Source organism: Helianthus annuus, chromosome 10 (genome assembly GCF_002127325.2).
Source record: "Helianthus annuus cultivar XRQ/B chromosome 10, HanXRQr2.0-SUNRISE, whole genome shotgun sequence".
Lineage (NCBI taxonomy): Eukaryota > Viridiplantae > Streptophyta > Magnoliopsida > Asterales > Asteraceae > Helianthus > Helianthus annuus.
Window position 1 is genome coordinate 13,156,047 of NC_035442.2, and position 72,089 is coordinate 13,228,135.

The window sequence follows — 72,089 nt, forward strand, 5'->3', positions numbered from 1 at the left end:
ACATGTGATTTTATACTTGAACATTCATTCTTTTCCAAACGTCGTTTCGCACGTTACCGCAATCATAAACAATAATAATTCTCGTGAACAAACTAAATTTACAATGCTTTCGTTTATTCATGTTATGCTATGTGGAATTCATGACTATGCTATATAAGACGTTTAAACTTTTATGCTATGCAAATCAACTTGAATCTTTATGCTATGTGACCCTTTATGCTATGTGATCAACTTCATCTTCTTAAGCAAACATCATGACCAAGTCTCATCTACTCCCTCTTTTCGAATTCGAATTATTTTTTTGAAATTTCATTTTCTACGCATATATCGTATAAATACTTTATCATACATTTATACATTATTCACATACATGATTTCACATAATTTTATTTATGCCCCTTGTAACAATAAATGGAGACATATCATCAAGATGGGAGTGATTTCCTTACCTTGACGACTAACTCCGTTTCTTTTTCTCATCTTACAACGGCCTCGCCAACGTATTAGGGGTGATTCCCTTACCTAGGTGATCATTACCAATATTTTCCTTAATAGACTATATTACGTAAACAAGATCACGTTTATATATAAATCGTTTATCATTAGTCAAATCTCTATTTATTTCGGCATGCATTGTTTATATGAACAAATTCCTTATTCTACAATCTATTTTTTTTTATGTGGCTCACACACACAAAATTCTTAACCTTTACCATAAACGCTTATTCCTCGATTTTCAAAATTTACGAAATGCTACTTATCAACCTAGTTGGTTTAATAAATCCATTGCCCACGAAATTTTGTATTCAACATAACTATTGAAAAAGGCTCATCTTATATCCTTAAACTAGAGATCTTCTATTTTCAATTAGGAATCAAACCAACTTTTTCCCGTACACCTATAGTTATATTTACACATTCATGTTAATTTTCATAATCATATACATATTCATACACTTTATATTATACTCATGTTCACAAATTATACATTTACGCCATACTTATGTCCATAATAATACAAATATACTTACACTCACAATTACGTTTACGCTAATATTCATATTCGTGTTTATACTCATATATCCTACTTGTACTTGCACCTATACAACTATGCTTAAACTTATATTCACATCCATATATTTTCCTCATACCAATACAATTATGTTTATACTTAAATTCATAGTTATACTCGCATTTATACGATTTGTGTTAGACTCGTACTTATATATATACTCTCATTTATACGATTTACGTTTATGCTCACATTCGTTCGTTTATGCTCAAACTTGTACTCACATTTATACTCATTTTTCATACACGCTATGCTTATACTTTTACTCATATTCCTGGCATGCGTTTTGTGTTTATGCTCTCGTGCGTGTTCGTATTTAAACTTATACTATGCTCATGCTTTTTACACAAAATTTATACTTTCGCACTATACGCCGGCAAAACCCAAGGAATTCGCTTACGTTGTTATACTATTTGGAACACAAGCGTGCTTATATGCTATGCCTCTATGCACGCAATCTTATTTTTTTTTTGAATTTATTTATACCCTAATTCATACGCAACTAGTACAAGTTATGCGGATCATGTGACGATCAACGTAATCGCGGGTGCACACGGGATTATAGTGATAGTCGTATGAGAACCATAGAGTGTACTATTGTGTATGGTAAGACACGGAACGTAACATGACACCGGATACGAAACGGACGTCACATGGTCAAAACATGGTGGACACGCCGCTGGTACTTCCTATATATAAGTGTTTTCACCATGTTGCCAAACTCTCGTAAAACGTGCCATGAGAAATTCAGTGTTTTGAAGACCTTTTGGACCTTATACAAACTTTAAGCAACTCACAAACGCATTATATCCGATTACCCATGACGAGACTTCATCTTTAACACGCTACTTTCGTCTATCTACTACTTATATCATTCATATACATGCATTCGTTTATTAAGAATCAATCGTCCACTTCTATACTTCTAGTATTCTTCATTATTTTTGTCTTTTATATGAACCTCGTTGACATTTAAGTCTGTTAAACCGCCGTCCTATTCTTATTTCTTATATAGACGTACTTAGTAGACAGTTATCACTTTATTCAAGGTACTAGACTTTGTCGTTCTCCAAAACTTCATACTTTTCAAAACGATTCAAATTTTCAAGGTCTCATTTCTTAATAATCACCTTATTGCCAAAACTTTTTCAAACCTTCCGTCTTCCTAAATTTCGGCGAAATTTCCTAAAGGAGGGGAGACTGTAACGCCCTGCGTTTTCATAATTTCCCTATTTAGAAACCATTGCTTGAAATTCTATTTTTGGAAACCTTGTATTCTTGTGGTCGTTCCTTTCTTTGTAATCGTTATCAAACCGAGACTTGGATCATTAATGAAGCTTGTATTTTATTACATTTATGTTATACACACTCTATGTATGCTCGTATGTTCGATTTGGTGAATCAATCGATGTTTAATCGTTATTCTTGGAAACTATGTGCGAAACTTGTAATTAATCTAAACTTATGCATTGAACGTCTTTTGAATGAGAACGATACTTGGTTATGACATTTATACGCTTAAACATACTTTGGTTATGATCATCATGCTTAACTACACCCTATACTATGCTTTTATATCAAAACAAGTCCCTAAACTCTCAAGATTGTACCTAAAAGGATCAAATACAAACTTCAGGGACTAAAGTGTAACAAAACGAAAGTTGGGAGACCCCTACCCGCCGCGTGACGCGAGGGTCCTAGACGTCACGCGACGCCCTTGTTTCGGCAGAAGGTGTGTTTCTTGAGCTGTTGTGCACGAAATCCAACTCTCCAACCTCACCCAATCACCTTTAATCCACCTCTAATCACCTCCAATCATCTTCTAACTCCTCCAATATAAATACCCACCTTCTCCAACCCATTTGACACTTTCACAACTCTCTAATCTTCACAAATTCACTCTCAATCTGCAGTAAATCTGAGTTTTGGACAGATTCTTGTAACTTCACTAAAGTGAGTGTAACTTGCTTATTTCTTAGCCAAATCACTTGGTTCTTCTTCCTATTGCTTTGTTATGTCCTTGGGTTTGAATCCTTGGTTTTTCCTTGGAAGAATCATGCTTGGATTTGCCCTAAAATGGACTAAAACTTTCTGTTTTGTTTACTATTAATCAACAACATGTTATTTCTTATCCAACTTGTGTCTAACACATCTCACACCAATGTCCTAATGCTTACAACCTCTCTTATGGTTGGTTAAGCTTAAAAACATGGTTGAGACACTTAAATCAGAGGTTAAAACCTCACAAACTTTCTGTTTTAATTAGGGTTTTACCCACAAGTAGTGTTCAAGTGTGAAACTTGATGTATGTGTGATGGTTGGTTTAGCCTAGGCTATCCTTCATAAGAATCCACTCATTACTTGATGTTTTTCTATAGATTAGTTGTTGTTATTACCTTAATACTTGTATGTTCATGACCCTCCTTGTTGTTTATAACAACAAGTGTAGTGGTGAACAATAGAGGTGCCTAAATGGAAGCTTGTTCTTCCTACCTCATGTATGTATTCTATGACACAAAGAGGTACCTAAATGGAGACATTAATCTCCTACCTCATGCTTGAATCATAAGACTTGTAAACTATATAATATCTAAGTTATTCTATATGCATACATCTAAGTAACTAAGACTTGATGATGACTTAATAGTTATTTGTTAAGTGGACGTTACATCATCTATGACCATGCCCTTGTTACGACTCTAATGGATCTTAGAATCCATGAAATCATACCAACTCTTTTGAGTTTCAATAGTGTCAAGAACAAGAGTTATGTGTACAAGATGATTATTTTCACCTATGTTACTTTCTATATATTTTAAAAACTCCGAATCTATAATCTTCCGTTATACGCCAAACTCACACACCTACGTTTCCTTGTGTAGAAGGACAAGGTGCTCCGAACTAATTCATCTACAAACTTGCTCTCGGAACTTCAAGTCACCACTTGTAAACCGTGAGTATACTCGCATTTTTTCGCCTTTTTACTTTTACCACTTTTGGGGTGTAACATGTTTACCTATTGAAACTTACACATGAACTTTTGTCTAAACACATGAACATTCCTATAACATGCTTGTATATGTGATGGCTTGATGCTTTAAATTTGGGTGATTCTTATGTGTTGAACTTATCATTAACTTCGTACGAGCCAAACCTTGACATATGTAGCGCTATAGGATTAACGACCCGCCTCTACTGAAACTTTGGTTATGTCATGAGCAAGTTGCGTTTTCTTGGTTTGATATGCTAGACACATGCCATATTTAATGTTTATCTTGAATCGCATGCTTGCTATGAGGGATTGTTCACACTTTTATCTTATGCTATGTATGTACCAAACTTGTATACTCGCCTTTGCTTTTGCATTGAATTGTATTTTAAACATGTTACAGGTTGATGATGATGAAATGAAAGAGGTAGCACGATGCCTAGATACACACTTTAGACGTTAGGTTTAATATGTTGTATCGAATTTTGGTTATGTTAGTTTGTTATTTTGATTAAACTTGTTGTTATTTGGGATCTTGTATTGATGACTACTTGAAGTTTGTGAAATGAAATTTGGATTATTAAATTATTGTCACAAATAGTGTTATGATGTCTCGAGCAATCTTCACACTTCGTCTCATCCCGATGTTTCCGCCATTGGTTGGGGTGTGACAGCTAGCAACTATGACAATCGAGCCTCGCGTGAAAGATTTACACCTCACTACGGACGCCTTAATCATATCTGCTGCGGTTGAGGATCCTGGTAGATACCAGGAGTTCAGAGGATATTATCTATGAGCATTGCTTCAATAGAATGCAACCAGAAGATAGAAGACTGCTTGAGTCAGTACACGCCCCCATTAAAGGGTTCACATGGGAAAAAGGTTAACCCCATTGGCCAAATTACTTTCCCAGTCACATTCGGACAAGCCCCCCAAGAAAGAACCATACTCCTTGTGGTACGCGCTGAGTCTTACAACAATGTAATCATCAGAAGGTTCACCCTGGGAAAATTGGACGCCATCTTATCTACGGCGCGAGGATTAATGAAGTTTCCCACCCCACGGGGTATTGCTACAGTATTTCGAGATAACGTGGGGGAGGTATTGGACACCAAAAGATGCCGACAGGGGCCTACCGGCGCCATCGGCCCGGAAAGGTGGGTATTAAGCACACGCCATCTGGATCAGACAGTGACAATAGGGGACAACCTCTCCCCGGAGGTCAAAAACAACCTGAAACAGCTGCTGAGAAGAAACACTGACATCTTCGCTTTTGAGCATTCTGACATGACTGGGATACCCCGGGAAAGGGCAGAGCACAGGCTAGCGACACTCCCGGGCATTAAACCCGTTGCACAGGGCAAACGTAGTATGGCTCCAGATCGAAGCAGCGGTAGTCAAAGAAGTACGAAAGTTGGTTGAAGCTGGAATACTTAGAGAAATAAAATACCACACATGGGTATCAAACCCCGTGATGGTCAATAAGCCAGATGGCACGTGGCGGATGTCCATAGACTTTAAAGATCTGAATAAAGCATGCCCCAAAGATGCTTACCTGCTACCGGAGATGGATTTCAAAGTTGACTCCCTGGTCCCTTATAGGTAAAGTGTTTCTTAGACGCCTATAAGGGTTACCACCAAATCAAAATGTCCAAAGACGATGAAGAGAAAACGGCGTTTCATACCGATGTGGGTATCTTTTGTTTTACCAAAATGCCTTTTGGCCTGCGAAATGCCGGAGCTACTTATCAGCGGCTCATGGACAAAGCTTTCGAAAAACAAATTAGCAGAAACTTAGAAGTGTATGTTGACGATTTAGTAATCAAGAGCAGGGAAGAAAAACAAATGCTTATAGACATTGAAGAAACCTTCCAAACGCTCAGAGAGTATAATATCAAGCTCAACCCCATGAAGTGTTCATTTGGGGTGGAAGAAGGCAAGTTCTTGGGGGTAGTAGTCACCCGGGACGGCTTTAAAGCTAAAACTGAAAAGGTAGCCGCCATAACGCGGATGCCCTCCCCCAGGACTTTGAAAGAAGCGCAAGCATTAAACGGGCGTTTAGTGGCCATAAATAGATTCCTGGCAAGGCACGCTGAGAGGTCTTTGCCATTTATAAAAACACTAAAGGATTGCCTTAATAAGAAAAACTTCAAATGAACCAGCGAAGCAGAAGAAGCCCTGCAAGACATGAAGCGTTTCATTGAGAAACTACCCATGTTAACTGCGCCATACCCGAAAGAACTACTCAAAATGTACTTGGCAGCGGCTCATAACGGGTAAGCGCGGTACTAATGGTAGAGAGAGATGGGAAACAAACACCCATTTACTACATCAGCCGAGTTTTGGCGGGACCCGAAACGCGGTATCCAACTCTCTAAAAGTTGGTACTTGCCCTGGTTCACGCTACCCGGCGGCTACGAAGATATTTTCAAGGGCACCGCGTACATGTTTTAACAAACTACCCGTTACAGCAAATTTTGCACAAGCCAGAGATTTCCAGAAGATTGGCTAAATGGGCAATTGAGTTGGGAGCTTTGGGTATCGAGTACCGAAAACGAACAGCAGCTAAGGGGCAGGTGATCGCCGACTTCTTGGCCGAAATTCTTGATGGAGAAACTATACAGGATCCTGCTATCCAGGATATCTCGGACCAGTACAGCTAGGCAAACCTGGAAACTTTACACCGAAGGATCATCCAGCGGGAAAGGTTCGGGAGCATGTCTAATGTTTATAAGCCCAGATGAAATAAGACTGATGTACGCCTTACGTTTTGATTTTGAATGCTCCAACAATGAAGCAGAATATGAGGCGCTACTGGCGGGTTTAAGGATGGTCCAATCCATGGGAGCTACACGAGTGGATGCATATGTTGATTCTTTGTTGGTTAATAACCAGGTGAACGAAACGTACGAGGCCAAGGACGAGTCAATGGCGAAGTATCTGGCTAAAACGAAAGAGCTCATAGCTTCTTTTGACAACGTCACACTCAATCACGTTCACAGGGGAAAAAACCAAATAGCAGACGCTTTGAGCAAACTCGCCACTTCGGGCATGGAAAGAGAAGTAAAGGTAGAAACATTGCAAATGCCTTCCATTGAACCTCGGGATGTCTCCGTCGTTACGGGTGAAGAACCCTGTTGGTACACTCCCATACTAAAATTCCTCACAAAGGGGGAATTACCTTCCTCAAGGGGCGAAGCTCAAAAGATACAAACCAAAGCATTGCAGTATGAAGTAAACAGCGGTGTCCTATACCGAAAGTCATATTTGGGACCACTGTTGCGGTGTATATCCCCAGCGGAAGCTAAGTACCTAATTCAAGAAATACACGCGGGTATATGTGGCATTCACGCTGGACCCCGAGTGGTGGTCACCAAAATTCATAACGTCGGGTACTATTGGCCCGGTATGCACGAGGACGCGGTAGAAGAACTCAGAAAGTGTCATAGCTGCCAAAAGTTTGCTCCCCAAACAATCCGTCCCAAGAACAACTTAATCCCCGTCATGGCGGCCTGGCCTTTTCAAAAATGGGCGGTGGACATTGTGGGGCCATTTTCGCTGGCCCCCGGGAAACTAAAATACCTTATTGTAGCAGTCGATTATTTCACCAAGTGGGTTGAAGCCAAACCCCTGGCCAAAATAACAGCAGAAAACGTCAAGAAGTTCCTATGGGAACACATAGTGTGCCGATTTGGGCTGCCGCTATATTTGGTAAGCGATAATGGGATGCAATTCACCGACAGGGTCTTGCAAGATTGGTGCGCTGACCTTCAGATTCAGCAAATCTTTACATCAGTAGCACATCCCTAAGGAAACGGCCAGGTAGAACGGACAAATAGGAGCTTGCTGGATGGAATAAAAAGAAGGCTAGGTTATGAAGGAAGCTCTTGGGTGGAAGACCTGCCAAATGTCTTCTGCGCACATCAGACGATGCCTAAGACAAGTAACAATGAAACCCCCTTCAGCCTAACCTATGGCGCGGAAGCAATGATATCCGCAGAAGTTGGTTTGCCCTCTCTATGGCGTCTTACTACTAACGACGACAATGACAGGCTTCTAAGGGAAAGCCTGGATATGCTCGAAGAAAGGCGTGAGGCAGCCACCATAAGCGAAGCAAAGTACAATAAGACCCTAGAAAAATACTATAACCAACGCGTGGCTCAACATACTTTCAAGGAAGGTGAGTACGTCATGCGTGACAATGAAGCCAGTAGAGCAGAACCCTCGGGCAAATTAGGACCCAACTGGGAAGGCCCCTACGTCATCCAAGAAGACCTAGGCAAAGCGGCCTATCGCCTATCCAGGCTAGATGGTACCGCGATTCCGCGTAGCTGGAACGCGGCTCAGTTAAAAAAGTGTTATATGTAATGCCTTGCTCCTAACGGCGAGTGTGATTACTTTTCCTTTTTGCAAACAAGTGTAATTCATCTATAGCGATGTCTCGTTCTTTTTCTAAGTTTTGAGTTAATAAAAGTTATTCCTTTTTGTTTTTCCTCATTACTAAAATATACAATATAATCTACCATCGCATTTTATACTACACTATACGGTACAAAAAATTACCATCGCACCTACACTGCACATAAGGGTAAAAAAGTATTCTTGACACAAAATATTTTTCATATATATAAGTCAAAGGGTCACAATATACAGCGCTAAAAGCGGGTATCTTGGTAATAGATACATTAACCGCTACAAAAAGATAGGTATTTTGGTAATAAATACATGCAACTATCTTACAAAAAACCAAGTACTTGTCCCTGTTGTTAAATACCAACATACGGGAACCAAAAACGAACATGTTCTAATACCTACTTCTTGGAAAGGGTTGCCATCACCTCTGCAAGGGTATGCAACACTTTACCATAATACTCCAACGGATGAGGATCAATGATCAAATCATCAACATTTCTCTCATCCACCGGAGCAGCCATCACCTCCTGTTCTTCAACCGGGTTCTTGCCGGAATGGCCATCACGACGTCTTTCATACACTAATCCATAACGTTGAATATGATCGGATGGAACGACTTTCATCAAAGTATCAGCAGACAGAGCAGCGGCACTTGCCTCAGTATGGGAAGGCTCCCCATATATGATGCTCTTACAGGACCGGCTAACCCGGGGTAAGACATCATCAGGAGGCACTCCCTCTCCTCCGATCATCTCTTCCGTCACCAGAATTTGGAGACGAACTAAAGCATCGGCGGCATCTAAGTGCCGGAAAATATTAGAAAGTCTCTGTTTATAACTCCTCCGACTCATCTTTTCGAATTACCAAATTTGGAAAAAGAAGCTCAATTTATAAAGCGATAAGCAGTTTTGACAGGGATGACGACAGCACAATTAATGAAAAACAATGTCACATGTCAAATCGCCACATTTCAGAGGAACAGCGGCATTATCAATCATGACATTAGCATTGAATGTCTGACAAACCTATCAGATATCTACACAAAAACCGAGTAAAACAGTGTTTATACAAAATGTCTTGAGGAAATAGCATACATAATAAACAAAATGAAAGTACTTATTCCTCTTCTGACTCCTCCACGGGGTCCAGCATCAGGCGTAAGGAATCTATGCCATCCTCGTTCACCTTGTCCATCAAATCTACATACGCGGGCAGCGGTTCGTTGTATGCTGCTTCGAGTGCATCCGCCATGTCACCCTGGAACTTGCCCCTCGCCGTATGGAAATCGGGAGTAATCTTCCCCGATTGCTGGCACTCAAAGTAGCCCTTATAGACACCATCATGGTGACCAGACTGATACGCGGCGGCAGAAAGGTGATCTATCAACGTTGTAAAAGGTCTCAACTGACGAAGATACTCAAACACCCCAACTAGGCCGTTAGTTATCAGCCAATTCCTATCGCTCCGCAAGGCAGCCAGTTGGCTAGTTAAGCTGTCCACCTCAGCGTTTGATTGCTCCAGGGCACTTTCCACCTCTTTCAGGCGCGTGGCAGAAGATTGGGCAAGCGTAATCCTTTCAGAGACAAGGGAATCGCAATGTTGCTGGAGTTTTCTAAGATGCTCTTCCCGCTCCTCCAACTCCGCTTGTTTAGCCCGGGCTTTAGCATTAGATGCTTCTACCTCAAGAGTTAAATCCTGGTATCGCTCCTGCACCTGAGACCCAAAGTCAGTGTCAATTCGGAATTTTTCCACCTGAGCCGACATTTCAGATCTCACCTTTTGGGCTTCAGTAATAGCTTTACGCTCCAACTCCTCCTGCACACTCTTAGCATGAGCAAGGACCCGGTCTTTCTCCTCTATGTCGCGAGCCCATATAATCGCTCCTCAGCAAGGTGGGTGGTCACTCTTTTCAAGTCATCCTCAGCCTTGTTTTTCTCTGACAAAAACCTACTCTCCCTCAACCCAGCGGCTTGGAGCTGACTCTCTAAGCGGTACTTTTCATCCTTCAGCTCTTGGATAGCAGCCCGCGCTTGGTGGAGCTCATTGTTGTCATGCATCCACCTACGCCGGATCTCTGCAAGCCTCCGGGGCTGACTAACGGAGTCCACCATAGTGGAATTCATCAAATTCTCATTGTTCAACCCTTCAACATATGTCGACTCAGCCGGGGGGTAAGCCCGCTCAACCCAGTGCTGAATCACGGGGGGGGGGGGAATCAGTCTAGAGGATTCAGCAATTTTCCACTGGGTCTGGTAGCGTTTATCTTGCATATGGGGATCCCAGTTGATGGTAGGCAAATAAAGATCGTCGCCCAAACGGGCCCCATCATCAGCAATTCCACTATTGGACCCCCCCAGCATCGCTAACAGCGGCAACACCAACGCTAGTCGCCTCATGAGCGGCAGACACTGTAGGCATCTCCTTCTCAGTGGCAGAAAATACGCTCAAGGGGGAATCAAACAAGGAGGATGGCGCGACACTTGAAAGCAGTGGCGTAGATATGGGACTGGTTGTCATGGTCACGGCAGCGGTAGGCATGGACGATGGCATAACAGAACTAACAGCGGCGGTAGAACTTGCCTTAAGTATAAGCTCTGACAAATCAGTTTCGCTAACAGTGGAAGGCATCACTCCCACAGATGTCAAGGGGGTGGGCGTCACACCCTCAACCTGAACTCCACCGGTAGTACCTGTATCAAACAAAAACATTCAGTAATATGAATCACATAGCCCACAATAACATCCGCAGACGAAATTACATACCAAGAGGCAGGGCGTAAGCGGCTTGCATAGCCTCGAACGCAGTCAGGGTAGGTACAGCAAACGTCTTGTGTTTTTTCGACACGTGGGTTGGACTAGTCAACTCAGCGGCAGCAGGGGTAGCGCCCCTGGCAGGTGCAGCCATACCAGCAGAGGAGGTTGCGGCACCGGCCGCCATATATTTCCTCCCGGTAACTTTTATCCGGGTTGGTTTCTTCTCTGGAATAGCAACACTACTCCCTCCACTGGGGGGAGGCTGGTATATATACACAGCTGGGTCCGCCAGCACAGCGGGCAACAAAAGCTGCTCCAGGTGAACTTTCAAAACATTCGGCTCCTGTTCACCAAGCACGCGGTCCGCGGCTCTCAACGCAGCATGTCGCGGGGGGTCGACAAAGTCAAACAAACTCCATTCCCCTGCAATATACACATGTTATTTCATACATAGTTAACAAAATATACGAAAGGCAAAAAGTATGTGTACCTTCATCATTCCTCCGGAACGAAGGATACAACTTGATGTCATGCCATAGCAGGCTCATCCCTGCCATTACCAAGGCCCTTCTGGGATTACCGTGCACTTGAAGGGGCGCCCACACAACTTTGTATACAGGGCGTTTGCCACGAAAGCATCCTTTGGGGGACCTTCATCTTTAAGTTTCTCTTTCGGCCCCATCTCCTTCCAGTACATTTCTCCGGGAATAACACCGGAATCAATATAGAAGAATTTCTTCTTCCAATCTTTGTCCTTAGAACTGGTAGGGATGTCTCTTAGGCAAGACACTTCGGGGTCCCTTCTGTCGAGAGTAAAGAAAGGGGATTTCCATACAAGAACGAAAAAAGCCCTAAAAGCAACGAGTTCGGGAAGATGCCCTAAGGCGGTACAGGCAAACTCGAATTGACGGAGTTTGATCAACCCCAACGGGTGCAATTGAGAAATGTGGATAGGATAATGATCCAAAACCAACTTGCAGAAGTTGGTGATTGGCAATCGAAAGTTACAAAACTTTAAAAAATCACTAAACAGAGTGATTTTACCTTTCTTCAATGGAAACGCCGTATCTGTTTTCGACGGCAGTACCGGATTCCATTCTGCCCTAATACCATAATCATGGATGAGATTATTGTACGACGTAAGTCCCCACTTGCAATAAAGGGCACCGGCACTGTTTTGGGCAGAAGAAGATGATTCGTCAGCTTTGGAAGCCATTTTCGCCAGGAACAGAGGGAACATTTTATACTTCAGGAACAAGCAGCCTAAACAAATTGATTTCAGGAATTGAAGGGCGCAGTTGTAAACAAAGAGAGAAATGAAATGTCAAAACCCTCAACGGGAACTCTACTTATACGGAAAATGGCAACTTTTCGAATTTGAAAAGACAAACGGATGGGAACACGCGTCAGAATAGGGAAGGTATAGATGTCACTCTAACTGTCACATCTCTTCCCATCGCCGCCATTTTTCAAATAGCATAACGGTACTCCACTTGAGAAACTTACACTTAAAGGGGGAAATTTTGACTTTTCCTTTTTAGTCCGATTTCATGAATTTCATTTCATAACTTCGGACTAGGGGGACATGACGAGGTATGACCCGGATTGGCTAAACCGACCCGGTCATTACCTATTATTTTATTATAAATAATTAATTATAAACATTTATTCCAGAATGTTCTATTCTGCATGGATAAATCACGTAACTAAATCCCCATTCTTTTGGGGAAGATCATGCAAATCCCTAACTTATCGGAACCCATCCTAAGTTAGAAAAAACGCTAATGGTAAACTATAAATAGAGGTAAATATCTAAGGTATGATTCATCTTGCTCTCATTTATTCTCTCTCTTGCTATCCACTTATACTTTCTCCAAAACCGAGACTTATTCTCACGCCGGAAGGTGGTTACAGGAATAACCCCATTCCTGTAACGAGTCGTAATGGTGTTCTGTTTTGCAGCAAATAGTTCGGATCGTCAAAAGTTGAAGTCCTTAGTTGGATACTACCGTAGAGGTAAGTGTTTCTTCAATTAGAATACACTTTCTTTGTTTATTTTTTCAATTGTTTGAATCTGATTATTTACAAAAAATGTTATCGTTTTATTTGTAACCACTGATAAGATCAATGGATGAAGATCTCTCATATGCTTCGTACAAGAGATTTCTCTTGTATAGGAGTCAAACTCGTATTTTTTAATTACTTAACCTTTTCTATTACTAAGTATAAATATTATATGTATTCAGCCTATGTAGTAAGATAGATGATTCTAACCTATTGTGTCTATATATTACCTATCGAAAATCAATTGGGTGATATTTTTATAACCAAGCTCAAACGAATATGAATATAGATTCAATTACCATATTGTGTGCAAGAAAAAAGGCAAATGTTTTCTTTACGTTCTAGGTTGACTTTTAGTATTCAAACTTGGCAAACTTTACCCATGTGTAGAATGCTTCGGTGTTTTTGAATTTTTAATAGGTTGACTGTATGATACTTTTATTTTTCAAAAATAAACAATGATAATCATTATTAGCCTTGTATTTCAACATAAATAGAAGTCAAAACAATTAGAATATTTCAACATATTTTGTGTTTCTTGTCATTATTCCCAATGCGTGTAGTAGGTGATTTCGATGTAGTGTAACTGTGTAAGATCCCGCCGGTATACTCGTTCAATGTTAGAGACATAGCGGGCTATTGGACCAGTTAACCTGTGCTATCGTTAGAGACCTAAATTTTCAAAGAGCCCAAAAGGATTTATATAAGCTTATATATATAGGGGAGAGTTTATTTGAGAACACTAAAAAAGTGAAGAACCAGGGAACACTGCATTTAACATATTAAACATATCTTAAAAATTCAATTTAACATGTTAAAAATCAATTTTTTTTAAAAAATTTCACTTACCCTTATAAATATATACAGAAGCATTTTTAATAAAAAAATTCAAAAACTAAAAGAATAAAAAAAATGTTTAAAAGACAGTTAAAAAAAGCCTACTTTTTACAAAAAAAAAAAAAAAGTTATTGAAATAGTTTCTACCTATTTTTATAAGAATAGGCGCCGAAAAAAAATTTAAGAAAAATAATTTTGAACATTTTAAGTAGATTTTATAAGATATATAGGGGAAGATTAACGTACAATATTCCTTAATGTACGATATGAAATTACGCACGTTATAAAACTCAAAACCCTAATCACGCATGGTTATGATTTTTCAACATCCGTGATTATGGTTTTGAGTTTTGTATTTTACACTTTCACTATATATATATATATATATATATATATATATAACATAGGATAAGGATCCGTTAGGAACCACCATTTATTGCGAGAACCAGTGTAACACAGCCAAAAATACCTAAAAAATTAAAAGCACACAAAATATTTTTTTTTATTAAAATTCGGTAACTTTCGTCACTAAATAAACAAAATTAGGATTTAGTTGTGCATTTTAGCTTTATGGTTTAGTTTTACCATTTAGCTTGGGTGAGTGGTTTTGGTTTTTGAGGGTGTGGGTTAGGTTTTTTTAGGTTTTTGGAGGTGGGGGATGGGGGCTTAGGTTTTTTTTAGGTTTTTGGGGGGTGGGGGTTAGACTTTTTTGGAGAGGTATAGTTTTTTTTTTTTTTTTTTTTGGGGGGGGGGGGGGGAGAGAAGGGGGTGGGGGTGGGGTTAGTGTGGGGTAGATTTATTTTGTTGTGTTCACATTGGTTCTCGCAATAAGGGTGGTTCTCAAATGAACCTTACCATATATATATATATATATATATATATATATATATATATGGTGAGAGTTGGCTATAAAGTTCATTTTTCCTACATAGTGTAAAAAGTTATAAAACACCATAATGTCAACCATAAAACACACTCAAAACCCACAAATAACATAGTAAAGGTTACTAAAACATCATATCAGTGGGTTTTATGTCGTGTTTTGGATTATAAGGCCTTGATTATCGAATGACTAACATTAGTGTGTTTTATATTGATTATCATGTTGTGTTTTATATTCATAGTTGTGCGATGGTGTGTTTGAAGTTTTTAAGGACTGTTAGGGTTTAGATATTGTGTTTTAGTGATCTTCACTATGTTATTTGTGGGTTTTAAGTGTGTTTTATGCTGAAATTGTGGTGTTTTAATACTTTGTACACTTTGTAGGAAAAATGGACTTTGTAGCCGAACCCCACCCTTTCATTGGTATCTTTATATAAATAGGTGGTTTATAGATTTTCACTGTGTTTTTAGGTGGGAGAGTGTAAGTTAAATGGTAATAGGTAGTATGCTAATTGAGAGACCAGACTTCATGGGTTTCTAGCAAAATACAGGTAACGTGGCAAAGATTTGCAAGTAGTGGCGGATGGCTACAATCTGTAGCAGCGTGCTTTACACAAGTTTTTAATCATTTAAATGTTATAATTATTTTTTTCATTTGTAGGATTCCTTTTCCTGTACCGGTGATGAAGATACTCCAAATTCATCTTTTAACAAAAAGTTTCTCATTTTAAAGAAGGCAATTTCTGGTAGCTGTATGTTTTGCCATGACTATCAACAAAAGCCAAGGCCAATCACTTTCTAAGGTTGGTTTGTACCTGAAACAACCGGTTTTCACTCATGGTCATTTCTATGTCGCGTTATCTAGAGTTAAAATAAAAGATGGTGTTAAACTGCTAATATTAGACAAAGATGGGAAGCCTACAGATAAAACATCAAATGTGGTGTATAAAGAAGTCTTTAATGACTTGTGATTTTTGCGTTACTTCTTTTTTCAATTCATTGTAGTTTACTAATTTCATTAGTACTTGAACGTTTATTTCTTTCCAAGGATTATTTTAACAATTTTAGGTTATATATTTGTGTATTAGTCCACCCGCGAAATGTGCGGGTTCTTAAACTTTGATTGAATAATTGTTGAGTTTTGAAAAAATACGACAACTTTTATTTTCCGGTTATTCCAAAAACAGAGGAAACTCTGTACGTTTTTTGTTAAAAACCCTTAACACGAAACGTAATTACATTCTAAAAACGACACTTATCAAAAATTTGAGTTTTTCTTAAAGATAAAATATAGAGATATATTTATATTTGGCGATGCTTTACGACGTACCAAAACAAATTCATGACGCCCGACAAAGTGGGTTTCTAGTTAACGAAACCGAAAACTTTCATAAAATGAGTCTAATTGTCTATATTTATTTCAACGCCCAAAACTCGGAAATATTTTATAAAAAAAATATAATTGTTTATATTTATTTCAAACGATGTTTAACTCGTGTAATTTTATAATATAAGTATAATTATTTATATTTATTTCGAAACATCGATGATTCGAATAACTTCGAATACCTTTATAAAAAGGAATATAACGTTTATAACTATTTCGAACGTCGAGATTTCCGAGTATCTTTATGAGAAAAATATAATGTTCATATTTATTTCAAACGACGGGATTCGGAATTTATATTTCCAACGTTTAGTATTCGAAAGTTATACAAAATAAATATAATTATTTATATTTATTTAGATCGTCTAGAATCCGAATATTCTTATAAAAGGAATATGGTTAGACATACATTGATCCATCGCCGTATTTCTATTTACGACGACTAACACGACTTTGTATATATATATATATATATATTTGGTTATATATATAAATATATATATTCTAAATCACTCGGAAAACTAAGTCGTTTACGAGACTTAGTTTTATCCCGATTATAAACGTGATCAAATAACCATAGAATGATTATTCTAAGCCAAGACGATAACACCTTCCTTAGAGTCGTTTGGTTAACGATTCGATAGAACTCGGACACATAGTTTAGCTACGTTGCTTTATTTAGAAACTTATAAGTATTCCTTGGTAGGAATGTTATAGATGCATGCTAGCGAGTTCACGTTCTTGGAACGACATCACGGGATCACATTTAGCTAGCTTTGCACAAGGGCATCAATGTGAGTTCATAACCCCCACTTTTACGCTTTACGTTTTGTAAATGTTTTCGGGGGTGGAAAGACATGCAAGTTTTTGCAAAAGCAAACAATATTTCGATGAACGAACACACATATTTATAAACCATGTTGCAAATGAACTCAACGAACTCGAATGGTTTATGAAAGATTTATACCAAACATACCGGTTTTACAAAACAAATGCGTATTCTCGCAAACGTGCATGATTTCATGACTAGTGACGGGAATATCCTAGTTACAACAACGGGACTGGGTGGGTCTGCATACGGGCAACGAGACAATCCAATGGGTTTATGTTCCCCTTTTCTTTTGAAACACATGTTAACTAGGGCATGGTTAAGCTATGGAATGAATTCTCGGATCACATGCGAATAGGCGCTAACTTAGGCACCATCAATCCTTTTAAGGACCAAGGAACAAAAGGGGTAGATCTATCAGGTACGGGCGAGCCCCACTCACCGGTCCTTGTGAGGCCACTTAGAGTGCTTTTGTGTCCCAGTCGAGGTTAATCGTCAGTTAAAGTCGTCTACCGGGTTGAGTGCTTCCTATGTCGGCACACATATTAATGTCCTAGCTACACATTAATGATCATTAGTTTCATAAACGCTTACGTACCAGCTTTCGATACTCAAACTTTCAAATGTTTTTAAGATTCATTTGATGCAAACTCACAACACATAAATTTCCAAAATTTGGTGACGTTTTTCATTTAAACAAGTAAGGGGACAGGTTGGTCTTGCTTACAAACTCTTTTGGGCGAGGCTCACTTATACTCGTAAGAGGCACGAAGACTCAGGGACTGGATTGTCCAACATACCAAGTTTTATAAACACAAAGGTTTCATATGATATGCTGAGAAAAAGGGTTTTATTATGTTTTCTCAACAACTTTTAAACTGGTTATCAAAAAGATTTATTTTAAATCTTTTTCAAAACAAACTATGAACTCGCTCAACTTTATGTTGATTTTTCGCATGTTCTTTCTCAGGTTGCATTTTTCAAAACTACGGAACGGTTGGAATAGGAGAACCCATGGGAATTCGAGTACTTAGTGGGCGTTCACGTTCTAGAAGTCTTAGCTTTGATACTTCTGCTGTGCAATGATGATACCATTCGGATCACACCCAGCTCTGATGTAATCGATCTTTATCGGGGTGTGACAGGATATGTGATCCATAAATCCTTGAACCCTGGATCAGGATCCTTGATTGTTGGGGTAGGATCCTTGAGCCGGAAACGTCTCTATATATCCTTCAGAACGAAAGAAGGATCTTTGATGCGGATTGGTTGTCACTGTTCCATGTTGATGGATTGAGGATCCTTGAGGAAGGGTCATGGCCAATGATCCATGTTGATGGATCGATGATCCTTGAGGAAGAGTCATTGCCAGTGATCCCTGCTACGGAATGGAGGATCCTTGAGGTTGTGTGCTGGACATCCTGGACTGTCGTGCTGCATTTGCTGGGATGACGAAGTCCAACATCCTGGGCACCAGTGGAGAGTGATCCTCTGCTGCCTTCTTATGTTTCTTAATGTCATCAATCTCACGAAGGATCCCCTGCTTAGTCTTGTCTTGTTGTTCCATGTAGCTCTTTATCTGCGAAAACAAAACAGAAATATCACTGTTAGTGTTAGTAGAAGAAGAACTAGTAGAAACTTTTGATCCTTGGAAGACTGATGATGTCTTCTTTTGAGTATTATCCGAATTCTTCTGGTATGGTGGTGGAATAGGAGGTAATGATGCACTGATTTGGGATGAGGTAACCGCCGACATGGCACTTGAAGTGGATTTTCCCTGAGAAGCCATGGAAATGATGATGTTGAACAGAAATAAACAAAAACAAATTTTTCTTAAAATGGAAGCACCACTTACCCCCACGGTGGGCTTTAAACTATTTTGGTCAAAAATCAAACAAAAGATAATGTAACCAAATCTGATTTTGTGAGGTAGTGTGCTTGAATGTTAAACAAGTGTATAATCAAATGTGAAGTGTTAAGAACAATGAACACAATGATTTATACGAGGAAAAATCCATTGATCCTTATGAGATCTCCGGTATAAAAAACTTCGGATGGTGAAAACTATCACTATCAACTATATTGAACAAAAATGTTTACAACTTCGGATGTTGATCAAGTGTGGTACAATGTTTGCTATTGTTAGAGAGTGTATTCGAGAGCTTGTATTCGAGAGAGAGTGTGTTAGCTAATAACAATGTTCTGCCTATAAACACTTGATCAACCCCTTTAAATGGAAATAACAACTAAGTCCGAAAATGTAGGATGACCACGTCCAAGCTAGTATACGTTGAGCTAATTGAACATGTGCGGCATCTTCAACGAATATGGACCGAGGGATTCTTGCCATGACTTGGTCCACGCCATCCATGATCTGTATAATATCATGAGAAAGTACAGAGAACAATTGTTAGCAAAGTTATGAAATAATAAGGATCCGTGATATTCAGACTTCCTGCACCATTTATTAAGGATCAGTGATCCATGCCGGTCTAAGGATAAGTGATCCATAGTTATAAAAATTAACCCCTAACAGTAAGTATTATCAAATGTTATGAATTTAAAGTGCATGTCGTTTTCATAACAGTTTTAAGCTAGTCTTTATTAGTTTTTCCGTAACAGAACCTGATATATCTACTATCATGTGCAGGGGCGAAGCATTGAAGGGGGGGGGGGAGGGACTCCCCGAACTTTTTTCTCAATAGTGTTATGTATGTACGTTTCGTATAGAATCTTTTAGGTATATACGTTTTCGACCCCCCGGTTTTATATAAAATTTTTTAGGTGTATACTTTTAGGTTTGGTGACTTCCGACTCCCCGGTGGAAATTTTCAAGCTTCGTCACTGATCAAGTGGGTTCTATATCGTTAAATAAAGCATAGTTTACTGGTACCAATTGGGCACCCATTGTCCCTCCAAAAATATCCGAGCAATAGAGTTCGGTTGTATGTAATTGTTGACATATATATACTAAGGATTAGGTTCAAGAGTGAACAACTTCTTGAGAGTGAACTACGTGAACTAGTCTTGACCCTTGATCATTTTTTAGATTAAAAAGGGTAAGATTGATATTAGCCAAGTATGTTTAATTAAAATCTCTTAATTTTCTCCTCTCTTAACCCTCTCTCTCTCTCATTTTTAATTATTTCTCTATCATTTTTTATCCATAGATTTTGTTTTAGTTTTAACTTTAATATTTTTTTTATTATCCATATATATAGATATCATGGTATATTGTTTTCAACTTTTTATAGTTTTCAATAAATATTGAAAATTTTCTCTGAGATTGAAATTGTAATTATTTTTTGGCATTAACTCTTTTTTTTTGAATATGTGATGAAGTTATTTAATTTTGCATACATGTGATATGTTTCGTTTTCATTAATTTCATAATTTCTATATGAATCTACTCGTGCGCATGCATAATATACACATATGTAACCATTTTTGAATATAATACACAGATGTATAAAAGACTGTAACACATGTGTATAAACTAACAGCTGTGTATCTTATATAACCTAATAGTTAGTGAGACTGTACACATGTGTATAAACTAACAGTTGTGTATCTTGTATAAATTGATAGTTAGCGAGACTGTACATATGTGCATAAATTAAAATCTGTGTATCTTGTATAAACTAATACTAGCGAGACTGTACACATGTGTATACACTAACAGCTGTGTATCTTGTATATACGGAAACTAGCGAGATTTTAGGGATTTTGATTATATTGTTTAATAAATGCAATTTACAAAAGACGCAAACACCCTTCTGTCAATTAATTTAAAGGGAGGTTACAACATTATAATTACAATCTTGCCATTGTTTAAAAATCTTTAGATGATGTAATCCAATGGCCCAGATTAGTTCAAACAGTTCACTTTCAACCTAGTGTTCACTCTAGAATCCTACCCTATATACTAAAATGTTTTATTTGTGTTCCTGAAGTGTTTGTGTTCTTTCAACAAATATATATACTCCTTGTTGCATGTGTCTCATAATTTCTTCGTGCTACGAAAATGTTAAAAACAAACAGAAAAGAAACCAACATTTATTTCACTTAATTTTCAACTAAGAATCAACACGAGGCTAGAAAGTTCAATTTTATTCCTGGAGAATACATTAGCATCACACTCCACCTATACATATATAAATAAATATGAATATAGACAATACTAATAGCATACGTTCACATTAGTAGTTACTACTATTATTTAGTTTGTGATCTCAAACTCCGTGAGACCACATCATCAACTTCCGGTTTGTTGCGGCTCCAACGTACACCCTAAACGACAATGGTGGTGGAAGAGAAGGTGTTGTAGAGGTGGCCCCATGTCGGCTTGCGAAGGCCTTTTCGTTAAAGGACAGTTTGCAATGGCCTCCACCATTACTAGTTTGACCACAAGGATTTCCAGGAGTGGGACTACCGGTGTGGCCAAGAGACTGTAAGAGCGTGAGTCTAAGGTTAGGCTGGTTCATGTTCATGGTCCCATGGCATGACTCCACCATGGTCAATAATACAACTAATGTTGCAGCCTCAACAACACTAATCCCTTGCTTTTTCATGGTTACTTTAATTCTTGTGTTTTATTTCTGTATTTTTTGGATTAATGAGGATGAGAATGAATTAAAGAAGGGTTATATTTATAGGTTACATAGTCGGATGTTGGATGTTACTTGAAATTCAAGTCATGGCTGTGAAGTTTGAATGTAGACTTGTACTAAATTAATGTGGTTTTAGTCGTAAGAGATGTAAACTTTCTATAATTATGATTACAAATAGTATATTTTTATTTAACTTGTTTTTTTAAAAGAACAATTATGATTACAAATAGTATATTTTTACTTAACTTGTTTTTTTTTTAAAGAAAAATCATCATGCAAATAAAAAACGTTTTTTTAATAGAGCATATTTAAAAAAAAAAAAAAAGAAGAATAACTTAAGCTATCTAAAATTGTCAAACCCATCATGTAATTTATTTATATATAACTACTACTAATTAAAATGTAACACCAAATAAACATGCATGGAAAATAAGGTGCAAGAATTGAAGGGTAATATTGACTGCTTCACTTTCAAACGTTGGTAAGACATACGTGTTTTACAGCGCTGGACTATTTTTTCCTATAATATTTTATCTTTTTAGTCTTCGTTTGTATTTTTAAAGGAGAAGGGGCACAGAAGAGTAGTATCTTGCTCCAATCAATTAAATTCTATTCTGTCATATCAAAAATTATAAAAACTACCCTTAAGTCACAAAACACTAACGGTGTCTTACCTTTATCATAAACTATTTTTTTCGAGTTTAATTAAACATTAAACAATTAAACACAAAACTTAAACATTACATAATCTATATATCTATATATCTATATAACTATATAATACATTTCCAATGGACACAAAAAGTAATTTAACACCTATTTTTTAAGATGGCAGACTAAAAGTCTTAAATAAAACCTATATTGTTACATTTTTCTTCCCATTTTATCCTTATCATCCCCCGAATCGTTCTCTTTCAATCTAGCTTTATGATTGAATCTCTACAGCCACAAACGAATTCAGTTCTTTCGTATTTCCTCCATCAATTGTTACTGGCCATTCATACCTGATTCAATATACCAATTTAATTCCCAGATACGTTTCATACCAGCAATTATTTAACATCGAACCCATCATGGAACTGGGTACTCATTTGCAGAAGACAATGGAGAAGGGGAAACCAGGCACGGCCTCCGGCCGGCCACCTGAAACTCGCAATAACAAGGACAGTGATTTGTTTTCATTTTAGGTACGTTTTTGCAGTTTGATGCTCTAATTGGAACTGGGATTTCAATTATTCGCCTCAATCCACAAAATTGTACGTTTTTGCAGTTTGATGCTCTAATTGGTACTGTGATTTCAATTATTCGCCTCATTCCACAAAATTTTCTTTTGAATTCGCTTGCTTTCCTCTGTTTCGGTTGATTAATCGAACACCCGTTTCGATTTCACAATGTTTGTTTTTGAATTTTCAGTTTAGCCGATTAGGGTTTTGGCATGATACTCAAGAGGAAGTTGAAATAGACAATTCTAATTTAATCAAGTGCAGTTTTTCCGACTATGGTTCAAAGCAAAATTTGTACCTGATGAAACAATGGTTAACCGGGCAGGGTTAACACACTGGTCTCGTCAAGCAGGGTTAATCCCTTGATCTCGAGGATCGCTGGCTGGATCGCCTGCCGGTTGATCTCCTGCACAAGGAAACAAACCGTGACTCGTAACAAGGAGGATGGGGTGGGGGGTGCTCCTTCTTACCACTCTCCGGCGTGAGAATCAGTAGTCTACTTGGGAAGCAAAGTATGATAGTAGTAGTAGTGAGAGAGTTGTGAAGAGATACCTCAAACCTGGTTTGGGGTTGGTATTTATAGCCGAGGAGTGAAGGAGGAGGTGCACGGATAGACTGACGACATGCTGCACCTTTGCAGGTGTGTCAGGCATGTCGGCTATGGAGGTGACGCCACGTCAGTCTGTCGCTTACGTAGACCTGACAGGCGGCTGCCATTGGTGCTACTTGCTCTGTGGTGTCAGTCCCACTTGCTGAGTGCACAGGATGCGGTGCGGGCCGCATCGCTGTTTGCGGTAACTGTAGATGCTCCCGCGTCTCACTCTTTGATCAAGAAATACGCGAGATGCGGTGCCAAGCCGCATCGTCGTGGTGGTGACTGTTGCTGTTATCCAGCTCCCTTGTATTGATAGAAGTGTTCACTGGATGCGGTGCTAGGCCGCATCGCTGTGAATACTTCCGTTTTCATACACCAGATGCGGTGCCGTGCCGCATCACTATACCGTTCTCATATTCCAGGTAAGTCCTCCTCCATCACTGGGCAGATTGGATTCAACCACTGCATCTGCGCGTTCCCGTACGGACGCAGGTGGGTTGTTAGCTAGTGGGGGTTTTGATAAGGGTAATGGTCACTCGCGGTCGATGCTGACGCGAGATCTGGGACCATACCCCTTCAAGTCCCCCCAGTCTAGTGTTGCTGCCATATGCACGTTGCATGTAGGAGGAGTACTGGACTATGGTGTCTAGAAGGTGGTTTGGAGTCTGGAGAAGATTCTAGGCCATGTAGATGGTCTTTGCTCTTCGTAAATCAAGCTGGAGATCTGGAAGGGTCATGTGACGCCTCTTCCGTACCAGTGAGAACGTTTCGTCTGATGCGAAATTCTCAGCCTCGGGTTGGGTGCCACCTGTTGGTGTGTCGAACCAACCTTTGAGATCTTGCTAGGGGTGTGCACAAACTTCGAACCAACCTCTGAGATGGTGGTTGAAGATGTGCACAAACTTCGAACCAACCTTTGAGGTGGTGAATGAAGAAGAGAGTGGTCTTCAGTAGTAATTGGACATGTAATGATGATCCCATTTGTGGGGTGTTCATGTTCTTCCAATTTAGCTCTCAAGTAACCGCACGTCCTTTGCGGTTACCTCGTTGCTTGACATTGTTGGCCACGGTTGGCTGAACAATGTTGGATACTTGCGTCATTGTTGGCCATGTTTGGTCGAACAATGTGAATCTGGATAATGGTCAAATAAACATGGTCATAGGCATGGTCATGCCCACCATTGTTTATTCTATCCGTCTTACAAGTAGGTTAACAAAGTCATAAGCAGACTTGTTACCGCTGTTCGGCCGCTTGTTGTTCGACGAGACCTCTTTAGGTGAGTGGGAATCTCGTTCGCATCTGTTCCTTAGCCACTTTCCTTCACGCTCCAATGCCGAGGAGCTTTCCTTGAAGTAGCTTCGTTCATCTATGTGATGACTTAGCTGTGGCTCTTCCGTAGCAACCATTTGCGGAGCTATTGGTGTGTCTGCAGCGACTCATGAGTGTCTGCGGTTTTGTAACCCCATACTTGCTTGAAACGAGTGTGTTGCTCGGATGTGGCTCTTGAATGATCAGGAGTCAGGGTTGCTGATGTGCGTGCACGTACATTCCCCTCCTTCTTTTTGTTGAAGAAGTTGTTTACGCACCCTCTGTTGTTGTGAACCGGACAGGAGGGATTTGAAGCTTGAAGAGAATGAAGGCAATGCGGTTTATCTGTTTCTGAGATGCGGTTCAGTCCAAAGAACAACGCTGGTTCTGAGTATCTGACACACCTGTAAGGCTCGTGTGTGTCATCTCCGCATATTCCACGTGTGCTCGTGGGTATGTGCGGATATGTTTATACCCCCTTAACCATGGAAGGATATAATTTTTAGCTATTTTGAGGGGTATGTAAAAAAAAGACATGCGGTATGGGTTATGGTTCGGTATACCAGAGAAACCGTATGCCGCTTGTGTTTGGATAATGTTGTCGCTTTTTGTTGCATACGTGGCTGAGCGCAATGAAAGGACATTTGCACTTCCCGAGGTCATCAATGCACTGTAGCAGGAGAGTAAACGTCTCCTATGTCAGGCGCGTGTGTGGCCACGCGCGCGTGCTAACCGTCAGCGAAAACGTCGCTTGACACGTGGTGCCGCATAATTCGCTCTTTCTGGACGTGATGATTCAGTTTCCATGCTGCATTAATTGCGATCGGTATATAAGGGGAAACCGTTCGTGGTTTCCCCTCACTTGTTCAAAATTTCAAAAATTCCGGTGAGAGAAAAAAGATTCCTCTGTCTTCTCCGATAAGGTTTTCTGAAATTCCGGTGAGGTGGTTTGAGTTTTTAGTACTCCTTTCCTTTTCTTCTACATCTCTTATGGCTGAACCATCAAATCCACACAATGTGGAGGGTGAAAACCCTGAACAGCCGGTGGCGGCGGCTGATGAAGATGAAGACGATGATGGTGGTGCCCCCGGTGGTGGGCTACCGGTACTGAAGTGGTCAAAGGGTCACTTTAAGATCTTGATGACCAGCATACACATGGCGGATGAGTGGGGTGCCACCTACCCACAAGAGGGTGACACCGGTGCCGATGCTCCGGCGGGGTATATCACCCTGTGGGCTGAGTTTTTTAACGATGGCAACCTCCGATTGCCGGTGACGGTGTTTGTTGCCGAGGTGTTAGAATACTATCACCTTCACATATCCCAACTGAGTCCATTTGGGATGTTCCGGATCAGGAACTTCGAGTACACTTTCCGTGCTCATGGTTTGGACGTCACCGTTGAGAATTTCCGGCGGTTTTACCAGTTAACGGTAAACACCGGATTCTTTTCTTTTAATCAACGACATGGGAGCCTGAAGTTGATGACGCCTCCCAAGGGTCTGACGCAGTGGAAGAGAAAAATCTTTTACGTTAAAGCCTGTGCGGTGCATGCCAACATGACTTTTCGGAACGTTAATGCGGGTGTTACTGGGGAAGATATTCCTGTCGCTACCGCAAAGACTGTGGATTGGTTCTCTAGGCTTCGGCCTATTGAACTTAAGAAATTGGACAACAATCAGCTGTGGGTGTTGTGAATGATGCTTACCAGGCCGGATAGGAGGGCAAGGCCTGTTGTGCGGGAAAAAAATGGTGGTAAGAATTATCACCCTTGTGCAGTTTCCTTGTTCCCTTTACTTGTTTCACTGACTTTGCATGTGTTTTATCAGTGGATGCTCCCTTATGGAAGATGTTTGAGCCGGACTTCGAGGGGAAGGTTGAGTTGATTGCGTGCGGGGAACGGGAAGGTTTTAATTTGGAGATTGTTGGCAATTTCCGCGTTCCCACGCGTGAGATGTTGAACGCACCTGTGCCGGAAGGCGAAGGTATCTTCTAAGGTTCCCTTTTTGTTTTAAAATTCACCCTTGTAATCTGCTTGCTTGTTTGTTTAAATGCGGGTAACCTTGGGGATCTGGGTAAGTTTGAAAAAACTGTCCCTAAGAAACATGTGGAGAGGAAACAGGTGAAGAAACCCGCGCGGGGTCGCGGTAAGGAGAAAACTGAGGGTTCTGTCGCCCCTCCCTTGGTGCCGCATGCCGCAGGTATATCTCGTTCTTGTTACCGCAGATATACCGATTACGTGGTAGTATCTGACACCCTTGAGGGTTTGGGTGTTCCAGGTGGTGGTGCGGCTGCAGGTGGGGCTGCTGCGGGTTCCACATTTGCTGGTGAGAAGAGGAAACCCGAGCAAAAAGTTGCTGGTGCTGGTGAGGTGAAACTTCAGAGGTTGCAGGCAAAACGGTCTACTGGGCCGACGCAAAAGAAGCCTGCTGTTACTGCTGGTAAGTGATTTATAACTTTTTTCAAGTGTTTGTATGGATAACTTGTTTTCTGATAGTTATTGCTTTCTTTGTTTTGCAGAACCTCAAGATAAAGATTTTTCTATCTTTGACGCTCCCTTGTCTCCCCCGCATACCACGGCTGCAGATGCGGGGGTACCGAAGGAATCTGCGACACCTTTTGTCAAAGTGGTGCTTGATCCGACCGTGCAGGCGGAGAAGACTGTGGAGAAAACTGTGTCCCAGATTTTTGATACTGTTAATTCCTCCAACAACCTGATCACTCCAAATGATGCTGATGATTTGGATTTGAGGTTTTCTGATGCTGGAAAACAAAAATCTGGGACTGAATCGCAGAAGTCTCCTGCTGCTGAGAAGGTTTCTGGTTCCGCATCTGGGGGTGCGGGTTATGAAGGGCCTCCAATTCAGCCCGGATCGGAGTACCAGCTATCACCGACCCCCCTGGAGCGTTATGCAGGGGGATGATATTTCCAATGATCCTTCTGCCTGCAAGGAGATTCTGGGTGGCCTGGGCACCCCATATGAAACTGATCGTGCCCGTTCCGCACCCGTGAACTGCGCATCAACCAACTTTCCACCATGCTTGTGGGAAGTTCCATAGTGGCGAATGCCATTCTGGAAGATTACATGGTGTTGGGCCGCAGGGAGGAGGAAGCTACGCGCTTACGGGCCGAGGCGAAAGAGTTGGTGAGGGCTGCTCGTGCGGGTGCGGAGCAGCTTGAAAAGGATAGGGCTGCTTTTGAAAAGCAGAAGCAGACTGAGGAGTGGGCTGCGACTGCCAAGCTTAAACAGGTTCGTACCCTTGCTAAGTTACTTTCTGATGAACGCAAGGGTTGGAACGAAAAACTTTTTGATGAGCGCAAGAGCTGGAAAGTATCCTGCGCCAAGCAGAATGAAACATTGTTTCGTGTTCGTCAGGAGTTGACGAATGCCAAGGCAGCAAATACTGCTTTGGGTAAGGAGAAGGCTGCGGCCGAAGCGATTGCTGTGAAGGCCATGGAGGCAGAGGCCCGGTTAGCAAAGGCGCTTAGAGAGGCCAAAGAGGCGGGGGCCCGTGCTGCAAGGGCTCTTGAAGAGGCCCAGGAGAGGGAGAGCCGTGCTTCTAAGGCTCTTGAAGAAGCGAATGCTGAGCGCACCCGTTTGAATCAGGTCGTTGGGAGCCTTCAGGTATGATTTGCCTTTCCTGTTTTATCTTTCCTTCTGCCTTTCGAGAATGTTTACTAATTTTGTGCAAACTGCTTCTTGCTTTTGAAAGGCTGGGGTGCAGACTCGCGAGGCCACGCTTGCTGACATTACTTCCCGCGTCACTATAGCTGAAGAGCGGGCTAACGAGGCTATCGAGGCTAGAGATGCCTGACTTCTACGTTTAACCAGCTTGAGACTGACCGTGAGTGGATGCGGTGTCACGGTATTGCACATGTAAGTATCTCGTGCCTTTGCATTTACTTGGATTAACACGTGATGATCTTATTGTTCTTTGATGCAGATTGTTAAAGCTATCATGGACGCGCCTGAGACCGTAACTGTATAGACTTGATCAAGCAGCGTGCCCGTGATGCTGGTTTTAAAGCTGGTTATAACCGCTGTATTGGCCATATAAACGTTTTGTCTCAAGGCGGTTACACTAATGAACGGTCCGGGTTTCGTGATGTGGACACCGAAGCGCTTCTTGAGGCGGCTGTTGCATCATTTTATGACATGTCTCTCTCTTCTGTTGAGAAGCTTGATGAATGCTTAGATGCAGCGGACTATGTAGACCGGTTGCGAATGCTATATGCCGATGCGGAAGAGGAAAATACTGATGGTGACGGCCAAGATGGCGCGGGTACCAGCGGTACAAAATAGGACTAGGTTGGCCTGCGTGCCCCTTTTTTGTTTTCCTCTTTGTATATGTTAGAACTTTATGTAAATCCGTTGTGCACCACTTGGGTGCATGAATTTTTTGAATATAAAGTTTAACTGTTGCTCAATTTGTACAAGTGTTTTTACTTCTTGCATGTTTGAACGTGTGTATGCGAAACTCTACCCGTTGTGAACGGGGTTGAGTATACTCTATACCTTTGTCGTATGAGTATTAGTTAATTCCGTCGTTTGCCCTGTTAGGGTTTAGGAATTGTGTAAGTTTTGTAAAAACCTGTGTGTATCCGGCTGGATAGACACTTAATGTTTTGCCTTTGCTGGCCTATTACAATATTTGTGTGTGGTTAGCACTTTGTGTGGGTATCGCGAATGAAGATTTTGCCAACCTGTTTTTGCGGATACCGCAAAGTGGAACACGCATTTGTAATAGTAGTAACAAACAATATTGCATTGAATTGCTCGTTTATTTATTTGCAGGTGGCCTGCGGCCCGATAGGTTACATGGAAATGTAAAAAACATGTCTTATATGTAGCAGCGTCTAAGCTGTTGTGCATTCCATGTGCGTGCGATAGTTTCGCCTTCTAACGTTTGTAGTTTATACGCGCCTTTGCCCAAGACCTCTTTGATGAGGTAGGGTCCTTCCCACTTGGGGGCAAGTTTTCCTGGGCGCTCAGCGTTAGATGCTACGTTATCGCGAAGAACGTAGTCTCCCGGGTTAAATGTACAAACCCACACGCGTGAATTGTAGTATTTTTCAAGCTTGGTTTTGTACTTGGCCTCGTTGATGGCAGCGTTTTCGCGCCTTTCTTCTAGGAGGTCCAAATCAAGTCTATGTGCTTCATTGTTGGCTATTTTGTTGATAGCCAACATTCGAGGTGAAGGAAGACCTACTTCTGCGGGGATTACCGCTTCTGAGCCATAGACCAGGCTGAACGGTGTTTCCCCGTTGCTTGTTTTTGGGCTTGTCCGGTGAGCCCATAAGATGCTTGGGAGTTCATCGACCCAGCCACGTCTGGCTGTTCCCAACCTTGCTTTGATGCCTTCGACTAGACTTTTGTTGATACTCTCAACTTGGCCATTCCCTTGCGGGTGTGCCACGGAGGAGAATATATGTTCAATATGTAGTTCTTCTAGCCATTTTTGAAATTCGTCGGCGGCAAAGTTGGTGCCGTTATCGGTAAAGATGCACATTGGTAGACCGAAACAGCAGATGATGTGTTCCCAAATGAATTTCCTCATTATCATAGCAGTGGTTGAGGCAAGTGGTTTTGCCTCTACCCATTTTGTGAAATAATCGACAGCTACTATGATGAATTTGACCGCTCCTGGTGCGTCTGAGAATGGTCCGACCATGTCGATTGCCCATTTCTGAAAGGGCCATGCGGTGGTGACCGGGATCAAGTTGTTCTTGGGCCGCAAGGTCTTGGGGGCATGCCGCTGGCAATTAATACACTTGCGCAATTCTTTGACGGCATCCAGGTGCATGCCGGGCCAGTAATACCCAGCATTCATGATTTTAGCCACTACCATGCGTGGTCCTGCGTGTATGCCGCACATTTCCTCGTGTATCTCTCTGATGAGGTATGTGGCATCTTGGGGGTCGACACAGCGTAGGAGTGGGCCTAGGTATCATTTACGGTATAGGATACCGTCTCCCATTTGATAATGGCACGCTTTGTATTGCAACTGTCGTGCCTCTGACTTGCTCTCGGGAGTCACACCTGATTGCAAGTATGCAATGATTGGTGTCATCCAGGATGTTGTACCGTACTGGATGACATTGACTTAGCGCAGGGGTACGGAGGGATTCTGCAGAATTTCAATGCGTATCTCCTTTGCCAAGTGTTGGAAACTGGTGGACGCGAGTTTTGACAGTGCATCCGCGGATTTGTTTTCACTTCTGTTGATATGACGGATATTGAAGGAAGTGAATTTTGATTTTAGTTGTAAGGCTTGCTCGAGGTAGAGGATCATGATATCCCCTTTTGCGGTATAGTCACCGTGCACCTGCCATGCGACTAACAAGGAGTCGACGTGTGCTTCCAGATGTTGTACGCCGAGCTTCACTGCTAGACGTAGCCCTGCCAATAGAGCCTCATATTCTGCCTCGTTATTTGTGCTTTTGAAATCAAGGCTGATTGCATAGGTAAGCTCTTGGCCATCGGGGCTGACGAGTCGCAGACCTGCGCCCGCACCTTTTTCGTTGGACGCACCATCGGTAAAAAGTGCCCATATTTCTGAAGAAGGTGGTGGTGATGCAGGGTTTTGTTCTTCCTCGCATTCTTGGATGCGATTTGCCGGTACCTCGGCGACGAAATCTGCCAGGACCTAGCCTTTGATTGCGGGGCGCGGCTTGTAGTTTAGCGTGAGTGCGCCCAGCTCGATTGCCCATTTTGCTAATCTCCCAGAGATGTCAGGTTTGGATAGGATCGGGCCGATCCTGTAGTTGGTTAACACCGTGATGACGTGGTTTGCGAAACAGCGTCGCAACCGTCTTGATGCGTGTAGTAGTGCTAGTACCAACTTTTCCATTATTGAATATCTTGTTTCTAAGTCGTTGAGCATCTTGCAGATGTAGTAGATGGGTGTTTGAACTCCCTCTCGCCCACTATTAGTACCGCACCCACCGCATTGTCTGCGGCGGAAAGGTATAATATAAGTGGTTCGTCTTTGCGTGGTGCGGTTAGAGTTGGGAGTTGTATAAACACTCCTTCATTTCCCGGAAGGCATCTTCAGCCTCTGCGGTCCATTGGAATTGTTCTTTCTTTACACAGTTCCGCAGGGTCTTGATGAAAGGATAAGACTTAGCTGCATGGTTGGCTAAGAATCTATTTAGTGCGGCTAGCCTGCCGGCTAGTCGTTGCATCTCTTTTATTGTTGAAGGCGATGGCATGCGCTCGATCGCCTGAACTTTTTCCGGGTTTACCTTGAATCCATCTTTGGTTACGATGAATCCAAGGAATTTGCCTTCTTCCATTCCAAACGAGCATCTCCCTGGATTGAGCTTCATATTGACGCTTCGCAGAGTTTGGAATGTTCTTTCGATATCAGTGAGCATGGTATCCTCTTCCATGCTCATGACGACCAGGTCGTCCATGTAGATTTCGACACTTTTGCTCATTTGCTCGCGGAAAGTGTCGTTAATCAGTTTTTGATAGGTTGCGCCCGCGTTGCGTAACTCAAACGGCATTTTTGTATAGCAGTAATTTCCGGTAGGGGTGCTAAATGTCGTTTTGTCTTCATCCTTGAGTGCCATCTGTACCTAGTGGTAGCCTTTGTAACAATCGAGGAAGCACTTCCATCGAAATGGTGCGAGGTTATCGACCTTTTCGTCGATTCCCGGAAGTGCGTAACAATCCTTGGGACAGGCTTTGTTGAGGTCTTTGTAATTGACACACATGCGCCAGCCCCTGGATGGTTTTTCTACCATGACCGGGTTGGACAACCAAGTCTGGTACTTGACTTCCCGCAGGATGCCTGCGGAGAGCAGTTCTTCGACCTGCTCACGCATCGCCTGGTTTTTTGCGGATCTAAGGTGGCGTTGGCCTTGGATCACCGGCTTGATACCTGGTAAGGTATTCAAGAAATGTTGCGCAATGCTGCGTGGGACCCCGGTCATGTCTGCGGGTGCCCACGCAAAAATATCTTGGTTCCTGAAGAGCAGCTGCTTCAGGTGCGCTCTAGTGTTGGGGGACAAGGTGTGGCGCAACGTGACCTTTTGTTCTGGGTATTTTGCGTTGAGGACCCATTTTTCTGGTTGGTTGTTGGGGGTCGGCATTGCTATCTTGGTCGGATGCAGTTCGTCCGACGTCATAACTTCCCTGCGTGCATAGATTTTCGCGACCCCTGTTTCGGTTGGGAAACCGATTGCAGAATGGGGTACGGACGTAATCATGTTGAAATCACCTTGGGATTCCCTCCCAAGGAGCACGTCATATTTGGAAGTATGAGGTAAAACCATGAAGTTTACCTCTTCTGTTCGTGTGTGCCTTCCGCTGGTGAGGCGCACAGGAAACGTAATTTGGCCAAGGGGAAAGACAGTTTCCCCTGCGAACCCGGCCAACGGGTAATCCACTGCGTGCAACCGATCTTTGTCTTCCTGATCGAACTGGTTGAAGCATTGCTCGTATATGATATCAGAAGTACTGCCTGTGTCGATGAATAATCGCTTGGTGCAGTAATGAGCTAGTTGGCCGGTGATAACGACAGCGCGCCTGTCTCGCGGACCGCCTCGGACTTTTGGGATGACGACTTGCTCGTCTTTCCAGTCATTGTCCGGTTTTCTCGCCGCCTTGCGAGGCCTTCCTTTGCCTCCGTTGATCATATGGGTTGAGGCCACATACATGGTCCTCTTCCCTGAGAAGGTACCCTCGCCATGAGGTGATGCGTTTGGTGGTTTTTTGCCCACCGGGCAACAAGTGCTGCAGTTTCCCCTCATTTACGGCTCGCTCAATCTCTAGTCGGAGACTGATACAGTTGTTTTTTGTATGGCCTGAGTCCTTGTGGTACTCACAATAGAGAGTGAGATCTTGATTTTTCTTTGACTTCATTGGTTGGGCCGGTCGCAGGGTCTACGCGTCCGTAAGGAGGACTTCGCTCGGCGACTTGGTGATCTCGGTCTAGTTGCGGTCCCGAGATTCTTTCTTTGACGCCCGGTTATCCCGTTGGGCGTTAATTGTTGCCCTTGCGTCAAACTGGTTGGTACGCGGGAAGTATGGTTTGGAATCGCTGCCGCGATTCCCTGCGTCCCGATTGCGCTTATTGCTGCGCTTGGGCTCGTAGCGGGAGGTTTGACCTTCCGCTTGGGGCAGTGCCTTTGTGAGGTGCGGTTTAAAGGACCGCTGAGTCTGGGCGTATGTCTTGACCGCAGTCATGACATCTTCCCATATCTTTGGCAAGCCATCTTTGCCGGAGATAGTCATAACCATCTGTTCATCTCTGACGGCTTTGATGAAGTGGTTATGTGCCATTTGGTCAGCCACGTCGCCTATCTCCAGGCATTCTTTATTGTATCGGACGACGAATGCTTCGAGAGATTCGTCGTCCCTTCGCCAGATATTCATGACGTCCATCGTATCACGTACGTGACATCGCTGCTGGCTGAAATGTGCGAGGAACTTTGCATGTAGTTCCTCAAAGGAGGCCAGTGATCCCACTGGGAAAGAATCGAACCAAGCCCTGGCCAGACCCATCAGGGTCTGGGGGAAAAAATGGCACCAGGTGGGCTCGTCCCACCTGCCGTTGCACCCAGCGCCCATGAAAATGTTAATGTGATCGTCCGGGTCGGACGAACCGCTGTATTTCCCAATGTTGAATGGGAATTTTGTGGTGGTGACATGGGCGTGTGCGATTCTTTGGGCGAATTTAGAGTTTTCGGCCGCGGCTCTTGGCCTGTAGGGTTGGTTCTCGGGGCGCTTTGCAGCGCGGAGGTATGTGTTGCGGGGGTGAGTGGGAGGAGAATAGTTGCGTCCTCCCAGTCTGCTGCTAGTGGCATGAGAATCCCCGCAATATGTATGGTCGTCCGGGTCGGTACGGCCATATCCTTCGTGTTGGGGCTGCGGTCCTAGCCGGCTTTGGATGCCAGAACCGCCGTGGACTGTGGATTGCCGGCTGTTATCGCCTTGGGGGCGCAGGCGGCTTTGTATTGGGCCTCTGGTACGAGACCCATATGAGGAATCGTCCTCATTTATTGTGCGGACCTCACAGTAAGAGGATCTGCGGTCTTCACGCCTGCTTCTGGAGGCTGGACGTGAGGGTGCCATGCCGTCATATTGTAAAATACGAACCGCAGGTGTATGTGGTGCCGGGGTAGGCCCGGCTTGTACTTGCGCTTCAGCGCAAGCTCGGTTGTATGTTGCGGCCAGCAGGGCTGTCTGCTGGTCATACCAGGTGTGAGGGTCCATGTCCGGAGGGATCACAGATGCGTACTGTGATAGGTCGTGTCCTAACGTTAGAGATGGACCCCTTTGCGTTGATGTGCCAATGTGGTTAGGATTTGGGATTGGAGGAGGGATCCTCGTAGTCCCTGAGTTGGTGGGGTTTAGGTTATCCCCAGTAGTGTTATTCGGACGATCAGACATGATCTTTTAAGAGGGAGAGGGATGGTACAAAAAAGTGCTTAAGAGTAGCGGTGGGCGCCAATGATGAAACAATGGTTAACCGGGCAGGGTTAACACACTGGTCTCGTCAAGAAGGGTTAATCCCTTGCTCTCGAGGATCGCTGGCTGGATCGCCTGCCGGTTGATCTCCTGCACAAGGAAACAAACCGTGACTCGTAACAAGGAGGATGGGGTGGGGGTGCTCCTTCTTACCACTCTCCGGCGTGAGAATCAGTAGTCTGCTTGGGAAGCAAAGTATGATAGTAGTAGTAGTGAGAGAGTTGTGAAGAGATACCTCAAACCTGGTTTGGGGTTGGTATTTATAGCCGAGGAGTGAAGGAGGAGGTGCACGGATAGACTGACGGCATGCTACACCTTTGCAGGTGTGTTAGGCATGTCGGCTGTGGAGGTGACGCCACGTCAGTCTGTCGCTTACGTAGACCTGACAGGCGGCTGCCATTTGGTGCTACTTGCTCTGTGGTGTCAGTCCCACTTGCTGAGTGCACAGGATGCGGTGCGGGCCGCATCGCTGTTTGCGGTAACTGTAGATGCTCCCGCGTCTCACTCTTTGATCAAGAAATACGCGAGATGCGGTGCCAAGCCGCATCGTCGTGGTGGTGACCGTTGCTGTTATCCAGCTACCTTGTATTGATAGAAGTGTTCACTGGATGCGGTGCTAGGCCGCATCGTTGTGAATACTTCCGTTTTCATACACCAGATGCGGTGCCGTGCCGCATCACTATACCGTTCTCATATTCCAGGTAAGTCCTCCTCTATCATTGGGCAGATTGGATTCAACCACTGCATCTGCGCGTTCCCGTACGGACGCATGTAGGTTGTTAGCTAGTGGAGGTTTTGATAAGGGTAATGGTCACTCGCGGTTGATGCTGACGCGAGATCTGGGACCATACCCGTTCAGTACCTTTTCGATATATATGTGTTATTGCTTATTCTGTTTCTAAATCTCTGAAAGATAAGTCCATTAAGCCTTCAATTTATGTTTTTTGTTCCTCCAGCAAATTTCAAGGTTAAAATTGAGCAAATTCAAGGTTAAGATAGGGTTCCTCTCACTCTATGAATCCGCCGGTGATGGTAGCAATGGGTTTTGGCCTTTCAGCTAAAGAACCGATGTTTGTGCAAGATTCTGAATTTTCAGGTAAAAAATTCAAACTTGTTTTGAGTTTGTATGAGTCTTGTACCCTAATTAGTAAACTTGATGATTTGTATAATCAGTTAGGTTTTGAGTTTGTATGATTCAAAAAAAAAAAAAAAAAAAAAAAAAGCCATACAGATTCAAGTTTATTGATGGGTGATGATGGGTTTAACCAAACATAAGCGACCATTTACGTAACCCTAAAGCACATCCTACTTGAATCTGTATAGAGCGATCTATCTTCCGTCTAATCAAGTTGTTGCGTGTTTGGATCTTGAACGCATAAACAGTAATCTGGTAATTCTATTGCTAATTAGTTACTTATCTGTTGATGTTCTACTTTTATTTTATTATTTATGTAAGGTTGGTTAGTCAATGATTCAATTCAGGCTATTTAGCTAAACAATTAATAAATGAAAATTAGGGCCTTTTTGCTACTTTTTAATTGAATTTACTAGAGGGTAGGCCCGTGCGATGCACGGCATGACCAACAGTTAGTGTCCTTTATTTTGTGGTGCGTTCGGGAAAAATGTTTATGCATGGATAAAAGGTGAATAGCCAAAAGACAATGTAAGAGAAGCCATACAAAACGTCATAAGAGCTTGTACCATAAGCCAGCCACACAAAATTTAAGGCGTGCATAGCACAGGAAACTTTGTTTGCGGAATGTGTTTAAGAACAAACTTGTATGCCAAGTCTAAAAACATACATTACAGGAAAAAAACTTAAAGGAGTTCATAAAGCTTCCGGTTTATTCAATAATTCACGAAATCTTCTGCCGCTAATACATGCCCATGTAGTCGCCCTTCCCCTTAGTAGTTTCTTGCCTACAATAGGTTTAAGCAAGTAAACATAAGCAACGACTATGAGTTAGTCAAATCAAATATCTTAACATATGTGCACGCATGACTCTCCATACATGACTAACCCATAAAAATCATTGAGAGAACTCACTACCATATGAAAACCTTAAATCATATTACAATATGCTACAATAAATTAAATAAAACCAGACTAAATTGTAACTGCCTAAAAACTTGAAATGACTATTAAACGAACTTAAACATAGATAAATGAAGGTAAATGAACACACATAAACAAATTTTTAAGTGAACTAACTTATGAGTGTAGCGACTGCAGTATGCACGTAAAGAAACATGAAACAGTAACAAAATAGATTACAACCAGTCTGCCATTATTAACATCATAGATTTCTTATACATAAACTTTAACGCTAAGTAAAAATATCAACAACTACCATGAATATAAACAAAAGGTATTATAAGACCAATAAAGTATAGAAACAAAATGGAAGCGAGCGAAGCAAAGCAGGTTAATTGGGCGAGGGAAGACTCTGTGTACTAACTTGCTTCTTTTATTCGGTAGGTGGGCACTCGTCATGAACCACCTAGGATTTAGAATGCAACAATGAGTGAAAGATATATGGTGTCAAAGTGTACATACCAAAAGCTATTCATCTTATTTGCTTAAAAAATTTATATTGTAGAGTTGGCATAGTATAGCACTATAGCAGTATGATTTGTAACCTTATTGTGATCAAGTGTGAATGAGACCATTGAATGAATAATGGGAGTAGCAACAACAAATTTGTAGATTTGGCCGTCATAGGATGCCATCCTTGCCTTTCACGACCTTTGCTTGATGAGATACCCATGAAGTGTGAGTTAAACTCCTATTTGTGGGTTCTCCTTCAAGGCCTTTTTGCTGATTATTTTAAGCCAGTTTACAAATGATGAACATAATGGTAAGCGAAGTTAGTTGCTTGTATTTCTTGAAGATAGAATACAAATATACTGATAATATGAACATACTGCAAGTAATGTTGCGGTATAATGTTCATAAGGCATGCAATTATGCTCCTTTGAATTATCAGCCAGCTTCAAAAAAATGAAAAGATCTGTTAGTAACAATCTTCTTTGTCATTCATTAACATATTCAACAAAAAAGCTCTCATTCATTAAAAGGCCACAAACAGGATGAAATCATGAAATAAATCAACACAAAATAAACAAATCATTAAATAAGCTAAAATATATACTCACAATAGGACAATCCCGCCAAAACTCAGATAATGATTTCCTCTGCAGGCAAGGAAAAAGACAACTAATTAAGAAGAAATTAGACCAGAAATAGCAGAGCACAACAATTCTTCCACAATTAGAACAAAGAGACCACAAATTTAGTAACTAAAACATTATGATTATGCATTCTTATTCATATACATCAAATAAAATGAAAACCAATGAAAGTATGAAACTCACATTTCTCAAATAGCTGAACTGAAATGGAGGCAATGCACCTGTATCCACACGGTTACTGGTGTTCCTTAGTGAAAGCAAAATATCCATTTGTAACACCACCGAATATGTTATTATTTCCACGAACTCTTTCTATATCAAAACTCAAAATAATGCGACTAAACAAACTGGAAATAAAAACGTACCTGAACCAAATCAGAATGCGAAAAGAAAAAACCCTTGCAATCAGACCTATGACACGAATAAAAAAGATCTGAACCCAATCAGAGGCGAGATGTATATGAGTATTTAAATAAACAAACCAACTAATCGTGCACGACTATCTCCATATAAGCGACATCCGGTCAGAATCGTGGCCGGAACCCTTTCTTTATCTTTCAGATGGTCCGTAATTGCTCATCAAAGTAACATTCCAAAATACATAAAACAGTTAAAGGAATTGCATATAACCATATTCAATACATATATTTGCATGAAACTTTTTTATAACCATCCAATTATTAAAGACGTATGAAGCTCTAAATCAGATAAAGACAAAAGAAAAAAAACATACCAGTTGAGAGAAATAGCAGGGAATAGAGCAACCGCACCTCGAAAAGTGATAAGGAGTCCCTTGCCGGAGGAGTAGAGGAGAAGAGCAGGCAGAAAATGCGGATGACACTTCGTATACCACCTTCGATCCTCCGTTACCTTACCTTGACTGAAGTCGTTACCCCATCACATCACCCGGTTCGTTCTTCGGAACCCTAGTCGTCACTCAAAGATGTGGCTGCTGACCACCGGCGAACTACCGTCACCATCGTCACTATATGTCACCCTTGAGCTGTGATGTTACCCCCATCACCCTCGTCGTCATCTCCTGAGTAACAGATGATCACCGGGTAATGTAGCCGGCGACCGTCCACTCTCTCTCCAGGCCCCTCTCTCTCTCTTTCTTTAACCCTGGATGTATCTAACTTTGTAGACGTAGTGTTATGTGAATGCGAATGTGAAAAGGAAGTAAATAATAGTCGATAAATTGATAAATAAATAAATTTTAATTAAAAGTAAACGATTCAATTGCAATTGCAAGTTGTAGGAAACTCTTTAGTTTCCAAGGAGTTATTGAGAAAAAAGGGTAAACAGGGATTAATGTTAAAGTTAAATAGGTAAATTACTTCTCTTTGAATTCCATTTAATATTTTTTAACTTAAAGACTTCTAATTTACCTCTATTTCATTATTTGTAAACTTTTAGATTATGATTTTGGAATATATTTTTTAATCAATATTGTTTTAAGTGTTGAATTTATAACATCATAAATTTTGACTTTAAAAACATTCAAAATAATATTGAAAAAACTGTTTTACAGCAAAAGTAAATTTTTAAACCATGGTTGCATGACTATTCTCTTTAAAAAAAATAATGCTTAAGAGCTATGACGTATTATATATAAGCAAAACTTTCAATTTTCACATAACAGAGGCAGAAGCTTATAAAAAAATAGGCAGGGCTTATAAAAAAAATGAATTCATATCATTAGGTTAATATCTTATTTGTAAACAATTATATTACACATTAAATCATAAAATATGTAAATAATGGTATTAGAAAGGGGAAAAATGTAATAATCATTTAATAAGTTCATTAAAGGTAAAATAGTAATTCAATAGGAGTAATTTTAATAAAATGGGTAAATATGTAACATGTATGGTTTAAAAGGGGAAAATATGTAATTGATTTTATGGGTTGAGTATATATGTAATAAATAATCTTAGGAGGGGGATATATGTAAATGACCTCATTTAAAACAACCATAAATTTTGGTTTTAAAATAGTACATATAACTAAACTTTAGAATATATATAGATGTTTGATTTAGGTTTGTGTTAGTGATCGTATGCACAGATAATTATTGACTTTTTAGTTTTTACTAATCCCACATCATGATATGTTTTTGTGTGACATTAGTTGTGACGCTGGATGAAATTGTGTTTAAAGTTGTTAAATTTATGAATTGTTATAGATCTTGATGTTGAAAGTTGGGGCCATTTGGTATATATCATTTTTTATAAAGATTTGGAATCGCATTGATATGACTTGTTGTAGTCAGAGTAGACTTTGATCCATTTAAGTTTATTCATGGGCCAGGAAATAAGTCAGGATAGGTTATATGGTTATCGGGCCGGTGTAAATCGGGTTAATTAAATGGTTGGAAAGAGCTACAATTTGGTGGTCTTTAATGGGCTGCAAAAGTGATTAAACAATGGTTGCGATTTAGTGGGCTATATAGGGCTACAATAATGGATGGAATCAAGGTTTAAAAAAACGGAAACGAGTTTCGAGGCGTTTTCCCTTCGCCTCACGAGGCGTAAGCCTTCCGAGGCGTAATCCCGAGGCGGAGTTAATAAATAATTGTAACTAAATTCATCATCAAATTCATCAAAATTAATCAAAAACACTAATAAAAAAGACACAAATTGCTTGAAATTAACACAAAAACTCAAAAACAAATATCAAAAACCCCTGAGGCGCAGCCTTTTTAGCGCCTCAGCCCCTCTGAGGCGCACATACAGTATAAACCCCCTGAGGCGCGCCTCAGAATCGTCTTTTGGCCGTTTCGCCTTGAGGCGCACGCCTCAACCGTTTTTTAAAACCATGGATGGAATTATGGAAAATAACTTACATGGCTGCATATTTGGTTAGTGGACTGCATATTTACTGCCATTTGGTCTGCATATATACATGGCTACCAAAACAATTTACATTTCTTGGGTTTGAGATGTTATCTATCAATACATAGGTGCCCCATTTTCTTTTTGTATCTACACAACAGTCAACATATAAAGAAACACTGACATGAGGATTGATGGCATGTTTCCCAATCATATGAAATCTTCATATTCCATGTGCTATATTTAGTTGTTGAAGATCAAGACTAAGATCTAAGCAATGAGTGGATGTCGTGTGACTTTGCTTCATGTAATTAATTTAAATCATAGAAGTATACATAGAAGCATTTAAATTTGCATACTATCTTAGTTTAATACCTTCTTGTTGTTATATGATATATGACTCAATGGTATAATAGTTCCTTTCAAAACTTGAACCTACTGTTGGATTACATAATGAGTAATTAGAACTTCATACAAAATGCAACAGAACGTACAATCCGATACATTAAGAGTAGTGTATTCAATGATGTATTTTTTAATTTTTTTTCCTTTACTTCTTCTAATTTTTAATCTTTTTCATTTTTTTAATTTTCTTATTTTTTAATTTCTTTTAATTTTTTTTAATGTTTAAAACTTCTAATTTTTATTTTTTTAATTGTTTTTTACTATGACCTCATCCAGACCCACACCCACCTTAAATCTTTCCTTAATAAACTCATCCTAACCCATGACCCAAACCTGCCCAACCCACCCACTTTGCCAGGTCTACCTACACGTACCTGTTTTAATTTTCTGTTGAAAAAAAATAAAGTGTAGTTTATTCTGGTTTTGTTTTTCATCGGTTATGAGTTTTGTTCAAATATCATAGAGATTTTATATAACTTTTTTAATCACTGTTAAGTATTTTTGATATGGCGTTGTTTTCTGTGTGTCTAATTCATAGTTATTAAATGCATTGGGCTCACTCAAGGCGCATAGGCGTTGCCTGGGGCCTAGAAGAAAGTAGGAAAAAAAGCGAGGGGCTAATAAAAGGCCTGTGCTCTACAATTTTAACACCATTATTTGAATTTATACCTCAGGTATGTTATTTAATAATGACATCATTGTTATATTTTTTTTTAATACTCCTTAAATCCTAACGACATGTTTACAATTTAAGAACCTCAGGTATGTAGACAAGAATTTTTTTTGGGCATTTATGGGTGCAACAACTTTGTTTCCCGGTATTGAAATCGGTATCCTTGTTGGGGTGAGCTACAGTTTCTGTATTGCATACTTCTTTTTGTGATGGTTATAAAGAAAAGCTAAATAAGCGTTTGTGGGTCCGCCCAACCGGCCGTGCCACATTCTAAAGACGGCTTGGTTGTGAAATCTTGAAGAAGATGTTTCTTTATTAATTTGATTATAGTTTATAGCGATGACGGAGTTATAGCATCCTTTAATGTCCTAAACGGGGCGGTGATTCCTTTCGGTCCGTGGAACCTGACGTGCAACGTGCGGCATAAAAACATAAATATCCGCGGCAACGCGCGGGCATTCCCTTATTTCAACTGTAAAAACTGATTAGTTTTAAGTGATGCAACATCTCAAAGTGTTAGAATGATAGATCTCTATGTAAAAAGTAAAAAGTAATTCGTTAGTCCTAAGGTTAAGATTTGATCCTAGAAAGGCAATTAGAAAGTCTGGTAACACGATGGATGAGTCCCTAGAAATTGCATGGTAATTCATTGCATTTATATCCTTTAGCATTCAAAATTCTTGTAGTTGTATAATTGATATACACGATGGATTTTTATATTCATGTATATAGAACTTAGTATGTTATCTTTTAAAATCTTACCCAGCCGTAAAGCGCGGGTGCTTATATATATACACATATATCTATATATACACACACACAACATATATCTGATCATTTAGTGTTAAGGCTTGGATTATGTTCCGTCTGGTATTGTCAACTCCGCCGCAACGCGCGGGTTCCCCACTAGTAAAGCAAAAGGGATAAAATTATCGTACTCCCAAAGAGTTAAAAAGCGAAGTAACGATCACTATTAGTTCTTTTCCTATTCTACTTTCACTGTTCAAATTTTGACCACTTTATTTCTGGTTATCTGAGACAAGATTTTGTTTTCATAACTATGAAACATGAAAATTGTGTATTTACAAATAGTGACACATTTGATAAATTGTTATTCTTAGCTCAAGAAATTGATCAAACAACATCTATCCATAATGAGTAAATTGTCAAAATCGTCTTTGAGGTTTGAGCATATTTGCCAGTTTCATCCAGAACAACTTTATTATTCCATATTGCCTTTACTTTTTATACCATGTTTTTTCTACCAAACATTTAGATAAAAATAACAAAAAATCTCAAATCTCAAAGATGATTTTGACAAAAAGTAAGACATTTGGATGAAAATATCTAAAAATTTCAAAAGTGAAGGGCAACATAAGTTATTTTGAATGAAACTGACAAAAATGCTCAAATCTCATAGATGAATTTAGCAATTTTCTCTTATCTTTTTTACCCTTGTCAATTATCATAAACGTATATTTGGCAATTTTCTCTAATCTTTTTTACCCTTATCAATTATCATAAACGTATTTAAATCCTTTTACAAAGAGTTCTCCGTGTTTTGACCAAAATGTTGAATATGGTTCTTAGATTTTTAAAAGTACATTAGTTGCTATAGTTTGCACTTTGTAAAATATTTTTTTCTATGTATATTTTTCTTTAAAAGTACGTCTTGTTCATAAATTCCAGAACATTTACAATGAAATGCTACTCACCAGATTTATTTTGTTGGACGACGACATAGACATAAAGCACGAGAAACTACCGAGTAAATAAAACACCACCCGAATAAAGGGTTACAAATAAGTAGAAATTAGTAAGAAGAAAAGGCAGAGACAACTGTTAGATTCAACACAATAACAATACGATGATCAAAGCCTCTGAAAGGTATTTCTTCTAATAAAAATAAATGCACGAAATCGGATCGAATGGCGTAAACGTTATCATTCCTTTTGTTCCTCGCTTGGTTTGGTCGCCCCGACTTCCTTAATCTCATCACCTCCCTCATCCTGTACCAATGTTCATATGTCAAAACAATCGACATTCACATTCAAAACGCGTATCAAAACATAGTGGTATTTTAGTCATACCTGCATATCGGAAGTCCACAAAGTAAGATTGTCACGAAGAAGTTGCATGATCAAAGTGCTGTCCTTGTATGAGTCTTCGCCCAAAGTATCCAACTCAGCAATTGCTTCATCAAACGCCTGCGAAAAGAGGTTAAAGAATCTTGTTAGTTCGTGTTCCCAAATGGTATGTAATCTTAGACGCGATTACAGTTTTTAGATCTTATACCTGTTTGGCAAAACCGCATGCACGGTCTGGTGAGTTCAAGATCTCATTAAGTAAAACACAGAGAAGTTAAGAGCCAATCCTAGACGGATCGGGTGTGTCGGGGCAAGTTCAGCATTGGCAATGTCCTGCAAATCAAATTGTATATTACAAATCGATAACGACAAAGCAATTGATGATAATTAAAATTCATTTAACCTAATCTATCAAGGAGTTGCTTCTTAACGATTGATTTCTATACACAATAATATAGAATTAAAAACAAGTAGATGAGAGAGAGTTATCCTCTTCATATGACTTAACATATATAATTATGTTCACTAGAAACATGATTGAATCGAAAATCAGCGAAATCAATAGCAAAACCTAAGTTAATCATACTTCAAATACTAATGACCCTACACAAATCTACATAGAAGTATAAACAAATAACGGAAAACGAAAACATATCAATATACATCTGCAAATGCAAATGAAAAGCAATAGTATACGCCAAAGAATCATCTAAATATTAAGTGATACTAGCAAATCTACACATTGTATTGCATTTAAACATACCAATTACTTTTGTATTCCTTCAATTCATAAATTGAAATAAACCTAATTTAACTTCAAAAAACACCTACAAAGTTCAAACTTATATGTAAATCTACAGTTCATTAAATTAAAACATATACAATATACATCTACAAATGCTAATAATAGAAAAGCAACTGTATAGATCAAAATATCTTCTAGCAAATCTACATATTTTACGACATTAAAACATATCAATCGCTTTTCAATTCACACATTCATATAAACCTATTTCAACTTTCAACACACAATCACCTAAAGAGTTATAACTTACACATATAAATCTACACTTTCACATAACTATTCATAACAGTTACACTCCATTAAAATTAACACACATCAATAAATGCAAACAAAATAGCAATCATATAAGTCAAACTTCAATATATCTTCTAAACTCTAAATAACACTGTCAAATCTACACACCATATCATATTAAAACAAATCAACACATACAGTCATATAACGATATAAACCTAATTTAACTTTCAACACATATATAATTATGCAAATATGATAACAAAACCCTAACCTGAGCAGCCTTATACGCATTAAGCGTACTTTCCGATCAGCACCAGTTTTAAACTCAGCCAGCCAGATAGCGATGATAATCTCCCTTCATCTTCAAATAAAACACCTTCGAATCACCAGATCCAGCAGACGGAACAAGTTTCGAGTCCAGAAGCTTCAAAAATGTTCGATAACTCCTTCTCGATCTTAGATCTGTACTCCTTGATCACCGTTACATGCTCCTGGTTACCGCGAGACTCTTCCTTCTGCTCAATCGACGATATTATCCACCACGACGCACGGCGAGCGCCGATGACGTTCTTGTACGCGACGGAGAGCAGGTTTCGTTCCTCCACGGTGTTCTTCGGTGTCGAAGACTTTTTCCATGAATTCTACCATCTCTTCGTAGCGTTCAGCTTGTTCGGAGAGCTTTGCCATGTATACGTGCTCTTCACATGCCGTCGTGTCCATGGTAGACGGTAGGAGTGAGGGGAATTAGCATTCACATCCAAAGAACTAAATTGTGAGTGTGGGGTTTTTAAAATATAAAGAGTATAAAAAATGGTTGTGAGTGGATGAGAGAGAAAAATATTACTGTTCATCTGTATATTTGGTGGGACACTGTTCACCCACTATAATTTTTTAATATATATTGAAAGTGGTTGTGAGTGAAGGAGAGAGAAAAATGTAATGATAAAGGTATAAAAATATTATTTAATTGAAAAGGAGAGAGAAACAGTATTTGTTTTTAGTGGAAATATATTGATACAGAAGTTGTTTTTTAGTGAAATGTATGTATAATTTTAAGGGACTTGGATGTGAATGCTCTTAGACTATCCACTATGGTGACCAAACTTCCCAAACGATTGCCATGTGGATAATAAGACAAAAAAAACAAGCAATTTTTTAATTTAATAATTCATTATTTCACACAACCAGGTTGTGTATACAACCCAAGGTTGCAACCACTTATATTAATATTTATTGTTTTTTTTTTTTTTGTCTTTTTCCTTGTAAACAATAACTATAAATCATTTTATTTAAGAAAATATTAGTTTAGGTTGGGTTGTGATTGTGGGTGAAAAATTGAATTGGGTTGGGTTGTATAGGTGGAAGAGAGAGAAATTAGTATTTTAATGAAAGATTGGGTTGGGTTAGGTTGTGATAGTGGATAGTCTTAGGGTTTGGAAATGAGGTTTTTTTTTAAAGAGAACGTTTGGGGGTGGAGAGAAAGGGAAGGGGGGGTTTTATAATAACAATAAGATGGTTTTTTTTTTTATTAAAAATTAATCTATTGTGTTATTTAGAATTTTATTGAAAACTAATTGAACTGTGATTTATAAAGTAAAATCTGATTTGGAAGTCTATTAATAGGGGTGAGCATGATACTAATATCGTACTGATCTTGAAAATACTAATACCGAATTTCGTTAAACTGGATACCGATATCGAAACCGAAATATTCGGTACGATACAGTATGGTACCGGTATCGGTACCAGTGTCGGTATTTGAAGGTAAATTTCGGTATTTTACGCTACCGTACCGAACCGATACCGATCCTGAAAGTACCGATAGCGAAAATGTCAAAAAGTGGATACTGAATCTTGTACCGAAAAAATTCGGTACTGTATTTTCGGGATCGGTATCGCTACAATATTTGATATCAAATGCTCATCCCTAGTGTATGATCTAAAGATCATCTAGCTTATTTTTTTTTTTTTTTTTGGATAGAAGCGGAGTGGATCAGATTGGTTGCCAAAGATTCTAACTTCTTTTGAAAGAGTTAAGTTGTTTAGACTAGTAAGTTAAACTAGACGCTCTACAGTTATTTAAGGACCTTATACTATTCTTGAAAGAATTTTAGATATGAATGCTATTTGAAGATTAGGAAAATTAAATGAGATAATTATATTGTGTGATGATGAATATATTGATGTTATAGATAGTTATATGATGAAGCTCTATTTTCAGTGTTTATATATATATATACGTAATTCATTTTAGTCCCTGAGTTTTGTTCAAATTTGTTATTTTAGTATAAAAAGTTTTTTTTCCGCCTCTGGGTTCCTGACTTTTCCCTTTTGTTGCCATTTTGATCACATTGCTTAACTCAGTCAAAAAACATGGTTATAACCAGGGGTATTTTTGTCATTATAAAAAAAAAGTTTATAAAGTGCCATTTTAGTCCAAACCTGTATGTTTTTTACCTTTTCTTTTTCACCTTATTTACTTATTTTTAAATTTTATTATTTAAACAAACACACCCATATTAAATAAGGGGTTTTCTAATGGCACACCTCCTGTCTATCTACACACTTTTTCAATTCAATACGCATCTGAAAGGGTAAGGTCCTAAAAACCTCGCTCCGAGTACTTGGGACCATACCACCAGGTCAACCTTTTAACCCTCTTTAGATCTTGCGCGGCTGCGCACCGGTCCAACAAAGAGAGCTTAGAAGAAAGGCAACAATTAACACCTGCGCGCCAAAAGGAAGTTAACAAGTCCTTGCGCTATTCCCTGTAACCAGCAGGGATAAAAATCCCAGTTAAGCACTTCCGAATAATAATACCCAGACTTGGATATTATTCACTAAGCTGATACCACACGATAAGAAGTCACACTAGATTACGGCAGTAACCTTCTAGAAGACTCAATCGTGCACCACCAGACGATTATAACCATCTAAGACACGTGTCATCATCATGGGCCACCCTGGAATCACGATGATGGCATGGAATTGGGGGAAAACCTCCACTCGCCCACTTTCCACGTGGCAACTCCCCAGCCTTTGATTGAGATCGTGATCCGTGTGCACTCACAATCCGATCAAGAGGAATTAACGGAGAGAAGATATCCGCTTACGGGGTTAGCATCTTCCGTTAATATTTCAGCAACAAGTTTTCCCGCCCAAACTCCCGGCTATAAATAAGAGGATAATTCAGGTATGAAACTCAAGTCACACTCACTTCAACAATACTTCTTCTTCTTCATAAACACATACTTATTCTCACGCCGGAGTCAGGTCAAGGAGAGAACCTCCCTTCTCCCCTTGACGAGGCTGACGGTGTTCTGTTTTGCAGTGTTCACCGGAGAAGATGACATGTCCCTTCGAATCAAACGAGAGAAAACCCCCTTTTTATGTAGAACCTAACCCTGGATAACTCGATTCCGGTCTTGTTAACCAGTGTTTCTTCATTGGCGCCCACCGATTTCTCTGTTTTATCCGTTTCTCTCGTTTTTCGAATTGACTCAACTCATCGGCAAGATGGCCCTCGGCCGAATGTCGTCAACAATACCCGAGTGGACGATATTGTAGAAGAAGCCTCGGATGACAATGAAGCATAATTCAATCATCCGAATGAACCCATCACCCCAGGGATGCAGCCAGAGATCCCTGTAAGCTCAATTCTACCCCCAGGGGAGACCCCAATCTCCTGGTATGTCAGATCTCAGGGGGCATTAAATGCTGTGCACACACAGCTATGTGCGCAAACTGTTCCCCAAAATCAATCACGAAGGCCTGTATCCCGGGCTAGGACACCATCAGTACCTCGTGCTTCTCAACATGAGGGGCCATCACGGGTCCAGATTGAAGACACAGAGGTTTACTCTAGATCTCCTTCAAGATACGAATACACTCAGACAGAAAATCACCGAAGAGAATATCGAGATGAGTCACACCCTAGAAGACCATCAGTTCACACCAGGTTGGGTTCTCAACGGAACACCCACACCAGCGAATACGACCGCACCTACTGTGAAGGAGAAAGTGCCAGTGTATTTACCAGGTTACAACCAAATTATAACAAAAGTAGACCCCGCGCGGTCTACAATCCTAAGGCTAAGCATAATTATGATCTGATTTATCGCCTTACTGAGGCGGCGGTGAATTCAAAATTTACAAGTGAAATAGCTCTGGCTCCGCTAGAGAACGCAAAAACTCCCGTCTAACGTGGGCAAATTCAACGGAATGACAGACCCTGACGATCATCTGCGAGTTTTCACAAGCGCAGGGCTGGTAGGAGGCTGGACCCTACCAATGTGGTGCCACCTTTTTGTTCAAACCCTTACCGGCGCTGCAAGGATCTGGTTTGATAACTTGCCCATTGGGAAAATCGTGTCATGGCGCGAGAAGTTTCTAGTTCATTTCAGCAACAAAGGCGATCCATCTGCGACACAGCTGATGTGATGAACATCTGGCGTCATGACGATGAAAGTCTGGAAGACTTCATCACCCGATATAACAAAGAGGTACTCGAGATCGGGGACGTCCATGAGCAGCTGATTCGCGCCCAATCCAAATATACAGTCAGGTGCAATGATATGATTAAAGTCCTATCCGGGACAGAAGGACTCCCGAAGAGCTGGGAAAAAGTGATGGCAGCGGCTAAGGTCTACGCCCAAACAGAAAAAAATCTCACCACGCACAATCGACCCTTAGATTTAGGCTCAAGTGGAGGAAGGAAATTTAAGAAAGGATGGCGCGATTCTAACTCAGGGAATTATTCATCCGAGGATGCTCGAGCCACAATCAATAAACTTGCCGCGCAGAGAGAAACCAAACAGGAGAACAGGGAGAAACAATGGACTCCCTTAACCAAAACTCCCGCAGAAGTTTTAAGCATAGAGGATTATCAGTTTAAGCCTCCACCACCCATGAAGAACAAACATGGTCAAGACCCAACTCAGTATTGTGATTACCACAAGGACAGTGGTCATACCACCAATAATTGCATCTCCTTGCGAACCGAGATAGAAAAAGCACTTAAAAGTGGTGAGCTCACTCACCTACTACAAAACATGCGCAAGGAAATCAAACAAATCACCCGGGGCGAAGAAGGCCCGAGCAAGAAAGCGAAAAATTAAGGAAGTACCTCTATTATCTCCTCGCAGAATGTGTCACAGCCCCCGATCCCAAATCCCCGGGAACGGGAGGCCGCGAGCCAGTATCGGTGGTATCACACTGTATTCTAATTTGGCAGCAGAAATTTTCATCAGGACCGTAGTTAGGAAATATTTTATCAGAGTAAAACCACCATATTTTCATAATATTAAACACATGGGATAAAACCCAAGTTTGCAGTACACACATTTTCACAGGAATAAATCCTATTTTATTTAATAAAAACATCTATTTTATTTTAGGTAACTTTATAGCCACTTTTCCAAGCCTTCAGTGCTCTCCAGCTGGCTTTTATTGGCTTCACACTAAGTTACCTGAAACACGTGTTTAAAACATTTTATCAGCAAGAAATACTGGTGAGTGGATCCCAGTTTAATCAAGAAACATTTTATCGATTAACACAGTATTAAGAGCGATCACATTGTTTATTTCTACACAATTACTCATTCCGCACTGTCAATCCTGACTTGTGGGTCATATTACACATTGGCTAACTCTTCGTCCAATGGTAACGTATTGTCATCCCGACTTACTACTCACAGTGTAGTAAATTTTGTATACAAAACCCCAACATACCGGCAGTAATTGAAGAATTACAAAGACTCAATCACCGCTTAATCGCATTGCAAAACATTTAAGGTTTTATAAAATATTACAAAATGGGTAACAAAAAGAGGATAAACTCACATTGCTATTATAGGGCTTTCCTTTGTGATTCCCTGGTTATAATCTAAGTAATAAACAATGCACACGTGTTAGTATAATAACCCATTTTAACATTAGTAATACTCTCCCCGAGACGGCATTCAAACGACTACGTCGGGCAGAACCACGACAGCCGTTACGGAACCCTAGATCAATCGGGCAGAGTATCTAATACGTATCCAGGGTTATGATACTTACAACGAGGCAGAGCTTCGCTTAATTAGGGGGGATATAATACCCGCGTATTACTTCTAGTACTTCAGAATTCGTTTAGAAAGAAAAAGAAATGAACGAGGAATACTGAAACCCGATGCCTGCTTATATAGGTGCTGATTCTGGTTCCCACGCGACATGCGTAAATGTAGGCGAAGGCCTACGCGGCCCGCGTCAACCCTGGGTCAACGCTGTAGCTTTGCTGGGTCAGCACTAGACTCGCCACGATGATGACACGTGTCATCACCGGGCTGCGCCACAACTTCGATCTCTCGCGGCCCGCGTTAACTTAACGGGGTCTTACGCGGCCCGCTTGAACTTAAGAAAATTAAAGGAATCAGGTATCAACCTTCATACCGCCCGCGTAAGGATTGGGGTGGGTCTACGCGGCCCGCCTCAACTTACTATTTCTTGTTTTTTTTATTTATTTTTAATACTATATTATAATTCGGGCTCGGTTTTTACATATGGGATGTATTTTAGAAAGTGTAGGGTGTCAAGGGTGTTTTAGGAGGGTTGATATATTTTGAGTATAACTCCTGGGTTATTTAATAAAATATATATAGTGCACTCACATTAAGTATAATGACCCAATTCTACTTTATCCCTACGTCACGAGACAGAACCCCAACGAATTTAGGCAGAGCCTTGACATACGTTACGGGGCCCTACGTCAGTCGGACAGGTAGTGATCAGGGGCTAAAACACTTAAAACGGGACAGAGTTTTATCATTATTATTATTATTATTATTATTATAGGTGAATACTAAAAAAAGAAAATATACGAAGACATAAAGAGAGCGATGAGAAAAGAAGGTACAAAAGCAAATGCATAGGGTGATCCTATTTATATTGGTTTGATAACTTGGACACCAAGTTGATTTAATTGTTTTTGTACGGAATCTTCCACGTACATTACATTGTCCCTTTTGAAATATTAGTTTAAAGTTTAATATTATTTTATTTTATTATTTTATTCAAAGTTGGGTTTTTAATTTCCATTTTGATTATTATTATTAATATTAATATTTTATTAAAAGTTACGTTTACTTTATTGTAAACGAAATTTTGATTATTATTATTATTTTATTAATATATTATAATTAATTCAGCTGTTTCACTTATTTGGCGCGTATAACTTCTAAAATATGACGTTTTATAAAATAATAAACATGTCATTAGAACGAGAATAATTTTATCTACAATTTGAACCAAGTTTCATTAAAATAGAGTAGGTTCAAATATAATGTATTTTTATAATTTAATTATCAAACGGTTCCTATGCTTGCTCAAAATACCTCATATTTCCATTGGTTAACTTTACCCATGATGCCTCCTTTTAATAACATAAGTATTTATATATTTTATATAAATAAAATTTTGGGAATGTTACAGAATGGAAAAAACAGTACAGTTTACCAGTTTAAGCAGGAAATAAAGTGTAAGTTAAGTCCCATGTATTTATCTTAATAGACTTTGTAACGGCCTCTGCGCCTTATCCCGAAATAAACAACAAAGTTTCTATTATTCTTGTGTTCTTTCTTACAAAGTGCATGCAATTTCTTTTGGTAAGCACAAAAACATTATGGTAAATACAATACAAGTCTCATGAGCGGTCAGTGATTACATCACACAAGACCATACGTTCACACATGAGCTTCATACCACCTTTATTCGCCTTACCTGATCAAAGTAATTGTACCCATGCAAGATATTGTAAAAATAAAACACACAAATACTATTTCTGGCGCACCAATACGCCTTCGAAAATTATCAAACACGACAGTGTTTTAATACATGTTACTTGCGCGGCAGCGCATTAACAGAAAAGGGATACACGTCCCAGAAAGACAGAAAATTGTCCAGTACAATTACAAAGGAAACCTATGCTAGATCTTCGTCTTCATCTGGGAAGATTTCTTTTAGTTGCGCCACGTGATCTTCCGAATAGTGAATCTTAGTAGAATCATAGGGGAAAAGAGTTCTTGTAAGTATAGCTAGTCATGTTTACTCTTTATCTTCTCAAGAGCTCTTAATAAAGGTAAAACGATTCTCTATAAGTTTTTTGATGTTTTGTGTCTTAGCACAACTTTTGGTTACAGGCTTCCTAATGCATTAATAATTGCAAAGGGAAATTTTATACTTTCCATGGCGTTCCAACTTATAGGGTTCCCGTCGTTCATCTTGTCGTACGAGTTTCGAGACTGATGATTAAACGAAATAGTGTTTGATATCGGAATTATAGACGTATACGGGAGATTCTTAATAACCAAATTATCATTGACACATTTGTTCGTGATTTATCCCTAATTGTCAATCAATATGATCTTCGGATTTCCTCATAGATATACAAATCTATATAATCATATATTTCACATACTGTAATATACACATTCTTCATAAGATCAATGTATTTAACATATTCATATTTCCAAAAACATATCAGACATCAAGTCATGGTACTATTTAGGGAATTTTATTATCATAACATATACCCCATCTCACCCGGTCTCGCCGGAGAGGTACCCCCATCTCACCCGGACAAGCTGGAGTGTATACCACATCATACCCAGACTTGCCGGAGAGGTAGTTATCATTGTATTTCCCTTAAATAGAATTTTCTCAAATAATGATTTCAGAAGTACATCATTTATTATGGCTTGTATCAAGAAATAAGGAAATTAGTATTCTCATAATGGATTATATTCTAGAACCGAGTAGTATCAATAAACAAGAAATAATAGTGGCCAGTTGTTATCGCTTTTTTATCATACTTGCACTGTTCTAGTCATCATCCTCACGGGATACCAATAACCATCACACTTTATCTATGCAAGTAATTGGCTTATCTCAAAGCTTTATACTAAGGCATCTCCTTAGGTTCAAGTCTAAATACTGTCCTGGTTGTTACCAGTGAATATCAAAATCCCAACTTTTTTATTTATGCATATAAAATCTTAGATCCCGTTACAAGGAATATTTCATTGAGACAAATGTCATTTTAAAACATAGTAGGTTTCATGGTTTATTCTTATAATAACTTCATATTTTCATATGAAATACCAATGACATTTTCTCTTATGTTTATCTTCAAAAGATATTTGATTATTATATTGTGTGTATCATCAAGAGATTCTATTATGTATATGCATATATATGTATAAAATTTCAACTCTCTAGTTAATATTAACTTACGGGATATATACACACATATATAAAATAATAACTATACATCCGATGGCATCAATCATCAAGTTTATTTCCATGACTTTATTTTATCCTTTGATAAAAGTAGTATATTGAAATAAACTTCTGTTTTAAATTTATTAAGCATAATATTTTGAAATTTAAGGATGGATAAATAAAAGATTTAAAGAAATGAATTACTCAAAATATGAACTTTCTGGGCTCATGGGAATAAATTTATTTTTAACTAGTGGGTTGAACCATAAAGTATCAAAACTTAACTATCAATTTATTGTATATTATATATTATATTATTTATTCAAAGAAGTACTTTTGGTAAGTAATACAGAGTTTGATGTTTCTAAAATTGATTCTAAATATATATTGAGTAATATACATGTATTTAGAAATTGTATGTATATCCCATACAATAGTAATAGAAATTTTATTTAAAGATTTACAATATTAAAATTGTAATCTGATTTTTAAATAAAGTTATATAAAAGACAACTGTATTAGATACACAATTGGGTCAATCATATTTATGTGGGATATCTATTTTAAATTTTAATTTTGAAAGTGAAACAAAACTAGAATTTTCAGGGAATTTTCAATGTGCCAGTTAAAATAAATAATTAAGTAAATAAATAGAATACTTAAATTATTAATTTAAGTAGAGTAGGAAAAAGGGATTTTCATGTTGTAATATCTCTTACTTTTAAAATTATTTATTCTCTTATATATATACCGATTGTATAAATCATTAGATCCATCTTTTCTTTTCTTTTATAATACACCGTAAAGATATATATAAAAATTTTCATAACTAATCATTTTTATGACATCCTTAAACATAGTCTATCCAACATATATATATATTCGTTTTAGTATTATAATAATAACGACACTTATTAGTAGTAGTATCATTATTATTATAACTATATTTTCTCTTTCTTCGATTTACAGAACCCAAATTTTTTTTAATGATTTTATTTAATCACGAATACTCATCATATTTATTTAACCATCTATTTTATTACTAAATATTTTAATAGAAATCTTTAAAAGTAATCCTAACATTAGTTATTTCATAAAATTATGAAAGTATGAAGTATTATGGTCAACTAGTTATAAACCAGAAGAGATAAAATAAAGTGGGAAATTGGTACACCTGGGTTTCAAAACTTGCTTTAGCTTGATCTACTAAAGCAATCTTTTTAAATTTTATAAATTCTTAAAATCCTTTCAGTTACTTTAATAGCTTTGGTTTTACTTATTTAAATATAAATTATTTTAAAATAATATTATTAAAACCACAAAGTTTTAAAGCTTTATACCATATATCTCAATATGTACTTTAAATCAAAGTAAATGAGTCATGAACATGATTGCTTTGTTAACAACTGACTTAGTTGATGTATATTATAATATTATTTGAGTAGGTGGTATTAATTATCACAGACACAATTCTAGTATAAACATTTGGGTACAATCATAAAAATAGATTGATTAAAAACGGCAAACATTGCAACTTTTATATGTATATGTATATATATATATATATATATATATATATGTATGTATATGTATTACAACTACAACTGGGGTTCAAAATATACTAGTTATTATACATTCATAACTTATTTTAGTCTATCTAGATTATAAGAGTATTATGCTCAACATGCCTTTATGTAAGGTTTATTTTATCTCTTTCCTCTACTAAGTTGTTTATTTAATGGGCAAAGTTTCTTTAAAATTTCTGACTCATAGGTAACATGGGTGCTGTTACTAGTTTGGTGGTTCAACTATTTAATATAAGTTAGCATTTACTGCCTTAGTGGCTAACATATGGAGATTTACCCATTGTTTATCTAATTCGTTTTCCCCTAGTGGGTTATTGTCTGTTTCCTGAGTTTGTGCATTTATTTCCTAATTGATTTTCGTTCCTTTGGTTGTGACTTCTTTATTTTCTTTATTTTCTCTTGACTTTTTCTAATAATTTTTCTTCTCTTTTTAGTGGCAAATGGTTTCTTAGACTGTGCCTTACGAATAAATATTCCTTCATCAGTATCTGCTGAGTACCTTGAGGGATTTGGTTGAAATAAGGTTTCCTTATCTTTTGGTGAACTATCTAGTTGACGATAGATGTCCAAAATTCTTTGCTTACCCATACTGTAGACTAACAACTAGTCAAATAATATAAAACACATAATCACATAAGTTATTTCCTAACACAGAATTTAAAATTTAAGTGTCAGCAGAACATTTCTTTGGCTTGAACCAGTGGCTAGGCTCTGATACCACCTTCTGTCACAGCCCCCGATCCCAAATCTCCGGGAACGGGAGGCCGCGAGCCAGTATCGGTGGTATCACGTTGTATTCTAATTTGGCAGCGGAAATTTTCATCAGGACCGTAGTTAGGAAATATTTTATCAGAGTAAAACCACCATATTTTCATAATATTAAACACATGGGATAAAACCCAAGTTTGCAGTACACACATTTTCATAGGAATAAATCCTATTTTATTTAATAAAAACATCTATTTTATTTTAGGTAACTTTATAACCACTTTTCCAAGCCTTCAGTGCTCTCCAGCTGGCTTTTATTGGCTTCACACTAAGTTACCTGAAACACGTGTTTAAAACATTTTATCAGCAAGAAATACTGGTGAGTGAATCCCAGTTTAGTCAGAAACATTTTATCGACTAACACAGTATTGAGAGCGATCACATTGTTTATTTCTACACAATTACTCATTCAGTACTGTCAATCCTGACTTGTGGGTCAGATTACAGATTGGCTAACTCTTCGTCCAATGGTAACGTATTGTCATCCCGACTTACTACTCACAGTGTAGTAAATTTTGTATACAAAACCCCAACATACCGGCAGTAATTGAAGAATTACAAAGACTCAATCACCGCTTAATCGCATTGCAAAACATTTAAGGTTTTATAAAATATTACAAAATGGTTAACAAAAAGAGGATAAACTCACGTTGCTATTATAGGGCTTTCCTTTGTGATTCCCTGGTTATAATCTAAGTAATAAACAATGCACACGTGTTAGTATAATAACCCATTTTAACATTAGTAATACTCTCCCCGAGACGGCATTCCAACGACTACGTCGGGCAGAACCACGACAGCCGTTACGGAACCCTAGATCAACCGGGCAGAGTATCTAATACATATCCAGGGTTATGATACTTACAACGAGGCAGAGCTTCGCTTAATTAAGGAGGATATAATACCCGCGTATTACTTCTACTACTTCAGAATTCGTTTAGAAAGAAAAAGAAATGAACGAGGAATACTGAAACCCGATGCCTGCTTATATAGGTGCTGATTCTGGTTCCCACGCGACCCGCGTAAATGTAGGCGAAGGCCTACGCGGCCCGCGTCAACCCTAGGTCAACGCTGTAGCTTTGCTGGGTCAGCACTAGACTCGCCACGATGATGACACGTGTCATCACCGGGCTGCGCCACAATTTCGATCTCTCGCGGCCCGCGTTAACTTAACGGGGTCTTACGCGGCCCGCTTGAACTTAAGAAAATTAAAGGAATCAGGTATCAACCTTCATACCGCCCGCGTAAGGATTGGGGTGGGTCTACGCGGCCCACCTCAACTTACTATTTCTTGTTTTTTTATTTATTTTTAATACTATATTATAATTCGGGCTCGGTTTTACGTATGGGATGTATTTTAGAAAGTGTAGGGTGTCAAGGGTGTTTTAGGAGGGTTGATATATTTTGAGTATAACTCCTGGGTTATTTAATAAAATATATATAGTGCACTCACATTAAGTATAGTGACCCAATTCTACTTTATCCCTACGTCACGAGACAGAACCCCAACGAATTTAGGCAGAGCCTTGACATACGTTACGGGGCCCTACGTCAGTCGGACAGGTAATCAATGATCAGGGGCTAAAACACTTAAAACGGGGCAGAGTTTTATCATTGTTATTATTATTATTATTATTATTATTATTATAGGTGAATACTAAAAAAAGAAAATATACGAAGACAGAAAGAGAGTGATGAGAAAAGAAGGGACAAAAGCAAATGCATAGGGTGATTCTATTTATATTGGTTTGATAACTTGGACACCAAGTTGATTTATTGTCCCTTTTGAAATATTAGTTTAAAGTTTAATATTATTTTATTTTATTATTTTATTCAAAGTTGGGTTTTTAATTTCCATTTTGATTATTATTATTAATATTTTATTAAAGTTACGTTTACTTTATTGTAAACGAATTTTGATTATTATTATTATTATTTTATTAATATATTATAATTAATTCAGCTGTTTCACTTATTTGGCGCGTATAACTTCTAAAATATGACGTTTTATAAAATAATAAATATGCCATTAGAACGAGAATAATTTTATCTACGATTTGAACCAAGTTTCATTAAAATAGAGTAGGTTCAAATATAATGTATTTTTATAATTTAATTATCAAACGGTTCCTATGCTTGCCTAAAATACCTCATATTTCCATTGGTTAACTTTACCCATGATGCCTCCTTTTAATAACATAAGTATTTATATATTTTATATAAATAAAATTTTGGGAATGTTACAGAATGGAACAAACTTTACAGTTTACCAGTTTAAGCAGGAAATAAAGTGTAAGTTAAGTCCCATGTATTTATCTTAATAGACTTTGTAACGGCCTCTGCGCCTTATCCCGAAATAAACAACAAAGTTTCTATTATTCTTGTGTTCTTTCTTACAAAGTGCATGCAATTTCTTTTGGTAAGCACAAAAACATTATGGTAAATATAATACAAGTCTCATGAGCGGTCAGTGATTACATCACACAAGACCATACGTTCACACATGAGCTTCATACCACCTTTATTCGCCTTACCTGATCAAAGTAATTGTACCCATGCAAGATATTGTAAAATAAAACACACAAATACTATTCCTGGCGCACCAATACGCTTTCGTAAATTATCAAACACGACAGTGTTTTAATACATGTTACTTGCGCGGCAGCGCATTAACAGAAAAGGGATACACATCCCAGAAAGACAGAAAATTGTTCAGTACAATTACAAAGGAAACCTATGCTAGATCTTCGTCTTCATCCGGGAAGATTTCTTTTAGTTGCGCCACGTGATCTTCCGATTGCAACGCAACATTTATAAGATCCATAACAGGAAGTTGCAAGTTTCTGTTTTTAAAGCTGCAAGGGCGACATCAGTGTCAACACCATGAGTAGCAGATTTACTGGTATCCCAATCAACCTTCAAGGCATTAGTCACATGGTGTGAGCATTCCGCATATCCCTGAGCATAACCGTCACGTCGTGCAACAACAATTAAACGCGCAACAGTTTTATCTAGCTCTTCAGAATTCAACACTGATTCAGCAACCTACAAAAACAAGAAAGGCAAATAAGAAAAAAACACGAGAAATTCCCACAGGAACAACAAGCAAAGACAACTTACACAGGCAATCCCACACTCTTTTAACCATAACATATCTCTTCTCATAGGTTCAAGCTCGCGCTCAGCGGTGGCCCGCGCCGTTTCAGAATTTTCTAGTGTTTCTTCAGTTTCAGTTAAACGGCGGGAGGCTTCAGTTTTCTTAGAAAGCGCAAGCTCCAGATCTTTCTTGAGCTGTTCCTGGTCAGAAAGCAAAGCAGTAAGTTCTTCTATCTCTTTATCTCTATATCTCTAAGAGCAAGAGTGGCGAACACTTGTACCTCTCATTGTTCGCTTCGCTCTCTGTGTGAACGCGCCTCATCCCGCGCAGCTTCAGCATCAGCTTTTTCTCTTTTCAACCTTTCGATCTCCGCATATTGTTTCTTCAATTTCTCAACTTCAGCCTTGAGATTATTGATAACATTACGAAGACCTATTTTTCATTATTATCTTTCTCACAAATTCTTTTAAAATTCTTGCGCTCCTCGGCAAGAAGGGCAACTTCGGCCTCTGCTTTCCTTTTCCAACTCGCGACAGACCATTCCTCTATTTTTCGATCAGCTTCAAATTTGGCCTGATCAGCTTCCAACTTAGCCTTCAGCTGGGCAACACGATTCTCGTCATCCGCAACTTTCTTCTTGGACACCTTGAAATCAGCCCATTCCTTGTGCATACTATGCCACTCACGCACTATACGATGCGTAGTGGATGTATAAGAAGCGGCCTCTTCAAGGTAAGCATGGTAAGTATGCTCATGAGGACGACTTTCTTGAAACTTAATCTCCCCAGGTGGAAATATCCCCTGCAACCAGTCCCGGCACATGCGCCAATCTGAAAACGTATCACCCTTCTTCAGATTCCAAACATGGACATGAATGTCGGAAGCATCCTTTTCTGAATAAGTCCTATAATAATAATCCCCCAGAGTCTCATCTGGGCGGATTGGAGAACTCTTGCCAGCATCAGAGAATGAGCCCTGGTCTTTAGCAGAAATTTTCTCAATATTTTCAGAAACTTTAGAAGCTGTAGCAGGAATTTTTTCAGCGGCTTTATTTTTCTCAACAAGGTCAGGGGCTTGTGGGTGACCAGTATCATCCACAATCTTGGGGCTAATAACCTTTTCTTCAGGTTTGTCAGCCCCAAGATCCTCAACATCCGCAACCTCTGGAGTAGATATTCTCTCTGCGTCAGCAGCAACACCAGCTGGTTCTATACTTTCAAAGGTTTCTACATTAGCATTCTTCTCTACCACATTCTCAGGAACCTCGGCGCTCTTTAACTACTCAGAGACACAAGGAGGAGAAGGAAGGAGTTCCTCATTAACCACAGGCGTTGGCTCTGTTGACGCAAGAGATTTCGGGGTTTCTGTAGCAAAGGAAAATATATAAGTAAATCACGGACAAACATTATACGAAGGAAAAATAAAAGACTCTTACCAAAGAGTGAGTCTGCATCAAAGGTATCTACTTTACCACGTCTGGTAATAGTTTTCCTTTGAATTTTCTTCTTTGGTGGACCCGCAACATCCGCATCCAACTGTTTCCTTTTCCTTTCCTTCTTCTTTATCAAACGTTCTGGGCTTGATTCCAAGTCAATGGGATCATCCGGGTTCGATAGAGGAAGATCAGCAGAGCCTTTTGGTTCTGGTTTCGGTCTTCTTATAACTGCAGACGCAAGACCCTCCAATGAATCAGAAACCACCACATAATCACACCAGGAGTCAGAGGAACGGCGCATACCTTTCTTCTCTCCCCCAACATTTTTTGCTTTAGAAGATTGAACTTTTTCAGCGTCATTCTTCTTTGGCGCAGCAGTAGCAGTTGGCACACGCCTTTTCTTTTCAGGGCCTATGCCCAAGTTAGACAATTCACCTACTAACCAAAGCGCCAAATAAAACTTATTCAAATGCGCAAGAGTAGCAAAAACAAAAATATAAATGTGGTGAAAGCATACCAGCATCAGCAGCAGGTTGCGCAGACAGATCAGAATCCTGCGAAAGAACAAAGTTCTTCACAATACGGTGATACCAAAGCTCTTCATCAGGTTTTTTTAGCAATGGTAGCCATTTTTCCTCCTTCTCTCTCAAAAGCAACAACATACAAGGAAACAACTGTAGAGAAAGGGGAGCAAAGTCAAAAAAAAAGGGAAGACAAACAGGTCAAAATTTCACCTTTTCCATTCTCCATATACACCGGTTTCTCTGACCGGTCCATCCCCCAATTCAGACTCATACTAGAACCAACAAGGGCCTTTTCCGGCAAGGCAATCGATGGAACATCTTTCAGATCTTGGTACCAATTTTCGTCAACAGGGGTTTGAATGGTCTCAGTAATAACATCCTCTTTTCCCCTAAAAATCATCCTCAAAGGAATTACTCCGGCATTGATAAAAAAGAACTTCTGTTTCCATTCATGAAAGGATTTTGGGGGATGCAACAAGATTTTCTTCGCCGATACCCTTTGAATAAACGAGTAGAACCCTTGAGTACAGTGCATTTGATGGAACACTCGAAAAATCGGAGAACAGTCGGTTCAATATGCATCGTACGACATACAAATTCAAAATGCCGAACCCTAACCATACCAATTGGGTGCATCTGAGAGATGTGGAATTTTTAATACTCAAGGATTTCAAGAAGAAATTTCGTTACAGGCAAAAGAAAGTTGCCTGCACTAAAGAAATCCCAAAATAAGGTCACATACCTGACCGGAGCATCCGCCGCTGTTTGACCTTCTTCAGGGTAAAGAGCACCCCAGTTTTCCGAGAACCTGAGATTCCGAACCAAGCCATCAAAAGTTGCCCTAGACCACTTTAATGGTGGGAGTTCAACAGACATTTCTTCCATTGAATCTTCGTGATGATCTCCGGTTGACATAGGAGAGAGAAATCGCAACTTTTCTTTAAAAACAGATGAAGAAGACGAAGTAAAGAAAAAAGGGGGTTTTTCAAACGAAGAAATGATTACTGAAAATCGGAAATCCAAAACACTTATATACCCACCACCATAAAAAGCTTCGATAACTGCAACATCACCCTTTTTCGGGATAGCACAGTTACCCAAGCGATAGGGCGAGTGGGAAACAACATAAACGCGAGTTCACGAGTGCATGGGGAACACGGTCAGTAACGTACAACTGACAGCGGCAGCCTGTCACATGTCAACAGTCGTCAGTACACCGTCTCAATCGTCAAAAAAAAGATTTTCAAAATCAAAATCACAATCACAAAGCAAAGGGTATCTTCCACAGCAAGGGTCATCCATTTTTCGCGCCCGAAACTCTACAGCAAAAGCACCCCTCTCATAAGTCCAGTGCTCCACTTATTTGCATAATAGCAACACTGGACTGGGGGGACTTGAAGCGGTAAGATCCTAAAAACCTCGCTCCGAGTACTTGGGACCATACCACCACGTCAACCTTTTAACCCTCTTTAGACCTTGCACGGCCGCGCATCGGTCCAACAAAGAGAGCTTAGAAGAAAGGCAACAATTAACACTTGCGAGCCAAAAGGAAGTTAACAAGTCCTTACGCTATTCCCTGTAACCAGCAGGGATAAAAATCCCAGTTAAGCACTTCGGAATAATAATACCCAGACTTGGATATTATTCACTAAGCTGACACCACACGATAAAAAGTCACACTAGATTACGGCAGTACCTTCTAGAAGACTCAATCGTGCACCACTAGACGGCTATAACCGTTTAAGACACGTGTCATCATCACGGGCCACCCTGGAATCACGATGATGGCATGGAATTGAGGGAAAAACCTCCACTCGCCCACTTTCCATGTGGCAATTCCCCAGCCTTTGATTGAGATCGTGATCCGTGTGCACTCACAATCCGATCAAGAGGAATTAACGGAGATGTTGGACCCAGTTCGTCCTTAAAACAACTTCTTTTCACGTAATATGGCAAGTGATTTCAGTAGATGTGAAAAAGATGTGCGGAAATGGAAATCAGACTTTCAAGAAACAAGACCTACAGAATTATCAAGTTTACATCACTTTGAAACAAAATGGTTTACAAGGTGATTGTAAGATTATTATCTAGTACAAACGAATCTTGAATTTTGTGGGTGAGAGGGCAATGGAGTTTTGATATATGTGTGAATGCTAAGCTTCAAACTCACTTTGCTTCTCCTGGTTGAGCCTTCTATTTATAGAAGGCTGGGTGCATGAATAAACAATAGTTTATTCATGCAATAATTCCTGCAAAAAGTGCCCAATTGACATATTCATTGATTCCAACGTTCAAGTTGCCTTTTTCATCATGATATCAATTAATGTCAACTTGCTTCGGTAAGTGTGGCAGGACAGAGCAAATTTCAGACAAGTGGGGTATTTCATCAGAATTCTGATAAACCACTTCATCAGAAATTCTGATGAACAAATCATCAGAAATTCTGATAAACAAATCATCAGAAAAATCCTGATGATCAGAATCGTCAGAAACTGATGATATTTCATCAGAAATATCATCAAATCCATCAGAAGTGACCTTTTCTGATAATCCAATTCTGCTCTTGATCAACTTGTGATTCTTTAAAGTAGATGCTATGCATTCCAGTTGTCCCATCGGATCTTCTTTTTCTACTTCGTGATCTTCAGGACTGTGATCTCTTCATAGATCCAGTTGATTGTGATTTTCTTCAATACTTACAAATAAAGTTTCCTAACAGTTTCCCCCTAAGTATTGTAAGAAAATGAACTATCTCTATATCTAACATAAACAACTTTCTTTGAAAGAGAAATTTAAAAACAACTAAGTTCAGATACATAAAACATAGTCAAACCAACCATAAATCAGACATTGATAAAATATTGTTCAAAAACAGGAATTTTAGTCTCATTAAATCATTAATTGATCTTCACTCCACCTCTGTATTTGTCTCCAGGTTTCAGCCTTTTCTTGTGGTCAATTGCCTTTTGAGTTTCTTTGTACATTTCTTTATACCATCCTCTTGCTTCCATCCAATTTTCAATGCACTCTTCAATTGTTTTTCATTCATGCAGTTTTTTGTTATATATTTCAGAGTTTGATTTGAATACCTGCATATATCACTGATTATGAACAGAGCTTTCTCTTCATTGGCTTCTTTGAAGACTACACTCATTTCTGGTTGATCAAAGATTGCTCCGGTTCTTACTAGTTTAGAAGGAATTTCAGCTGGAATTGAAGTGTTCGGAGGTGGTATTAGCACTTTGTTGCTGTACTCAAAATTGATACATAGATCAAAGTCTGCCAGTGCATCTCTTTTGTATAACTTTGCTCCTGCACTTTTGAGACTTTCAAGGGCTCTTCTGATTATAACTGAATTACCTTTCATTTCATCAATGATAATCTTCATTTTGACTATTCCCAATGGGTGAATATCATCAGCCAGATTTGCATCAGTAACCTTTTGTTCACTGTTATCTTTTCTGATTAAGGTATACTTGTTTTCTGCTTCTTTGCCTAAGATGCCTCCTCTAGTGGTCAAAGTATCAATTCTTTCAATTGATACTATTGGATTGGTCATGTGCTTGTGTAAAATTACCCAACCTCCATTGTTTCTGTTTTCAACAATACCTTTGCTCATTGGAGAGAGTGGTCTCTTTGGGTTGTCTTCTGGACCTTTCCAATAGTAATTCTTTAGATGTTCTTCAGGGTACATAATAGTGTGTAAATCACCTATCAGCACATCCATTTCTCTGATGTCCCTTCTGAATCTTCTATCATTTCTTTTCTTGGCCTTTTTGAGGAAGTCACTTCATGTTCCATTCTTCTCTTTTCTTTTGTATCCATCATTATGCTTAACTCTGTTTCTCCTGTGATGGTTGTAGAAGATGGTTGTACTGGAACATGGTCTTTCTGTGGTACCCTTGATGTGTCTGGCTTTGGGACATTTGGTGGAGGATCCATGAGTATCTTTTGTTTATCTGGCGGTGGACCCATGGGTTGGTTCTGTTTATGAGCAGTTGAAGTTTCTGTTTGTTTAGTTTGACCTTGTTGAATGGTTTCTTGTTGTTGTTGAGAAGTTTCTGATCTTCTTGCTTGTCTTTCTTGTGGAATTGGGGCTTTCAGTTCATGAAGATCAATATTTGCTAGTCTGGCAACATTATACTTCAATATATTTACTAACATAAGAACATTAGTAAGAGCTTGAGTATTTGTTTCTTCTTGTTTCTTCATTTTCTGAAACTCTTGGTTTTCTTGATTTCTTTATGCAGTCAATTCCATCAACAGTTTCTCAAAAGCCTCAACCATGATACTGTTGTTGGCTCTAAAGAATTGTATTTCTTCAAGAATCTTTCCTGAACTTGAGTTTTCTCCTGCAGTTGCAACTTCAGCCATCTTTTTCTTGATATCACGCAGTTCCTTGAGAGATTTCTCGATTTTCGATGAGCTCTCTTTGTTTTCTGATGACTTTTGCAATTTGTTGAGGGCCGCAACATTGTCTTCTGTTTGCTTCTACACAGCTTTGACAGTTTCTGACAAAACCTTGATATCTGATTTTTGATTTCTGATTTCTTCTTGTATCAGATCAATTTTTCTTCTGTTGCTATTTTCACAGTAGTAGTTATGTCTTCAAGTTCTTTGTGAAGTTGTTTAGGGGACATAGATTGATGTCCTTGGGAGATAGGAGAAACAACTGATGTTTCCCCTCTAACACCAGCAGAAAACACATTTTCTACTGTTCTAAGGTTAAGAGGATTTGAAAATTCCAAATTCCCTATGTCCTTGACGTGATGTCGTGGTCACAATCAAATTTAATCCAATTACTACTAAATAGATAGCGGTAAGTGGGTATCGAACACAGGGAGTTTGTGGAAAATGTGTTATTTAAGAATTTATCTAGATTAACTAAATTAGACTAATTGCAAGAAAAGTAAAATTCAAGTGTTGGTTTGATTGGATTGGTTTCTTTTAAAACTACGATTACTAATTAATTTGCAAAATGAGAATTGAGTTTGTAAACAATTTAGAGACAAATGACTATCTTGAGTTTCCGGTTTGCTTCGACTTTTGTGCTATCATTCAACTAGAAAGAACTACATAGACATAGTTCGTGTATGACCAATTGCAGTGATGAAAGGGAACTAAGTACTCAGATTCCTAGAACGTGAGGTTGTTACCCGATGATCAATTAACCCTTACCCAAGCCTAACTATAACCATGATATCTCGATTGCCAACGACACCAAGAACGTATGGTTTCTAATTAGTTTAGCATAAAAATCAATACTTTACTAACAATCAATTATGCACCATAACAAACAATTCAAAGAGAAAGGAGTTGTTATTCTAGAAATATAAAATAAAAGCACAAGTCTTACACAACCTTCAACCCAAGATAATCATAGAATGTTTAGCCACACATGGCTTGAAGTGACATCATAATGCAAAAATAGAAGGTAAAGTTGTTCAACAAGATCACCAACAAAACCAGATAAAAGATAGATGATAAGATATGTGTTTCACTTCCAAGTGCCTCAAATATACTCCCCCAACTCGTCCCCTATCTTCCGTAACCGAATACCCATGATAAGATCCCATAAATCCTCATGAAATGGCCAATAAATGTGTAAGTTACATTTTGAGATCAGTCGGAGGCGTAACCTACGACTCCCAGCCGTAGGTTACGGCTGTCAGCAGCTCCAAGGTCAACATAGGGTGCCGTAACCTACGGCCCTCAGCCGTTGGTTACGGCTCTGAGTGGTTCTTTACGGCAAGGAGCTCCTGTCTTACGTCGATGAAATTTGGACATGTTGGAGCCGTAACCTACGGCCAGAGCCGTAGGTTACGGTGCTGTATGTTATGTTTTTTCTTGTTTCTTTCATTACAAGTGGAATCAATAATTCTTGTTTCCACCATCATCTAGCATCCATCCAAGCTCCATAATATTCATCTTTTATGCACTTTAACACCTGCAAAATCAAACATAGAGTGGTTACCAAGTTCAAGCAATTAACTGAATAAAGCATGGAATGTGCGTACATTTAGACCTTTTAAGGGTTGTCCTACGGACGACCCGTCACATCCCTACACTTACCCGTTGCTTGTCCCAAGCAACTCATTCACAAACTATTTTCAACCCTCAAGCAATCAATCATGTAAACCAAGCTAAAGTGTCGTCCTTTTAATAACTTTCAATTATTCCACAAGGCACACCCCTCACAAGAACTCTCGGTGACAAGATAAATTAGTATGTTATGCTAAATCACTCAATACGTGTGTGTGTGTGTGCGACAATAAGCTTGTATAAGAATCAAGTTTCCTCCTAACAAATATCTAGCATGCTTATGAATCAAAGGGACTTACGGATTGTAACGGGGCTAAATGCAAAGGTAGGGAATGGTGGAACACACATGAAGGAGCTAATTGATTTGACCCGGTTTTATTTCCCCTACTAAACAACGCAAACAACTATATACAAAATATCATCAACTTCTAACTATCACTGAAACCAAACACTTTTTCTTTTTCTTTTTTTTTTCATATTTTTCTCTTTCTTTTTTTTTCATAACACATCAAACTCAACAATATATACAAGAACATCAATACTACATACTAAATCTCCTAAACCGGGTTATCTCAAAAGGTAAAATTTTGTAGGAAGTAGGTTTGGATCACAACCGAATGGTATAAGGCTCAAACATGGCTTTCTAAAGGACCAAACCCCCACCCCTCACAATACCAAGCTCATATATGTAAAGTGTGAGGTCCAACCCACCAATCCCGCACTCTCACACATCTAGACAAGGCTTCCTAAAAGTCCCCTATCATTTTTAAAAGCATACTAACTCTAGAATTTAACAAGAATTCACACACAAGTTCTATTAACACACAACACACACCGCCACTCAAACAATGAAATATCAATAACAATCATGTGTGGCTCAAATCCTTACCAAGAAAAGACTAGGAATGGGTGTCGGTGTGTCAAGTGGAACGATATCAATTTTTAAAATTCTCAAAAATTTCCCCCCATCCCCACACTTGGGATACATTGTCCCAATGTATGGTTTTGAGGGGAAGATCGCTTTTACCCAAAAACATTAGCTTTCGCTAATACTCTCAAATCCCAAATTTCTTTTTGTATTATTTTTTGTATTATTTTTTTTAAACACACCACCAACTAGCCCAACCCCAAAACATAACATCAAACTAATACACCCCCAAACCTCCCAACCATAAACAAAAGCAAACAACTAACTACCAAAATTTCAAAGCTAAAGAACATAACAAGACTAAGGAAAGAGTACATTGACCTGGTGAAGTTTGACACAAATCCGACTTCCTATCACCACCTTCACACAAATATCCGTACATCTTCCCCACACTTGAATGTCGCCATGGCCCTAAAACATAGAAAGATAAAAACAACAAGATCAATATAAAACCCCGGGTTGCCTCCCGAGCAGCGCTATGTTTTGAGTCTTCAGCCAAACCGTGCCACCCCTATTTATGGTGGCTCAAAGAATCGGCTCCTGCCATCTCCATCACTTCCTTGTGCCATTGAGCAAAATGCATCCATCTTGTTTTGACTTGGTGGGTAATCAAATACGCTCTTGCTTGAACCCATATGCTTTTCTTCACGATCCGGTGGGTGATTTCTTCTCATTCTTTGGAACACGTTTTTTATACAATCACTAGACTCACCACCCTTCCCCTCAATGGATTCATAACTAATCACTTTAGTTTGAACATCAAAGGACAACTTACGCTTCTTTTCGGTCATGGTAATAATCCCATCTCTACAATTAATTTGAGCATTTGCTGTGTATAGAAACGGTCTACCTAAGATTACCCTTTGTTGTGCTTCCATTTTGGTAGAAGCATAGTCTAGAACTAGAAAATCCACCGGGTATTCAAATTCTCCCAAACGAATCATAACACTCTTAACTATTCCCCGTGGACGCCTCCAACTCTCATCCGCCAAGCTCTCAATGGTGTCTACATCTTCAAGCGGACTGAAATCGTACATGTCATATAGCTCACCCGGTAACACACTCATGCTCGCCCCATAATCCAACAATGCATGAGGAATTTTTAGTTTCCCCACTCGGGTAGGCACGATTGGCGCTCCATACTCTTTATCATTCTCGATTTCGGCATCTTTTTCCAAACCTGCATTCACTTATATGAAGAAGTTAGCAATGTTTCATTAAATTTAGTACTAGGAACGGTGCTTACCACATTGATATTAACACTTTTAATGTTTTTGGGATTTATCACCGTGTCACTTGGTAACTGGCCTTTTGCTTTCTTCAATATCGCCACTTCACTTGCAAGTTGACCCATTTGGGTGGTCAAAGTTTGAATCGCTTTATCACGGGCCTCGTCCTTTTGCATCCGAACCTCATCACGTTGATCCATTCGTTGCATTTCAACTTGCTCGCCTTCAACATCTCCATTACTTCGTTTCCACCCAAAGAGCTTTGACCCGTTTGATATTGCCTTTGAAATCCTTGGTTTCCTTGGAAATTCGGGTTAGCTTGATTTAAAGGGTTCCCATATCGGAAATTTGGGTGGTTCCTCAACCCGGGGTGGTAAGTGTTGGACTTCATGTTGTAGTTCCTACCACCCCCTCCTTGACCTTATACCGCATGAACTTCTTCATATTGCCCTTCCACCATTCCTTGGAAATTTTCAATCGCATGACCTATTTCATTGCAAATAGCACAAACATCATAAATTTGGTTAGAGGTTTGAACATTACCATCATCGACCGCATGCACTTGTGTTCGGGTAACGGCCGGTCGTGCTCTCCTCGATGCTTGAGCTTTCCTCTTTGAAATAATGGCCATTTGTTCCAAGAACTCCCAATCATCATTCTCGTAATTCGTGCCAAATGACCCATTTGTAATGGACATCAAATCACGAGCATCTTCGGCACTTAACCCCTCGTGGAAGGCATTCATCAACTCCCAAAGCTCAATTCCATGGTGCGGACAATTTTTGATCATCATGTTTAAGCGGTCGAAGGCTTCATGGAACATTTCACCTTGTTGTTGTTGGAAACTTCTCAACCCTTTCCTAGCATCATTGGTCTTTTGAGCGGTATAAAATTCGTCTAAGAATGTTTGTTGCATTTCCGCCCAAGTATAAAATTCGCCTTGTTGTTGTTGGAAACTTCTCAACCCTTTCCTAGCATCATTGGTCTTTTGAGCGGTATAAAATTCGTCTAAGAATGTTTGTTGCATTTCCGCCCAAGTATAAATAGATGCCGAAGGCAAAGTGTAGAACCACTTCTTTGCCTTGTCCTCCAAAGAAAATTGAAATAATACCAACTTGATATCATCGGCCGAAAAACCTTGACTCCCAAGAGTATTGCAAATTGAGTCATAGGCTTCCAAATGGAAATAAGGCTCCTCCGTTGCTAGCCCCTTGTATTTTGGCAAACTTTGTAAAGAATTTGTTCTTACTTCAAAAGTTCTCCCTTGGTTGTTGTGAGGAATAACCACCGGTGAAGGATTATAAGTAATCACCGGCCTAAAATGCGCTTCAATACCCCTCGCATGCTCTCTAAGATGCCTCCTTGGTACACCAAACCGACCCCTTGGACGAACTTGACCCATTGGTCTTGGTATATGCCCTTGTGGTGCAATTGGTTGTTGAAATTGTTGTTGTGGCATCGGTGGGTTTTGAATTGGCCTTTGGAATTGTTGTTGAACATTCGGTGGGCGAACTTGTTGCAATGGTACCGGACGTTGCATTTGTGGCCCTT

At 39.4% G+C, this 72,089-nt stretch overlaps 2 protein-coding genes, 1 long non-coding RNA gene and 1 pseudogene across 7 annotated transcripts; 2 read left to right on the forward strand and 2 right to left on the reverse strand.

Moving 5' to 3' along the window:
• The first annotated feature begins 22,708 nt into the window (after positions 1 to 22,708).
• On the forward strand, positions 22,709 to 43,215 carry LOC110884030. 5 transcript variants are annotated; one of them, XR_002560851.2, is made up of 5 exons: positions 22,709 to 23,025; positions 23,252 to 23,339; positions 36,398 to 36,537; positions 42,411 to 42,546; positions 42,627 to 43,215. It is a non-coding gene; the product is annotated as an uncharacterized LOC110884030 (long non-coding RNA). The 5 variants fall into 5 exon arrangements; XR_002560852.2 differs by lacking the exon at positions 22,709 to 23,025 and adding an exon at positions 23,096 to 23,124; XR_002560853.2 differs by lacking the exon at positions 23,252 to 23,339.
• On the reverse strand, positions 37,709 to 39,631 carry LOC110884031 (glycosyltransferase BC10-like). The gene is made up of 5 exons (XM_035979103.1): positions 38,817 to 39,631; positions 38,598 to 38,636; positions 38,367 to 38,432; positions 38,082 to 38,259; positions 37,709 to 37,942 (listed from the first exon to the last, which is right to left on the reverse strand). The coding sequence occupies exons 1-4, from the start codon at positions 38,901 to 38,903 to the stop codon at positions 38,158 to 38,160; spliced, it is 294 nt and encodes a 97-aa protein (XP_035834996.1). The 5' UTR covers positions 38,904 to 39,631; the 3' UTR covers positions 37,709 to 37,942; positions 38,082 to 38,157.
• A 1,023-nt stretch (positions 43,216 to 44,238) lies between the features above and the next one.
• On the reverse strand, positions 44,239 to 46,433 carry LOC110884032 (annotated as a pseudogene).
• A 3,614-nt stretch (positions 46,434 to 50,047) lies between these two features.
• LOC110880596 lies at positions 50,048 to 50,791 on the forward strand. The gene has a single exon (XM_022129092.1). The coding sequence runs from the start codon at positions 50,048 to 50,050 to the stop codon at positions 50,789 to 50,791; it is 744 nt and encodes a 247-aa protein (XP_021984784.1).
• The last annotated feature ends 21,298 nt before the right edge of the window (positions 50,792 to 72,089 follow it).

Coding starts and splice junctions, on each gene's coding strand:
- LOC110884031 (XM_035979103.1), bottom strand. CDS start 38,903: ATGGATATTTTGCTTTCACTAAGGAACACCAGTAACCGTGTGGATACA. Junction 38,637..38,816: donor AGTTCAGCTATTTGAGAAAT/GTGAGTTTCATA, acceptor CCTTGCCTGCAG/AGGAAATCATTATCTGAGTT. Junction 38,433..38,597: donor TTTGGCGGGATTGTCCTATT/GTGAGTATATAT, acceptor ATTTTTTTGAAG/CTGGCTGATAATTCAAAGGA.
- LOC110880596 (XM_022129092.1), top strand. CDS start 50,048: ATGGCGCGAGAAGTTTCTAGTTCATTTCAGCAACAAAGGCGATCCATC.